We start from the raw sequence: 72,089 nt of genomic DNA, 5'->3' as shown, positions 1-72,089 counted from the left end.
TTCTGGCTAGTCTGCCCAGTATCAGAATGTCCTTTATTGGAGCCTCCTAGTCTATGTAACTGTCCCCGTTCCTCTCACTCACCACCGTTCAGTGCAGGGCTGCCTGCCAGTCCTGCTCTCAACTCCATTCGCAGATTCCTGCTCTCAGAGCTTTTGCATGTCTCTCTCCCTGCTGTGCCGATTCAGATGCAGCAACAAGAGTAGGTAATTCAAATCACGGTTTCCAAGGTGCTGGTTCCAGCTTTGGTGCTGAGATTTTATCTGTTCTAGTTATAGCACTGGGATTGCATTTCCAGTTGGTTTCTCTCAGCTTAGTTCATTCCTGGGTCAGCAGGGTATTATCTCCTCTTGCTTAGGAAGTCACACACCACACCATTCCTGGATTCTATGCTGGCTGTCTCTGAGAGCCTCCGTAGCTGCTGTTATCTATCTGCCGTGTTCTCCTGGAAGTCTCGAATTCATCATTTTCACAACAATGAATGGAACTATAAATCCTCATGTGAAGTGAAATTGTTCAGACAAGAAAATTAAGTAGCATGTGATTTCTCCTACATGGGGAATCTAAAAATTATGGAGATTAATACTTAAATATTTAAAAGAAGGACAGGAAACCAAGAAGTAGACTTCTGGAGACAGAGAAGAAGACGTGTAAGAAGGAAGAAGAACAAGAGAAATGGGCAACAGGATTTACATTGATTAATATATGTTAAATGTATGTGCCAAGTTCCAAAAGTAAGTCACATCATACAATAAGAATTTGTACTAATAAAATATATAAATGTGAGGGATCATGGCTTGGAGAAAAAATGAAATGCAATAATATTTGCAGTAACTGATTGTAAACCATTATATTTGAAAAAAAAACAAATGAGACTACAGTGACATGCATTTTATATTGTAATTTAGTTTTGATTAATGATATAAATTGTACATTTAATGAGGTTTGTTGTGATATTTCAATGTATACAGTGTGCAATATTCAAATTTGCCCCTCTTTTATTTATACTTCCCATCTTTCCCAAGCTCTAGCAATTGACATTCTACATGCAAGATGAAATCTTTTAGTTTCACATACAAAAAGAGATATGCCATATTTTTCTTTCTGTGAGTTAAGCCTGAACTAGATAGTGAGACCCTGTCTCAAAAAAAAACTCAAACATTTACTTCTCTCTTGATAGAATATTTTTAATTTGACCTTACAAAGGCTTATTATGATGCACAAAAATTTCAAATACCTGTTCTTTTTATAAACTGGTGATTTTTGTCTCTGATGTCATGCTAGAATTACATAGAAAGCTTTAAAGCAATATCAGTGCCTTATGCTCACCCTGGATCAGTGAAGTTAGTATCTCTCTAGATGATGAGTCTCAGCATCAGTATTTTTATAATCTCCCTAAATGACTTTAATGTGAAGCCAACTTTGAGGACAGATGCTTTAAAGTCTTCTAAAAATGCCAACAAGTTCAGAAACTGCACAATATACCTGCAAGCAACACAAGGCTGCTACTTGGATGTTGCTAAACAACTCTGACAGGTGAAACAGTTTCCTAATTAATTGGTCTTCCTAAGTACATTATGGACCTTCACCTGGCAGTATTTTCAAAACATAGGTTTCAGAAATGCTGAATTTCAGTTATTATAAAGTAGTTCATAGATGCTGGCCAAGCAAACTTACAAATTGACTTATATTGTGATATAAAATCAATTTGATATAACTGGGATGCAGATCTCCTGATGAGAGCTGACAAAGACTAGCTGAAGCTTTAGTTAAATGGTGTGTGAGAGCTCTGAGGAGCAGACAATTGGAAACTAATGAGATGATAAAAGCTTTCAGGTATGTGAGTTGATCAGCTACCTGCTGAGACCTTCTTGCTATAGAAAAGAGAACTCCCTGGAAACAGGCCTTCCTTTTCAGTTTAGAAGCAATCAGGGTTAGCCCAGGCTGTGTATGGCATTCTAGTAAGTGTTAGCCCTACTCATTTTTGAGATGAAGTCAGGGATCAGTGGGGGGCCTGTAGGTGTAGATTCCATACCCCACTCAGATACCTTCAAATTTAAGGAACATCCTTATTAGCTCCTGCATAACGTAATACTGAGGACATTGATGATGGCACTGAAGAAGAGTCTTAGGCTACCAGAAATCCAAACTCAGTGGTCATTTGGAACTGTGCTTGCTACCTCATAAATCCACTGAACTTGATTCTAATTTCCACTGTAAAATGTCACCAAACTGACCATTTAACTACATATTATACAGAGCAGAGTGGCTGCAGGGAAGAAAACCAAGTAAAAGGCCATACTCTAAAATCAGAGTAATATCAGTTTGAGAACACTTTTAGAAGTCAATTAGATCTGACAGATGCAAATTCGTGGTATTTTAAGATTTTTTCATTAGAAGATATCCATCCGGAATGGAAAATCTTGGCAAAATATGAGAAAAAAGTTACAAATTCAATAATCAAGAAGTATTATTTACAAGTGTGAACAAAATAAAAAAATTGTGTTAAGACTGGACTAGGATAGTGATCTCCAACTCAAACTTAAGAAATGGTCCAGAATATAAGCATTACATCACCAAACAAGTATACAAAGTGCTTCAAACCATACATTTTTCTTAGGACACCACTGCATAAGTATACAGAGTAAAGACACAGAAATGCAGTACTATAATAAAGAAAGTTTGAGCTTGCTTATCCCAGGGTTTCCAAAATAGAATGCTTTTTGTCACAGAAGTCATATTACAACTTTGGGAATACTAAAATCCTATTGGTTGTATAATTATTCAAAAACAGAAAGGTTGCTCGACTAAGTGAATATAAATAAAACACAAAGTCAGAGACAATGAGTAAAGTTGGATAATTATTCTTTTTTATTTGTGATGTTTATTCATGTATTTTTATTTGTGTATCTTTATTTGTGACTACAAAATAATATTTTAGTTTTCACTATCACAGGACTATGACTACTGAACTCCACACACACATTTAATGCTGGATACAGTTGTAAAGCAATAGAACAAAAACAATCAACAGTGACATTTAGGTCACTTGCTGCTGAGTGTAATGCAGTTTTTCAATGTCTGCTTAATACTAATGTTTCAATAATAGCCTTTGAATATGAACGCATATTAATTTTTGTTGTAAAATAAGAATGAAGTTATTGTATACTAGAATATCTACACATAACCTGTGTACGAATAACATTTCTGGCAATCAACCATTATTCAAAAGTTGTTTGCTGGAAGCAATATTCTTAAAAGGTCAGGCAGTGAGATTTTGATGTTGGATTGTGGCATCTGTAAAAAGGCAGAGCAGAATAAATCTTTTCAAATGGATGATATGCAAGCAAAGTAAAGATATGGTATGTACAACTAATTTCAATTAGACATATAGAGTTACAGGTATAAACGTATGCACACACATATAGCATTGATAAAAATTCCTTTAAGGTTAATATTTTGTGAATGGAATTAAATAAAGATATATAATAAATGTAATTACATTTGTTCCAAGACTGATACTGTTACAGGTGCTTTTTGTGTACTAGTTTAATTCTCACACTGCATTTATGACATATGTTTATATAGCACATATAATATTCATTGTTATTGAACTTGCAGATGATAAATATGAATCTGAATCAATTACCTAGGAATTATACAGCTATTCTATACCACTGGACTACTTGGGGTTAGTGCTGTGATGCCATGTGGCCCCTGAACACCTACTATCTGCCTCTACAGGTTATATAAATTGTATGACAACATCTAGGCCAATGAAAGACTGCAAGTATAATGATAGACCCATAAGACTGCATCACTTCATGATGTCATGCCCATGTTAGTTTCCCTAAGTACTCTGTGATTTTCACATGACAATACATACCTGTCACTAAAACATGCATGACTCTATCCATCTATTATAATATTCTAGCACTTTGATAGCCTAATATAAAAATTATGAACCTGCCATCAAATGCTTTCAGAAGTATACTGAGGCTGGTACTTTCTAGATTACATGCCACAAATTCTGTGTGTAAAGTATGTTAAGGTGCCAAAGGACCTTCCTCTGTCCTTAGCTTTTATTTAAAGATATATTTACATTGTTGCTTACTTGTGGTGATGCTGCTCAACAATTATATGTGGGTATAAATACTAAAATATATTGTAATCTTAAGATATATGAAAGTTACATTATTTGAATGGAAGTTATGTTACTTTTTATGACAAAACCTGTAAATGTCACATCGAAAATTGCTTAGTTTTTGGAAAAAGGGAATTTTAATGAAGATTTAGACACTTAAGCTGTGGTTGTAAAGTTTCTATTATTTAGAGACAAAATATGCTTTAATTCACAGAGACAAGATAATGAAAGATCATTCACTTTAGTGACTTATAAATGTGGTAGTAAACTGGGAGAAATTTTGGCATAAATGATGAAATCCCTTGGTGTCAATATATGTGCGTCACTGGTATTTGAATTAAAGACATTGTGCTAAAAAATGACTGTGTTTGGGTGATAGGTTCTCTTTGACCTTTACAACTTGTTAATTAGAAGGCAGGCATTTTTGTAATAAAATTAATGGACACTCATTTCTTGAAAATGTATTTGAATCAGAATTAAAGAGATGCACTGAAACATTTGTCTAGCTCATTGAAAAAGTGCTTGCTTTGCAAGCATGAGTTTGGGTACCTTCCCTAGAACTGCAAAAAAGATTGGAATAACTTGTTAGTTTGAAAAAGTTAAGAATGCATAAATTACAAAGCATAGTATGTTGTCTATTCTTTTAAATTTATATGACTCTAGGAATGGGAACATTTTAAAACTCTGTGTACTAATAAGGTTTCTAAACATATAAAACAGGCTTTCTTTCTGAAACTTATAGTCACTCAAAATAAATTTCATGAACATAAATGTATCCTAGTGTAAAATGAGAAGTATTAACTCATAAATCACTTATGCTTTTAGATTTTGAAAATCTAATCTCAATTATAATTATTCTTTTTCTGCAATGACTTGATGAGTTTAACTATTATATTAGTGAAATATATACATAATTTATGGAAACCAACTCTTTTAATGAAGATATTTCTCTATCTTTCCCAGTTTCCAAATTTCCTGTAAATTAAATGCTGGGAGACTGTCTGCCACACTGTGCCACCTCACTGTTAATTTTTAAACTTTCAATAACTATGCTTCACTCTATACATACAAACCCTTAAAGTGTTATGGTTTATATGCATAGCTCACTGAAAAAGTGCTTGCTTTGCACAATATTTTAAGGGTTTGTATGTATAGATTTATTTTATTCATGTTTTTCACATTAGTGTTTTTAATTACAAAACAAAACATTCCATAATTCATTACCTCAGAAAACTAATAAAGGTGAAAAGAATTTTAAAGTAAAAATGAATATCTCACAACTGTGAGTTCTCTGGGAATTTGAGGCAGAAATATTAAAATGTTAAAAGTTGGAGCCCAGTCTTGACAATTTAATTACTTAACTGTTCCATTGTTTCAAACTTAAAAAAAAAATCAAGAGTTGGCAATGTAGCTCAGTGCAAAGGCTTTGGTTACAATCTCCAGTAACTCATACACACATAGACACATGCATACACTAACCATCATTTCCAAAAAGATGTAAGATAGAAATGTGGAATTATTTTGTGCAGTGAATTATCCTTTGTAATTTAAATGAAGAATATGATAACATGAGGTATGAGTTGATGAAAATCATATTTTGTGTAGTCTCGGGAGATCATCACTGAGCAAATTAAAAATTTGTATTTACAAAATAATCAGACAGTGCAACTATCCTTAAGACTTCCTTGTGCATAAAGAAAACAGTTTTTTTTTTCCTGAAAGTGTCATGGTCCCCAAACCATTCTGAGGTTCATGGCCTGCCAGAGAAGTATTTTTCTTACCATCTGTAAGATATTCTAGAGATCTTGGTTAAACAATATTTTCAATTATGTCTAATTAAAGGGGGCATTTGCTTATTGTTTTAATAAAAAAAATAAAACTGAAAAGAACACTCTATTAAAAGTGCATATTTCTGAATTCCAAAAGGCCCAGTAAGACTCAGATGTTGTTCAAATGTAACATTTTGTCTACAGCAGCATGGTTTTCAATCAGTAGTATAGAAAGCTGTTTAACCTATGTCAGCCGAGAAGTCTGTAGTCTAGTCTGTTCTTAAAAGTGTATGTAGTTCAGAGTGCCTATTACACTACTTTCCAAAGCCTCTGAGATTGTTTCTTTAATGAAGATACAGATTTTAGCTTCTACCTCATACTAAAGACTTTATTCAAATCCCAGAGCATAGAAAACTATTTGGAAATAACATTAAGAGGCTGAGGTTAATTTGACATAGTGCTAATAATATCAGAATTCTCTACCGGGATTTAGTCAACAATTGACAGATAAGGATTTGGCAAACATTTTCACTAAAGATAAAAAGATGTTATGTCAGTGTAGACAATGACAGTTTCTTAAGGATTCCCCATAATCTGTATAAAATCTAAAATATTATTATTAACAGAGTTTTATCTCTACAAATAACTTTAGGAACACTAAGAATCTCTTCCAATTTGAGAGTTTGTTTCATCTGATTTTTAATAATAGTGTTGAACTAATTATGAATATATGAGTTTATTAAACAAGTCTATAGTCTAGTATCATTTTTGTAAAGTAAATAATAACTATGTATGATTTTACAAACTTCCATTAAAGACTAAAAGACATCTTTAAATAAACAGGCAATGTGAGTTTTATTTTTTTCCCATTAAATCCTATTCTGAGAAAGTAAAATCAAAAGTTCTCAGATATTGTTCAATCGATTTACATAGTTATGGGTGCCTACAAATCAATCAATGGTGACTTACTTAATGAAAGTGAAAATAAAATATTTTAAAATGTTGCTTTCTTTTGCAAATTATCTTTAGAAAATAAATAACCTTCTTTGCTTCCTGTTAAAAACTCTAAGAAAAGTTAATCAATTTATCATAGGAAAAACCTATAGTCTTGTCCTACATTTATGTAGTATTTGTCAGTGAATGTTGTAACATTCTTTTTCAAATGAATAAACTCGTCAAAATAAACCAACTTTGAAAAAATCTGATTCACTTAATTGCTTTTTTACATGTCCAAATATATTAAGCCAAGGTGAAGAAAAACTACTTTTTTCAAAAGTTTTACATTTTTCTATACATTTTATTCTTTTTATTTTGATTTGTTTGATGTCCTGGAAAAAACTAGACCATTTAAGACAAAATTATCCTTTTTCTCTAGATAAAATCTTCATCACATTTTTATATATACAATAATGTTTTATACACTTGCTCTTAGTGTATACTCAGCTAGTCCTATTAATTATGAAAGTTAACAAATAAGATGAATATTTACACCACAGGAATAAAATTGAAAATCCATTACCTGAAAATAGCTGTTTCAGGATCTTCAGAAGACTAACACAACTCATTACCTGCAGCTGCACAAATCAATTTTCTATGCTCTTAAAATGGCATAAATGGACATGCTCATTAATATTATCTAAAATACAGCCACAGCTAACACAAGAAAAATTATAACAATATGAACTACATAAGCATGCAAACTTAAAATTATGTTTAGGAATCAATTTTTGAATATTCAATTTTACTTAGAAATAACCTAGGCCCTGATGGAATGCAAGATATGCTACTCAAAAATATGATACCTTGAAAACTAAGAAAACATCAGCCTCTTCCTTTTGTCTTTCTGTGTTAAGAGTTACCTTTACAACAATTCTCAGAGCAATATTCATGAAAATCATTCATCACACAGTTACATGACAGGTGTCCCTGTGTAATGGAAAGTTACCCAGAGATACCCAGGAATCTCTGAATGAACAGTTCTTGCTAACTTACACCAAATTTGTTACCATTAGGTCACACTTTTTGTCCAATCATACTTCTAAGTGACCTTTGGAATGACCTTCGCTATATCTAAGTATAAAAATATACAGTTTTCTCTGAGTCTTTTTATCTTCATTTTTATAAGCTCTAATGTCACATAACGCTTTACTTTAATAAACTGGTTATACTTTTCTTTTATTAATCTGTATTTTGTTATGGTGATGCTAGATATGAACCTCATACTCAGGAAACAAAAGATATCAGACTGACTTGATATGCTTGATGCTATAGTATATGAAGTTATACTCAAATAATTCAAGGAAGTAGGCACTATGGTGACTAGTATTATGTTAGATTATCTGGAGGTGAAACACAATGATGCTTAAATTGTTTGGTTCTGACCTGTGTTGTTCAATACAATGTTCTCTTTTACCTCAATCCCACCCTTTTTTAAAATTAATCTATTTTTCTTGCATTTTTTTCAATTAAGGGAAAACTAAATTAAAAAATAGTGGGATATATTATAGTAACTTTTTTTTCCTATTAACCTCATATGATCCCCAGTATTGCTCTCCCCATCTTGTTCTGTCAAATTTTACTATATTCTATTTTGTTTGATAGTATCAACTTTGAGCGTATAGCCAACCACTTTGAAGGCAATGAGATTCACTAAGATGCCCATTATGGTTTGACTATTATCTTCTTTTGAAATTCCGTAAGGTCTCCAGTGTAGGTTTTACTGGTCTTGTTCTGTGCTGTTTTGATCAATTCTATTATACCTGACGATATAGGCAACTTTTTTTAGAAAAATAACAAGAGGCACAATGGTAACCATTTTAGATCACCTGATATTCTATTTTTACATCATGTATTATGCCCATCCTTTTGTTCTAACCGACTCTGTTTTGTTTAGCCATGTTAGGTTTTATTCTCTCCAAAAAAAAAAAAATAATAATAATAAGAAGAAGAAGAATTGTGGGAGTAAAAAAAAAAATCCCAAAAAGTGTAATTGTTATTAAAAAGAGAGGAAAGGAAGGTGGTTAAGGAATATAACTGCATGTATGTTTGAGTGTGTAGGATGGAAATCCATATTACTGAACTTTTGTTGGATCATTGATCGGCACTGTCTGCAATCTCATTGTATGAATGTTCACTTTACATGCTTTAATTTCATAATTTGGACAACTATTTCAAAGATGACAGTATGTAACCTATTAACTAGTGATATCTTACTGTATTGTTTCCTTGAAATTCTGTATTATTTGTACCCTTTTACTGCTTTTTTAAAATTTTATTTCCCTTCTTTTTTTTTCTTTAAATAAAAAAAATTCTGTACTACTTGTACCCTTTTACTGTTTTTTTCTTTAAATAAATTTTTTAAAAAGATAAAAAAGATAGTTTTTCTCCCTGATAGAATTTAATTATTATGCATTGATTAACTTGATTTGATATTAATCTGTAAATCTTCTATGTATCTTAAGAATTTTATTTTTACTGAAAAATTACTAAACATAATAACTATTGAAATAAAAATAAGTCAAAATAAAAATTCAATTGAGCTTAAGAAAAATTAAAGTTATTTTTACAGTCTTATATGTTTTTCTAGAGTAATATTCATTTACTTTATTAGTAAACTAGTGTAAGAACTCTAAGCAGGGGCTGGGGATTCAGCTCAGCAGCATAAGCTCCTGCCTTGCAAGCACGCATTTGTGAGTTCGATCCCTGGTACTGATAAAGAAAAAGAAAAAGAACTCTAAGCAAATCACTCTTGTTTTGAGACACCACTGCACTGGATTTGATAAATTCATGTATGAATGAATTGTTATTTCAAATTTTCATGGACATACTATTGCTATTATTAACTATTTAAATATTTTTCAAAGCAAGAAGACAGTGAAGCACAAAAGATATTTAAAAGGAACATACAGAAAAACACAAGAAAATATGATACAGCTTAAAATTAAAAACTGTATAAAATATTAATAAAAAAGTCATGTATTACTAAACCTTAAAAATACCACATAGTATATACCAAAACATATCATATCATGATCACATGCATTTGAACAAAGGTACATACAACAGTTCATAACTCACTCCAGAACAAAAAAGATAAAAAAATCTAAAAAGCATTTGCTTAAAGCCATTACTTATTTGTCATTTTAACGTGGTTACTTAAATAGGACATTTTATCTCCAAGATACAAACATCGTGTATATTTTTTACTCAAGCCCAGAATCATGCTTAACCTTAATGGCAACACAATCAAAGGGATGAGTGAGGTTTCTATCCATATTATTTAAATTATTATTGAAATGTTGCTTTATACTACTTTTTTTTTTCTTTTTTATAGGTACCGAGGATCTAACTCACGACTGCCTGCTTGCAAGACAGGCACTTATGCCGCTGAGCTGAATCCCCAGCCCACCTTTATACTACTTTTTAAAAGAAATAAAAGGTATAGGATTGTATCAAATAAAATGTAATTAGCAAGAAAAAATAATTTTGACAAGGTGGTTGTTTACAGAATATATATTAAAGGATAAGAATAGCTCGCTTATGTGCAAATAATAACCAGTAATAAATAAAATGGAAGCATACCATTTATATTAACAAATAAGAGGAGAAAATACCTAGAAAAAATCTAACAGGGAATATGCTGAACTTATACCTAGCAGAGGGATAAAACTCTGCTAAGAATATATAATTGTACAACAAAAAATATACCACGATTATTGCTTGGAAAACTTTTTCTTCAAAATAAAACAAATCTGTCTAAAACAATTTATGAAATTACTGTACTCTGCATGAAAATATATTAGGTCTTAAGAAATTATAAAACAATAATAAAGTTTATTTGGATATATAAAATAGCAAAGAAAATTTTAAACAGGAATATTGAAGTGTAGGATGGGGAGATTGTATAAAATGCAGTTATAAATATATTCAGTGGGGATCAATAGGTGTTTGGCACATGATCCAGATGACATAACAATTCACAGCAGAAGAAATTAAGTATTTAATAAAGTTACTGGACCAATGGTCTAATCATTTGAAAAATTGCTCCTAACAAATTCAAATAGGATATTTTATATTGGGGTCAAATATTTAAACAAAAGAAAACACTAATACACCCAACAAAGATATAAGAAATGTGAATATATTACAAGTATAAGGTATGGATGAATACATAATTTAGCCTGAAAATGAGAAATATATAAAGAATGAAATAATTACAATATGAACAAAACTTTACTCATGCTGATATGAATATGGTGGACTGTTATTTGCATACATTATGAGTAGTAAGATACACTAGTGTTATTATTTTAATGGTGACTTTTAAAAATATCTACAATTTAAATATTCTTTCTGTATCCCATTTTATTTTAAAGTTGCACTTTTAGCAGTTAGTCTACAATTTATTCTGATAAAATAGCTCAAGATGCAACCACATGGAAAACTATTAAATTTCTATTGATAACAGAGAATATTAGAACTAATCTAAATGTATTAACAACAAACTATTCAAATAAATTATGCACATAAGTATTTTTACTGTGTTCATAGTTAAAATGACATCACTTCTAGAGAAAACACCATTCAGTCATATTTTTAAGTAAAATTGTCATATACAGAATAAACTGTATGGCAATAATCTGTGTGACATTATTTGTTCTGAAAAAAGCACAATTTTGTGTTACTTTTGTGACATAACATCAGCATTGTTTTAATTTATATATATTTGTGTTTTATACTTTTAAAAACAAATATTACAGTCATAAAAATCATATTTTACTTTTAAAATATAATTACTAGGTTTTTAAAGTCTTTAACACTAATGTCTTTCTGTTCAATCATTAATATTAAAGTATTATATTCAATAATAAAAATGAAGTTCCCTGAATTATCCCTGCTTACTTTTTTACATACATGTGAAAAAGTTATAGAGACAGTAATAAATTTTATTGAAAAATACATTTATGAAGTCATTTCTAGAACTAATGTAATCATTTCCTAATGAGCATATCATTTTTAATGTGAATATTTTTATTTAAAGAAAAACACAGTAACAGGGTACAAGTGATACAGAATTAAAAAAAAACAGTAAGAATCACTAGTTAATAGATTACATATTGTCATCTTAGAAATAGTTGTTCAAGTTACAAAATTAAATCATACAATGTGGACTTTAAAACAGTGAAACTGCAAACAGTTATATTCAGTGATCAAAAAAACCTTAGTAATATGGTCACCTATCTTATGCACCCAAACACACTTGCAGTTGTATCCTTTAGAACACTTTTACTCTCTTTTTTTACAATAACAATTATACATTTTGGGTTTTATTACTCCCACAGTTCTTATTACTTTTTATTTGGAAGAGAATAAAACCAAATGTGACAAATCAAAGCAGAGTCAGTCAAAACAAAGGGTGGACATAGTACATGATGTAAAAATAGAACACAAGGTAATCAACAGTGGTTACCATAATGCTTCTTGCTACCTTAAAAAGAATTGCTTATATCTTGACATATTTATAAATATTAAGATTAATAAAGTAAGCAATCATATCATGCAAAAAACAGGTAACTTGCTGCGGATTTTGTAAGTTAGGGAAAAGCTGAATATTAGAAATTAAAAAGGCATTCTTTGCTTCTTCTACTGGGTAAAAATATAAATACATAGTGGCTGTGACTTTGGGAAAAAGGAATTGGAGATTTCAACACGCTTGAATTGATAAAAAAAATTATATATTTACTCATTTCAACTTTATCTCAGAGCCACTTTGACTACTAAAGCCAATTATTTCTCTGCTGTCTTGACATATTTCAATTTTCTCTTTTTTATATTTTAAATGTGTGCCTCTCAAGCCAGACTGTAATTATTTAATTATGTTAACATATTTATATTTGCAACACATTTATTTTACCTGGGCAATGTCACATATATTTTTCTACATATAACTGGTCCTTTTTCTTCCAAAAACTAAAAAAATAAGGAAATGGATTATTCTCTAAAGCCTTCACAAGGAATCAGAGCTGACCAACACTGTAATTTTAGTGCAGTGATTTAGACCATCTTGTATTTCTAACCAAACTGTAAAATAACAGATTAATGTAGATTTAAATGACTTAAGCTTGTGGTAATTTGTTGCAACAGCCATAATAATTAAGGTAACTACATTTTAAAGCCATATTTACTTACTGTTTCCAGAAAAGTTTCATTTAAAGCAAGTATAATATCAAACTTGGATATTGATACATGAAAAGTTAACAAAATATAAACAATTGATACCTAGAACAATGTATTTGTTTCTGTGAGAGACTAGAGTAATATTGTGAAACTGTCAGAATTTGGTTTAATGAGCAAAGTTAAACAGACAGTGATATTTCAGCAGAGAGAACCCAAAACCAAGGATGGACTCAGTTGCACAACAACAGTTTTTAACCTTGAGGACTGGAGAGTTTTAAAGGGATAGGGATAAGTAAATACAAAATAAAACTGGAGGACTCTGGCTGAAAGGTTGATCAGTTTAGTACACTGTCCACACAGACTCAGCTTGCTGAGTTTGGCAAACTTTTTCAGTGTTTGGCTTTAGGATTAGGCCTTCTGGTATGCTGATCTTGGTCATAGAAGTGAGTCTCCCACCCACTGGGAGAGATTGGAAGACAGTCTTTTCTTGATGGTTACATTTTAAAGGAATTGCTTCCTAGATCCTGAAGAAAGCTATTTCTGGTGCTTAAAACTGACAAAAGGCTTTTAAATATATTTACATCTCAAAGATGCAGAGGAAGAATTGGTCATGACAGATTGTCTAAAATCAATATACTATTTTTAATAAAAAACAAGAGCTTACAGACAGTAAGAAGCTGATTTTTTTTTTTTATTTAAGAGGAAAAAGAGAAAAACACAAAACAAACCAAAGCGGCGTAAGGGTACACGCAATACAGAACTACAAAACAAAACAAAACAAAACAAAACAAAAAACCATAACAGTAAGAAATTACCTGCTAGTAGATTACACACTATTTTCTTGAAAATAGTTCCTCAAATCACAGTATCAAAGAACACAAGGTGGACATTCAAACAGGGAGACTGCAAACAGCTGTGTTCAATGTTCCAAAAACATTGATAAAGTCAGCTATTTAACACCCCCAAACACACTTGCTGTTATATCCGTTAGAGCTCCTTTTCTTTTTTTTTTTCCCTCTCTTTTTTACAACAAAATTTACACATCTTGGATTTTATTACTCCTTAGTGCTTATTACTTTCTTTGGGGGGGGGGGGGAAGAATACAGTCAAATATGGCAAAACAAAGCTGTCAGTCAATACCAAGGATAGACGTAGCACATGGTGTAGAACAGAGTACAAGTTTATCAACAATGGTTATCAACGTTGTCCCTTGTTTCCTTAAAAAGAATTGTCTATCTTATTAGATATTATAAAGTTGGACAAAACAGTAGAGCACAAGACCAATAAAACTTAGGCATTGTAAACATTACAGGACTTCCAAAGAAGACAATAGTCAAACCAGAATGGGTATCTTAGTGAATCTTATTGTCTTCAAAGTAGTTGCCTATGTCTTCAAACTTGATACTATCATATAGAATGGAACAGAGTCTAATCAGTCAAAACAAGATCGTGGGAGTACTACAGGACTTCAAAACAAGTTAATAGGAAATCGAAAAGAGTTACTATTTATATATCCTAATTTTTTTGAATTTTTTCTTTAATTAAGACAAACATAAGAAATGACTAAATAATTTTTTTGAAACAATAAGGGGGAGATTGAGATAAAACAGGACATAACAATATAACAATAGAGGTCACAGCATGACTGTTTCAGTAACCTAGTACTTCACCACCTTATAAACTGACTTAATAGTAGTTACCATAGTGTCTTTTTCCTTGAAATATTTGGGTAAAACTTCATATACTCTAGCTTCAAATATTTTCATATCAAGAAGCCCAGAATAAAGCCTTTCTAATTAATGAGTGAAAACTTTATAAGGCTTCAAGGCCACCTAATGGGGAATCATGATTACCACATATTTTTATATATTTGAATCATTACTTACATTAGGGAAACTATTCGGTATTCACACATGCGAGATTGATTTATTTCACTTATGAGTATGGTCTCAAGCTGTGCCCATTTATTGATAAATATCTCAATGTGATCCTTCTTTATAGCTGAATAATACTCCATTGTATAGAAATACCACAACTTTTTTATCCATTCCTCAGTTGATGGGCACTTGGGTTGTTTCCAAGATCTGGCGATTACAAATTGTGCTGCTATAAACATAGGTGCACATATATCACTGTGGTATGATGCTTTCAGTTCTTCTGGGAATATGCCTAGAAGTGGAATAGCTGGAATAAATGGGATTTCCAGTCCCAACTTTTTGAGAAATCTCCAGACAGATCTCCACAAAGGCTGTACCAGTCTACACTCCCACCAGCAGTGCAGGAGAGTTCCTTTTTCCCCACAGCCTCTCCAGCATTTGTTGTCGGTTTTCTTGATCCTGGCCATTCTTTCAGGAGTGAGATGGTATCTCAGTGTGGTTTTAATTTGCATTTCTCTAATGACCAATGATGATGAGCATTTTTTCATGTATTTATTTGCCATTTGCATTTCTTCATCTGAGAATTGCATATTCATCTCAGATGCCCATTTTTGGATTGGATCTTTGAATTTCGGAGGTCTGAGTTTCTTTAATTCTTTGTATGTTTTAGACAAGAGGCCCTTGTCTGAGAGAGAGTTCACTAAAATCTTTTCCCAGTTTGTGGGTTTTCTTTTCACTATGCTGGAGATTTCTTTTGACATGCAGAAACTTTTTAATAAGAAGTGGTCCCAGTTATTGATTCTGGGAAGTATTTCCCGTGCGGTTTGAGTCCTGTTCATGAATTCTTTACCTACTCCTATGTCTCCAAGGTTTCTACCTATTTTGTCTTCCAATAGATTTAGTGTTTCTGTTTTAATATTCAGATCTTTGACCCATTTAGATTTTAATTTAGTACATGGTGATAGACATGGGTCTAGCTTTAGTTTTCGGCAAATGGAGAGCCAGTTTTTCCAGCACCATTTATTAAAGAGACTGTCGTTCTTCCAGTGAACCTGCTTGGCTCCTTTATCAAAAATAAGGTGGTTGAGTGTGTTCGTAGTTGTGGTTGTATCTTCTAATCTATTCCACTGATCTTCAGCTCTGTTTTGATTCCAATACCATGTTGATTTTACTACTGTTGCTTTGTAGTATAACTTCAAGTCAGGGATTGTGATGCATCCTGCTTTGTCTTTGCTGCTTAGAATTGCCTTTGCGATTCTAGGTCTCTTCTGGTTCCAGATGAAATTTAGGAGTGATTTCTCTAGATCTATAAGGTACGTTGATGGTATTTCTATTGGGATTGCATTGAATCTGTATAACAGTTTTGGGAGAATGGCCATTTTCACAATGTTTGTTCTTCCTATCCATGAGCAAGGGATGTCTTTCCATTTTCTGAGATCATCTTCAATTTCCTTTTTCAGTGTATTATAATTTTCACTGTATAAGTCTTTCACTTCTTTCGTAAGAGTAATTCCTAAATATTTCATTTTTTGCTTGCTAATGTGAATAGTCCAGTTTCTCTTATTTCCCTCTCTGTAATTTTGTTGTTCGTGTATAGGAATGCTATTGATTTCTGAGTATTGATTTTGTATCCAGCCACATTACTGAATTTATTTATTGTATCTAAGAGTATTTCAATGGAGTTTAGGGGGTCTTCTATGTAGAGTATCATGTCATCTGCAAACAATGATAATTTAACTTCTTCTTTTCCTATCTTTACCCCTTTTATTTCTCTTTCTTGCCTAATTGCTCTGGCTAGTACTTCCAGTACTATATTAAATAGGAGTGGTGATAAAGGACATCCTTGTCTTGTACCCGATTTTAAAGTAAAGGCTTTCAATTTTTGGCCATTTAGTATGATGCTGGCTGTTGGTTTGTCATAAATGGCCTTTATTATATTGAGGTAAAGACCATTTATTCCAATTTTCTGTAAAGTTCTTATCATGAATAAGTGTTGGACCTTATCGAAGGCTTTTTCTGCATCTATAGAGATGATCATGTGATTCTTATTTTTGGCTTTATTGATATGGTGGATTAAATTTATTGATTTGCGTATGTTGAACCATCCTTGCATTCCTGGGATGAATCCCACCTGATCATGGTGTATAATCTTCTTGATGATTTGCTGGATCCTATTTGCCAATATTTTATTGAGGATTTTTGCATCTGTGTTCATTAGGGAGATGGGTCTATAGTTCTCTTTTATAGTTGGGTCTTTCTCAGGTTTTGGTACTAGAGTAATATTTGCTTCCAGGAATGACTTAGGAAGGATTGCTTCCCTTTCAATTTCATTGAATAGTTTGAGGAGTGTCGGCATTAGGTCTTCTTTACATTTCTTGTAGAATTCTGCAGTGAATCCATCTGGGCCTGGGCTCTTCTTGGTGGGCAAGGACCCAATTACATTCTCAATTTCATTAGCAGATATTGGGTTATTCAAAAGTTTTATATCCTCTTGATCTAGCTTTGGTACTTCATATGCTTCTAAGAATCTGTCTATTTCTTCTGTGTTATCAAACTTTTGAGAGTAGAGGTTTTCGAAATAGGTGTTGATGATCCTCTGTATTTCTATTGGGTCTGTAGTGATTTCTCCTTTTTCATTTCTTATTGCATGAATTTGAGCTTTTTCTTCCCTTTTTTTAATAAGGTTGGCTAGGAGCTTATCGATTTTATTTATTCTTTCAAAGAACCAACTCTTTGATTCGTTGATTCTTTGGATTGTTTTCTTAGTCTCTATTGCATTGATTTCTGCTCTGATTCTTATAATTTCCTCTCTTCTTTTGGCTTTGGGCTTGACTTGCTCTTCTTTTTCTAGCTGTTTGAGGTGTAGCATCAAGTTATTTACTTGTATTCGTTCTGTTTTCCTGATGTGGGAACTCAGTGCAATAAATTTTCCTCTCAGAACGGCTTTCATTGCATCCCACAGATTCCGGTAAGTTGTATCTGCATTTTCATTTTCTTTTAGGTATTGTTTAATTTCTTCTTTAATTTCTTCTGTGACCCACTGATTACTCAAGAGTGTGCTATTTAGTTTCCATGTGTTTGCGGAATTTTTGCAGTATCCTTTGTCATTAATTTCTAATTTCAGAGCGCTATGATCCGATAATATGCAAGGGATGATTTCAACTCTTTTGCATTTGCTTAAATATGTTCTGTGAGCTAATATATGGTCTATTTTAGAAAATGATCCATGTACTGCTGAGAAGAATGTGTATTCTGATGTTGTTGGGTGGAACATTCTGTATATGTCTATCAAACCCATTTGTTCACAGGTGTGATTCAGTTCTGTTATTTCTTTGCTCATTTTCTGTCTGGTTGATCTGTCCCTTGGTGTCAGTGGTGTATTAAGGTCTCCTGTTACAATTGTGTTACTGATAATTTGAGTTTTCATTTCTGTTAATAATTGTTTTATATAACTGGGTGCTCTGGAGTTTGGTGCGTATATATTTAAGATAGTTATCTCTTCCTCTTGGAGTTTTCCCCTTACGAGTATGTAGTGACCTTCTTTGTCCTTTATGGTCATTGTTGGTTTAAAGTTCACGTTGTCTGCAAACAGAATGGCTACTCCTGCCTTTTTTTGGATTCCTGCTGCATGAAGAATTGTTTTCCATCCTTTGACTTTCAGTCTGTGAGTATCATTCTGGGTTAGATGGGTTTCCTGTAAACAGCATATGGTTGGATTTTGTTTCTTGATCCATTCTGCTAGTCTGTTTCTTTTGATTGTTGCATTGAGACCATTTACATTAATGGTTATTACTGTTAAATGCTGGTTAATTGTAGGAATGTTATCTCTCTGCTGTTGCATCTTTATCTTTCGGTTCTGTTTAATTATTTGCTTTGCTTAGTGGTTTTTTCCTTTGTGTATCTAAACTGTCTTTCAATATTTTTTGCAGGGTTGGTTTGGTGTTCATGAAGTTCTTCAGCTGTTCTTTGTCATGGAAGTATCGTATTGCACCATCTATTTTGAATGATAGTTTTGCAGGATATATCAGTCTTGGTTGGAAATCATTTTGCTTTAGGATCTGGAATACTTCACTCCATGCTCTTCTTGACTTTATCGTTTGTGCTGAGATGTCTGCTGTGATTCTGATAGGTTTTCCTTTATAAGTGATTTGTCTTTTCTCTCTGACAGCTTTTAATAATCTATTCTTGTGTTGGATTTCTGGGATGGTGACTATTATATGTCTGGGTGTAGTTTTATTTTGGTTATGACTGTTTGGAGTTCTATATGCTTCACTGATCCTGATGTCAGTTTCTGATCTCATGCTTGGGAAATTTTCAGCTATTACTTCTCTAAATATCCTCCTGACATCCTTCATGTTGTCTCCCTCTCTTTCATTAATCCCTATCATTCTTATGTTATTCTTCTTTGCATCGTCTTGCAGTTGTTGAATTGTTGTTTCCTGGTTCCTTGTTATTTTCAAAAGATCTTTCCTTTCCTGTTCACTAGCTGCAATCCTGTCTTCAAGGTCTGAAATTCTATCTTCACTTTCATTAAGGCAGTTTTTACAACTTTCAGTGGAGTTTTTTATTTCCTGTATATCTCTGTGCATCTGCATTATGTATTCTGTTTGTTTCTTATATTGCTCGTCTAGGGATTCTATCTTTTTGTTTAGTTCCTCCAATTTTTTATCTGTGTTTTCTTTAGATATATTTAGAATCTCTTTCATTTCTTTTATCATTTCTTCTTTTATCTGGGAGATTATTTCGAGTTTGAATTTCTTTAAAGCTTCCTGGAGTTGCTTGTCAATTTCAGTGGCTATTGTGTCCGATATATGAGGTGGATGGGATATATTTTCTTCTATATACATCGCTCCTAGGGTTTCTTGAGATGGGCTGGAGGTTTGAGGTTGTAATTTGGTCTTTCGTTTTGTCATTTTCCTATATTTCTGTGTTTCAATTGTTGCTTGAAAGCTTCCTCAGGATCTGTTGAAAATCCCCTTCTATGTTTGGAGCTACTGGGACTCTGGCGCCGCGCTACTCCAAGCCATTAGGCCTACAGAACCAGTGGCCCTCCTCTGCCTGCTCAGAACTCCGCAGTTCCAGACAAGCTGGGCTTCAGGGACACTGTGCGCCCACCTGCCCCTTGGAAGCTCCACAGTTCTTCAATCGCAGCCAGGTTAGGGTACTCACCACAGGCCGCAGTGCTTCAGGAACCTGTGGACCCTCCCTGGTTGCAGAGATATCCACAGTCCTCCAGACACGCAGAGAGGCCAGTGAGGGCATCCCAGATCTGCCCAGCTCCTCCTCTGCAGACCTGTGGCCAGGCGCGGCAGCTAAACAGGCTGGGCTAGGCTGGTAGTGTGGGCCAGCCCACCTATTGGGAGCTCAGCAGGTCTCCAAATGAAGCCGGGAATGGGGAGGCTGATGTGGAAGCCTTAAACCCACCTCTCTCCTTCACTGCACCTGGAAGCCTGAGGGAACTCCAGCAGTCTGGGCGCAGAAATCCAGAGTCCTCCAGACACGCAGAGAGGCCAGTGAGGGCACCCCAGATCTGTCCAGCTCCTCCTCTGCAGACCTGTGGCCAGGCGCGGCAGCTAAACAGGCTGGGCTAGGCTGGTAGTGTGGGCCAGCCCACCTATCGGGAGCTCAGCAGGTCTCCAAATGAAGCCGGGAATGGGGAGGCTGATGTGGAAGCCTTAAACCCACCTCTCTCCTTCACTGCACCTGGAAGCCTGAGGGAACTCCAGCAGTCTGGGCGCAGAAATCCAGAGTCCTCCAGACACGCAGAGAGGCCAGTGAGGGCACCCCAGATCTGCCCAGCTCCTCCTCTGCAGACCTATGGCCAGGCGCGGCTGCTAAACAGGCTGGGCTAGGCTGGTTGTGTGGGCCAGCCCACCTATCGGGCGCTCAGCAGGTCTCCAAATGAAGCCTGGAATGGGGAGGCTAATGTGGAAGCCTCAAACCCACCTCTCGCCTTCACTGCACCTGGAAGCCTGAGGGAACTCCAGCAGTCTGGGCGCAGAAATCCAGAGTCCTCCAGACACGCAGAGAGGCCAGTGAGGGCACCCCAGATCTGCCCAGCTCCTCCTCTGCAGACCTGTGGCCAGGCGCGGCAGCTAAACAGGCTGGGCTAGGCTGGTAGTGTGGGCCAGCCCACCTATTGGGAGCTCAGCAGGTCTCCAAATGAAGCCGGGAATGGGGAGGCTGATGTGGAAGCCTTAAACCCACCTCTCTCCTTCACTGCACCTGGAAGCCTGAGGGAACTCCAGCAGTCTGGGCGCAGAAATCCAGAGTCCTCCAGACACGCAGAGAGGCCAGTGAGGGCACCCCAGATCTGTCCAGCTCCTCCTCTGCAGACCTGTGGCCAGGCGCGGCAGCTAAACAGGCTGGGCTAGGCTGGTAGTGTGGGCCAGCCCACCTATCGGGAGCTCAGCAGGTCTCCAAATGAAGCCGGGCAAGAAGCTGATTTTTTTTTAAAGGATTAGGTCAGGTGAGGTAAACTTTGAAGGTCCACATAATTAAAGCATTAGGATTACATATAAAGGAAAACTCATCAGAATCATAACAGACTTCTTAACACAAACCATCAAGTCAAGAAGCACTTAGAGTGAAGTACTGCAAGTCCTGATAGAAAACAACTTATAACACAGATTGATGAACCCTGCAAAAACATCTTTCAGAATGGAGAAACAAGAAACTAAAGGGAAAGTTTTAAACGCAAAGGGGGTGTTACACATAAGGAGAGGGAAAAGGCAAAGTCTTCCTAGATCTAAAGGTGGTGTTATACACTAACAAAAAGAGCTTCATTATATTTGTGTTATGTTTGCCAGTGCCCAAGTTATATGACCAAATTACCTATTGATTCCCTTTGCAAATGCAACTGTTTCCTACAACCAGACACCCTGGGGCACCGACCACATTGTTAACAGCTGTAGTGCCGTCATACTGTTCTGTATGCACCATCTTCCTGTGTGACTTGATTAGTAAGTTAACTATTGCTCCCTTATGCAAGGTACTGTAAATTCCTGGGACTCTGACCTGGTTGATATGTTAACTATTGCTCCCCTCTGCAAAGGGAAACAAAGGTCTTCCTCATTCCTTAGGGGATCAAGGATTTCTTTATTTCCTGATCCACACTCATAAACCCCTTACATTGTAAACTGTACTTGCTAAAAATTCTGTAAAAGTTTTAAGCCAGACACACAGCTGCACAAACTCCAACTGCACTGTGTCCCTGGTATCAGGTTAAATAAAAGCGCTCCTTTTTCTTAAAAAAAACATGTCTTGCCCCATTTTTGGACACCATTTTGGGGGGCTTATTTTTGGAATACAAAATTTAGAGGCTTGTCCGGGATTACTGGGGGAACCCCTCACCAAATTATTTTTCACCAATTGATCCGCGAAACATCTGTAAGCATTGGGTCTTTTTGCCTGTTTGTAATTTGGGTGCACACATTTGTAACTGCAGACGAAATAGGATACCTTCCGGGGGTTTTTCACCTCTTTGTCATTTAGGGTTTTTGCTCATTTATAACTTGGGCCTTTTTGCCCATTTGTGATTTGGGCTTCCTGCCCATTTGTGCTTTGGGCTTCTCGCCTGTTTGTGATTTGGGGCTTTTCACCCATTTGTGCTTTGGGGCTTTTGCCCATTTGTGATTTGGGTGTGCATATGTGTGACTACAGATGAGCCTAGTGCTCCTTCTGAATCAAAATGGGATGCCTTCCGGGGCCTCTCGCCCATTTGTAATTTGGGGCTTTGGCCCATGTGTGGAGCTTTGGCCCATGTGTGGGGCTTTGGCCCATGTGTGAGGGGTTTCAGCCCATGTGGGGCTTTGGCCTTGTGTGTGGGGAGCTTCAGCCCGTGTAAGGCTTCAGCCTGTGTGTGGGGATTTGGCCCATGTGTGGGGCTTCGGCCCATGTGTTGGGCTTTGGCCTGTGTGTGGGGCTTTGGCCCATCTAGAGGCTTCAGCTGGTCTGGGGCTTCGGCCCATTTGTAACTTTGGGGCTTTTTGTCCGTGTGTATTTATGTTCAGTGCTTTTGTACTTTGGAGTTGTCTGTCCATTTGAATCTGTTACTAATTTTTTTCCCCATTTGAACTTCTAAATTTGTTACTAACTTAGGGGCTTGTTGCCCATTTCTGTTGCAGGATCCATGTGGCTCATTGGACTCAACATTCATAATGAAAATTATTTCCTTTAGCTTGCCAAACTGTGGACCAAAAAAAAAAACCTTTGTTTGTGTCTTTAATGTTGGTCTTGTCTTTTGTGGCATGTTGTTTAATGCTTTAGTTCTCAATTGATTACTTGCAACCTCAGCATGCCTTTACAAAGCATTTTTCATCCTGATTAAAATGTAAATATATGTGCACATATATGTACATTCATGGTTTTTCAAAATCATATTAACTTTACCAAATAAAAACAGGTCATACTGTTTTTAAAGTGTAGAATTTTAATGTAGTGAAAAGACATAAAATGATTAATATGTTTCAGACTACTAAAAGAAAGTTACGTCAAGGATATTGTTAAAGGTTTTAATGTTATCTAAAAAGGAAGAGGAAAGGTAATTGACTGAAAATAAGTAAAAAAAGAAATATAAAAAGAGGGACAAGAAAGTCTTTTTGTTTTAAACTAAAAATTTTTGGCTGTGCCAGAATATGAAAGAGAAAATGCTTTCTGTGGCATGGCTATTGTTGGGGGCTCTTAGCCAGCTTTACATTGCAAATTAAGAGCAAAGAGCCCAGCAGGATAACCTGCAATACTATGAGTTTGGCCAAAAGAAAAATTTCAGGAATGCTGTAGATTGTAAAGACAGAGTTGAGATTTTGATTGCTGGGGAGAAACAGTAAGATAAAAAAGATGGTCATGGGGCACCCCAGGAATTTGGGGTTCCCCACCTAAAGGAACAGTTGGTCTTATGCTAGAAAAAGCAAATCTAAATTTAAAAGGAGTAACTATTGTGCCTAATGTGATTGGTGATTATAGAGATAAAATACAAGTTCTTGCATGTGCTGTGGACATCTGGGAGATTATGTGGTGCAATTAATTTTGTTGCCTATGGAAAAGCCCTTTTTAAGTTAAGTATGTAATTTAGTTAAGTACATGTGCCATCCAGATGAAACCTGTCCTCTGATCCAGAATGTCAGACCATGTTTTCCTCTTGTCCCACCCCAAATGGACAACCAGATGTAAGGAAGTTCTTGATCGGTATCTCCAGTTGTTCTTGGTAGCCATTAAGGGCACCCAGAAAACCCACCAATTTGCCCAAGGTAGCAGAGGTGAGACAATTGGCTAATGAGTCTCCCTTGGGTTTTTCTGAAAAGATTGAAAAGGCCTATCACATTTATATACTGGTAGCACCTAAAAATGCAAGGGTCATTAATATTGCCTTTGTAATCAAGTCGGCGTCTGATATTAAGCGAAAATTGCAAAAGTTTGAGGGATTTAAGAGAATGCCCTTCAGTCAGTTATTACAAATTGCTTAAAAGATATTTGACAAGTGGGAGGACCCTAAAGACCAAAAGCCAACAAAGTCACCCAGCCCAATGCAAAGTCTCATCTGCCCCTAGATAAAGATCAATGTACTTACTGCTAAGAGAAGGGTGCACTGATGAAAGGACTGTCTGAAGATCTTCTGTGGGCTTTAGATGAGCTGGGTTATAGGGTCTCTGCGAAAAGGCCCAACTATGCCAAAAGTATGTGACCTACTTAGGTTACCAAATCCATAAAGGAAAATGGACTCTTTCCTCCCAGTGGATGCAAGCCATCCAACACATTCCAGTGCCTGTGACTAAAAAGCAAGTGCAAGAATTTCTAGGAGCCATAGGACTGACCCAGAGATTGGGACACTGGCAGAGGCCTGTTGCCTATCCTTCCAAGAGACTTGATTAAGTGGCAGCAGGATGGCCCTTGTCTGAGGGTGACTTCCCCAGTGACCCTCCTCGTAGAGGAGGCTCAAAAATTGACTTTTGGACAGAAACTCTTAATTGTCCCCTCCATTCACTGGAGACTCTCATCAAGGCTCTGCTGGACCAATGACTGCCAACTCCAAAGTCATGCATTATCAGGCATTACTTCTGGATCTGACTACCATAAGTTTCAAAGGGACAGCGCCTTTAAACTCTGCTACTCTGCTGCCTAATGATGACCCCTCCTTGGCCCTCCACGACTGTACTGGGGACCAGACTTGATGGAGGAGCCACTATTCAGAGTTCCTTTGTATTTCTCTGATGGAAGCAGTTACATCTATCAACGTAAGCGGGTCATAGGAGCTGCCTTTACCACAGACTCTCAGGTTCTATGGGAACAAACCCTGGTGCTGGGAACATCAGCCCAAAGGGCTAAACTCATTGCCCTCACTGAGGCCCTCAAGTTGTCAGAATATGCATTTGCTACTGTCCATGTTCATGAGGCCATTTATCAAGAATGGTGTTTATTGACTTCTGGGGACCAAAAGATTAAAAATGCTCCCCAAATTTAGGACTCGTTGGCTGCCGTGTGGATGCCAAGAAAAGTGGCTATTATCTACTGTAGAGCCCATTGGGCAGGAGATAACCTTGTTGTACAAGGAAATAATTTAGCACATGCCACCGCCCAAAAGGCAGCCATAAAATTAGTAGGGATTGAGATAGCCCCAACATTACTGCTGATCCCACCTACTTTGTCAGAGCCCATTTGCACTTGAAAAGACTTGCATCTGGCAGCTCAACTTTGAGCAAAGTCTAGTATCTCTGAGGGCTATTATCAAAGCTTACCCAGTCTGTGAGCCTCATATGCCCTCAGTGTCAATTAGTGATCCCAAAGTGACTGCAACAAATAGAAACCACTCGCTATCATGGGACCATGCCTAGACAACATTTGGAAATAGATTTCACAAAAATGGGAAAGCCTGGAATTCAAGGGAATAAGCACTTATTAGTAATAATAGGTATTTTCACTAGATGGGCCAAAGCTTTGCCTACTAAGTCTGAGTCAGCCCTGATAGCAGTTTCCCCAATTTGGCCTCCCCTTATCCATGGGGTCCAACAATGGCCTAGCTTTTATAGCCAGGATAACTCAAAAACTAACCTAAACATTGCAGATTGATTGGAAACTCCATTGTGCTTACCAGCCTCAAAGTTTAGGACAAGTAGAAAGGATAAACCAGACTTTTAAAACAGTAATACGATGGCCTTGGAAACAGGCGAGAACTAGGTGACTCTCCTCCCTTTTGCTCTTTTGTGTGTGCGATGTACCCCCTATGTTGCAGATGTTTCCCCTTTAGAGGCTTTGTATGGGAGACTCCCTCCACTTATCCCTAAGATCCTGAGGCAAAAATTAACTGATTTAGCTAAGCAAGATCTTATTTAGTTCCTCCAGGCCCTTCAGCCAGTTCTGACTTTCATCCACCAGTTATTCTGACAACAACATCCTCTTCCTGCAGCCCACTGCAAGGACAAATGCCCTGCAGTAGAGCCTGAGGCACTAGTCCTCATCCATAGGCATCACCATGAATCCCTTGAGCCGCGATGGAAAGATCCCTACACTGTGGTCCTCAGAACTCCAACTGCTGTCAAAGTTGCTGAAAAGTCCACCTGGATTCATCATTCCCACTTCAAGCTGGTCCCGGCCCCCTATGGTGACCAACCTACAGATAAGGGGACTGCTGTTCCCTCCAAGGACCCTTTAAAGTTTAAGATTGCCAAATATATCTGATAATCTTGTTCTTATGTGTTCTCCCTTATGGAGACCCCAAGGAGCCCTCTGTCTGGCTTTAGGAAAAAATTGTTGCTGGTATGCCAGTCATTCTGGAGTCATCAGGTAGAACATGACTAACCTCAGAAAGCGATTGCAAGAACAAGCCAGACAGGCAAAACAGAGCTAATTTAAACGTTGGTTTTCTTTCTCCCTTTGATAGGCAGCTTTAATAATGGTGGCTGCAAGACCTTTGTTAATCCTCCTATTGGGCCTTGTATTATAAACAAATTGGTAAACTATGTCAAAGATCCGGTTCAAACTATAAAGCTCATAATTTTAAAGACACAAGGTTATAAACTGATACCTATGTCTGAAAACCCCATGAGCCAATGATTTGAATCATTGACAAAAATCAGTGGGGAATGTTATACATTTACAAAAAGAGCTTCTTTATGTTTCTGTTATGTTTGCCAATGCCTACAGTTATATGACCAAATTACATATTAATTCTCTTTGCAAATGCAACTATTTCCTACAACCAGACACCCTGGGGCACCGACCACATTGTTAACAGCTGTAGTGCCGTCCTCCTGTTCTGTATGCCCCCATCTTCCTGGGTGACCTGATTGATACGTTAACTATTGCTCCCCTCTGCAAGGGACTGTAAATTCCTGGGAATCTGACCTGGTTGGTATGTTAACTATTGCTCCCCTCTGCAAAGGGAAACAAAGGTCTTCCTCATTCTTTAGCGGATCAAGGATTTCTTCATTTTCTGATCCACCCCATAAACCCCTTACTTTGTAAATTGTACTTGCTAAAAATTATGTAAATGTTTTAAGCTAGACACACAGCTGCGTGTATTACAACTGCACTCTGTCTCTGGTACCAGATTAAATAAAAGTGCTCCTTTTTCTTAAAAAACATGTCTTGCCCCATTTTTCTACACCATTTTGGGGGGGGCTTGTTTTTGAAATACAAGAGTAAGGAGTGTCTGGGCCACTGTCTGTGATAGGCTTGAAATGGCACTAAAGAGAGGTGTACCCTATACCATGTTTCAGTATCATATATATGAAAATCATGGAGGGGACAGGAAGTACCTGAGAGCTCTGTGTAAGAAATCCTGATTGCTATTCACTCTTGTAGGAGCCAGTGCTTTTGGAGAGTGGAATCTGCAAGAAGCCAGGGTAAAGCAAAGGATTTAAAGGGGAAGGGAGGAGTTTGCTTCCTTGAGGAATTCAGAGGATGATTTAGTGTGGTTGTGCTTCCCTGAATGGGCAAGGCAGATGTGAGTGTGGCCATGTTCATCCAGATGGATGATGCAGATTATCCACTGATGAGTTCAATAGTTCATATGCTGTTAGGAAGTTGGGTGTTGTTGGAGACTGTTCACTGGCATCATGACTTGGAAAGGATATTTTCTTGTCCCCAGCTCCTCCTTTCTTTCACTCTCCTTCCTGACTATCATAGAGTGAAGTTTTCTTCTGCTATGTCCCTTGGAATCAATCAACCATGAATTGAATCCTCTGAAAACTGTAAGCCAAAATAAACTTTCCCACCTTTTAGTGGCAGACATCAGGTATTCTATGTAACAACAAGAATGCTAATACAGCTTGAGCTCCAGCCTATAAAGTGGAGCCTAGTGGAAGAAAATTGTTAATGGAGATATATCTTTGAAGAGATAGTGGGACTCCAGCCCCTTGTCTCTGCTTCCCAGCTACCATGAGGTGAGCAGCTTTCACCACCCCATGCTGCTGTTGTCCTGTACTGTGCTGAAAGCATTAGGGCCCACTGACAACACGCTGAAAATGCAAAATCTTTTATGAAATAAGGGACATCTTCACCCAGTATAACTGCGAAATTTCTACTGAAATTCAGTGACTTTCTGTATTGTGTAATTGTTATTTAAAGTCAGATAAGACACAATTTTTTTTAAATCTTTTATTTTGAAACAGAAACTAGGTTAATCTATTCTTCAACAAATTATATGCTTCAGGATGTTATTTTGTATATAAGCATAACTTCAAAAGTAAACATAAAGCAAGTGACTATTGTTTGTCCATTACTGTAGTATTGCTGAGAGTTTACAACTTAAGAATTTTCTCTGTTCTCATAATCTATTTATGTCACTGCAACAAATAGGACAGGTAGAATTTACTGATAAACAAGGATCAATGCGGTGCATTTGATATTCATGAGAACACTGTAGTATGTGAAATTTTGTATCATGTAATGCACACATTACAGTGCTTCACAGCATCAGTTTTGTTAAATGTTCTTACTGGAAAGTTGTCAACCTGTTGCTTTGTAAGTCTTCTAAGTTGGTGAAAAATGTATTCATCTATAGGGATTAGTTCACCTAAAAGGTGCTGGCATTCATTTTTGTGAGGTATTTCTGGGTGTGTGTTGACTTTTTGGTCTGCGCTGTGAAAGTGAGCCTAATAATGTACCTCTTTCATTAATGTCTTCAGGCATCATTGAAGCAATTTCTGGATTTTCAGCATGAGAGCTGGCACTGAACACAGGGCTACTACCAGAACCAGTAGAAAAGCTCAAGCTTGTGTGGTAAATTGCTGTTGAACCAGACTGATAACTAGGATTTAAATTGGAACCACTGCTTCTATTCTGTGACTCTGCCCTTTGCACATTTAAAGTTGAGGGTAAGCCTTGATACTGTAGATCACTATCAATGTCCATAAGGTTACTGGATCTAACCAATCCTGTCATTCTCTGACCTAATGTTCCTCTCTCAGCTACAACAGGAGTTGTATCACTTACATCAGTATTTGAACTTCTATTAGTAGGGATCCTGAGGGAACCAACATTACTTCTTGCACCAGCCTCTTCAGCACGTGAAAATGCATTTCTGATCTCTTCTAGAACAGTTTCTACTGAATCACTAGTGCTTAATGACTCGGGTATGAATGAAGGTGTACTACCTGTGTCACATCTAGAGTCTTCTCCAGGAAAAATTGTGATTTGAAGATTGGGCACTAACAGTGTAGCACATCTTCTCCATTGTGGAGCTTCCCTATTTCTGGTTGTGTGCCTAGAATATTCTCTTGAAGAATGATCAGGTAGTCCAGAAGCTGAAAACTGACCTCCACTTTGTGACGTAAAACTACTCATCTGATGTCTTACTTTCTCATGGGGTTCATCTCTAGAAAACATCTCAGTGTCACTTACAGACCCATGCTCTACAGTATCAGATGATATACTGGCATGAAATTTCATACCCTGGTCAAGTGCTACATTTGAATGTGAATGGGATTCATCACCTTGTCTAACTCTTCTATGTCTTCGTCTCTTCTTTCTTGATCTTTGCGCTTTGGTGAAAGAGTCTTCCATTAGTCCTTCAGTTATATTTTGTTGTGATACAGATGAAGTTGCAAATGCTAATCCAAGTTGTGGATTTTCCATATGTTCTCTGTGTGATCTTGACCATGATAAATGTCCATGCTCTGAAATTTGTCTGCTGAAAGTAATATTACTTGAATTACTCTGACTTTCTAATGTCCAAGATGGAGTATTCCTTTGATCAGTTCCTGTCATATATGCAGCTTGCACAAATCTGGGGAGTTCCACTGTTTCATAAGAGTCAGGTGGAGATACGTGTGCACCTTTCACTATAAAAGAGGAGAAGGATGAACAGGAACTAAGAAAATTAAAAGCATCATAAAATATTACACAATAAACTTCTTTCAAAAATAAGAAAACAAAAAGCTCTTAAAGACTCAAAGATTTCATCATATTTTATACTGATACAGTAAATACTTTCATAAAAAACAGAGTCTAATATTATAAAGGCAGGATAGAATCTATTTCATTTTAAAAGACTGAGATAATCCTCAATAAATTTGTAAATTTTAACACAGAATCTTACAGTCTATGTCAGTATGTATTCATGCACGGTTTATCACATACCACTGTGCAGAGCATATAAAACAATATTTCTTTCAGTGTACTATGCAAATATTAATTCAGTTGCCCTGATTTTCTAATGTCCAATATGGATTACCTGTTAGCTCACTTTCTCTCACATGTTCAGTTTGTTCAAAAGAGGAAATTTCCACTATTTCAGAATAGTCGGGTGGAGATGTCTGTGCACCTATCACTGTAAAAGAGGAGAAAGAAAAGAACTAAGAAAATTGAAAACATCATAAAATATTACTCGGTAATCTTCTTTGAAAACTAACAAAATAATGAGCTCTTAAAGATTTAAAGATTTCAGCACATTTTACAATTAAAAAGTAAATGTTTTCATAAAAATAGAGTCTAAAATTATAAAGTCGGGATAGATTCTATTTCATTTCTATTCAATTCTATTCTATTCTATTCTATTCTGAAAGACTAACATATCCTCAATAAATTCACAGATCTAAAAAGAGACTCTTAAAAAGTCTACTTCAACATTTTGTCACACAGATTATCACATACCACTATGTAGAGCATGTGAAAATGTATTTCTTTCAGTACACTGTCCAAATATTAAAACAATTACTCTGATTTTCTAATGTCCAAGATGGGTTACCTATTTGCTCATTTTCTCTCATATATTCAGTTTTCTCATAAGAGGAAATTTCCACTGTTTTGCAATAGTCAGGTGCAGTTACGTGTGCACCTTTAGTCACAAAAGAGAACAAGGGCAAAAAGAACTAATAAAATTAAAAAATCATAAAATATTACACAATAAGCTTCTTTCAAAAAAAAGGAATGAAATGAGCTTATAAGCACACAAAGATTTCAGCAAATTTTCCACTGACAGTAAACATTTTCATAAACAGACTCTAAAACTTTAAGGCAGGATAGATTGTATTTCACTTGAAAATACTGAGTAAATTCATAGATTTAAAAAAAAGAATCCTAACAAAATGTCTATCTCAACATTTTTCCATAAAGAATATCACATACCACTGTGTAGCGCATGTCAAAACATATTTCTTTCAAAGCAAAGTGCTAATATCAATAAAATTACCCTGATTTTCTAATGTCCAAGATGAATTACCTATTTGCTCACCTTCTCTCATATATCCAGCTTGCTCAGCAGAGGAAGTTTCCTCTTCTTTAAAATATGCAGGTGGAGATGTCTGTGTACTTTTCACTACAAAAGAGGAGCAAGACAGTAAAGAACTAAGAAAACTGAAACCATCATAAATATTACTCAGTAAAATTCTTTCAAAAATAAGAAAATAATGAGTTCTTAAATATTTAAAGGTTTTAGCATATTTTGCACTTAAAAAGTAAACATTTTCATAAACAACAGAGTCTAAAATTATAAAGGCAGGATATAAGCTATTTCATTTGAAAACACTGAGCTAATTCTTAATACATTCATAGATTTAAAACAGAATTTTAAAAAATGTCTATTTCAACATTTTGCCATAAAAAGTTATGTGTAGAGTATGTGAAAACATTTCTTTCAGTGCACTGTGCAAATACCAATACAATGACCCTGATTTTCGAATGTCTGAGATGGATTACCTATTTGCTCACATTGTCTCACATCTTCAGTTTGCACAGCAGAGGAAGTTTCCTCTGTTATACGATAGACAGGTGGAGATGTCTGTGTACTTTTCACTACAAAAGAGGAGCAAGACAGTAAAGAACTAAAAATTGAAAACATCATAAAATATTACTCAGTAAAACTCTTTTAAAAATAAGCAAATAATGAGCTCTTAAAGTTTTAAAGAGTTTAGCATATTTTACACTTAAAAAGTAAACATTTTCATAAACAACAGTCTAAAATTATAAGCAGGATGTAAGCTATTTCATTTGCAAAGACTGAGCTAATTCTCAATACATTCATAGATTTAAAACAAAATCTTAAAAAACGTCTATTTCAACATTTTGCCATAAAAAGTTATGTGTAGAGTATGTGAAAACGTTTATTTCAGTGCACTGTGCAAATACCAATACAATGACCCTGATTTTCGAATGTCTGAGATGGATTACCTATTTTCTCACTTTGTCTCATATGTTCACTTTGCTCAGCAGAGGAAGTTTCCTCTTCTTTAAAATAGACAGGTGGAGATGTCTGTGTACTTTTCACTACAAAAGAGGAGCAAGACGGTAAGGAACTAAGAAAACTGAAACCATCATAAAATATGACTCAGTAAAATTCTTTCAAAAATAAGAAAATAATGAGCTCTTAAAGATTTAAAGATTTTAGCATATTTTATACTTAAAAGGTAAACATTTTCATAAACAACAGTCTAAAATTATAAGCAGGATGTAAGCTATTTCATTTGAAAAGACTGAGCTAATCCTCAATACATTCATAGATTTAAAACAGAATCTTAAAAAATGTCTATTTCAACATTTTGCCATAAAAAGATTTTGTGTAGAGTATGTCAAAACATATTTCTTTCAGTGCACTGTGCAAATACCAATACAAATACCCTGATTTTCTAATGTCTGAGATGGATTACCTATTTGCTCACTCTTTCTCATATGTTCACTTTGCTCAATAGAGGAAACTTCTATTGTTTGACAATAGTCAAGTGGAGATACATGTGCACCTATCACCACAAAGAGGAGGACGTACGATAAGAACTAATAAATTTAAAAATATTACAAAATACTAATCTATAAACCAGCTTCAAAAAATAGCAAAAGTATGAGTACTTAATGACTATAAGTTTTAATACACTTTACAGTTACACAGTTAGCACTTTTATAAATAACACAGTCCAAATGTATGAGATAGTTTTAATTCCATTTGAAAAATCTGAGGTTATCCTCAATGAATTCACTGACTTAAAAGAGAAATTTTTCAAAAAGTGTATTTTAAATATTCTGTCATGTACGGTCTCAAATATCATTGCATAAGGCATGTCCAAAAATATTTCTTTCATTGCACTATCTAAATACCTGTACAGTTACCCTAATTTCCTAATGTCCAATGCCTATGATCACTTTCTATTGTGTATTCAGGTTGCTCAGAACAGGTATGTTCCACTGTTTCACAATAGTCATCTAGAGACACTTGTGTACCTGTCCCTACGAAAAAGGAGGATGTGTGAAACAAATTAAGAAAATTTAAAACATAAAATAGGACTTTGTAACATTGTTTCAAAAAGTAAAATAATCTGTGCTTAAAGAACCAGTTTTGAACGTATTGTACACTTACACAGATAACACTCTCATAAAAACATAATAAAAATTTATAAGTAAAGGCAGACTAGTTTCAATTCCATTTGAAGGACTGAGCTAATCTTTGGATAAATTAATAGATTTAAAAAATATAATCTGAGAAAAGTCTATCTTCAATATTTTTTCATTGACAGAGTCTCTTCTACCTCATGTACATTAAGTAGAGCACATCAAAAGATATTTCTTTCAGTCCATGGTCCAAATACTAATGCAATTACTCTAATTTCCCAATTTCCAAGATGGGTTATTTCTTCGCTCATTTTCTGTCCTATAGTCAGTTTGCTCAGTGGAAGAAAGTTCCACTCTTTGACAATTGCCATCTGGAGCAATTTGTGCAACTGTTATCACAAAAGAGGTGTAGGTCAGAAAAAAAAATAAGAAAATTCAAACCACCATAAAATTCTATACTTCAGCCTTGCTTTAAAAAAAGAGTAAGACCATAAAGACTCCAAGTTTTGGAATAATTTAAACTTACACAGGTAACTTTTTCATTAAAAATAGTACAAATTGATGAATAAATGTAGTATAATTTCAGGTTCATTTGAAAAAACTGAGATAATCCTTGACAAATTCTTACATTAAAATGGTCAATCTGAAAAAAGTCTATTTTAAATATTTTGTCATGAGCAAACAATCACATACCACTGTGTAGGACGTGTCAAAAATATTTATTTCATTGGACTGCCCCCATAATAACACAATTACCCTGATTTCCTAATTTCCAATTTAGTTTTTTTGCTCACTGCATACTATATATTCAGTTTGCTCAAAATGAGTTAGAACCACTACTTTGCAGTAGTCATTTAGAGACACTTAAGCACTTTGCCACAAAGAGAGGGAGGTGAGAAAGGAATTAAGAAAAATGAAAACATAAAATGCTACATTATAACCTTGCTTCAAAAAATTAGAAAAGAACAAGATACTAAAGACCAAACTGTTCAACATATTTACACTTACACAGCTAACACTGTCATAAAAACATACCAAAAATTTATTACAAAGCAGCATAATTTCAATTCCACTTGAAAAATGAGTTAATCTTTAATAAACTCATAGATTTGAAACATGAAATCTGAAAAAATACTAATTTCAATATTTTTTCAGGGACAAAGACTCATATGCTACTGTGTAGAGCACATGAAAAGGTATTTTTTTTCATTTTACTGTCTAAATGCTAATACAATTGCCCTGATGTCATAATGTCCGAGATGGACCCCTTCGCTCACTTTCTGTCCTATATTTAGATTGTTCAAAAGAGAAAAATTTCAATGTTTACAAGAGTCATCTGGAGACATTCTTGTACCTGTCACCATGAAAAAGAAGGTAAGAAAAAAACTAACAAAAATAAAAACATCAGAAAATACTACTCTATAACCTTCTTTCAAAAAATAAGAAAACAATGAATGCTTAAAACTCAAAACTTTTCAGCATATTTTACACTTAGAAATTTGTCACTTTCATAAATAACATAGTCCAAATTTATAATTAAAGGCAAGATTCCTTTCATTCTTGAAAAACCTGAGGTAATCCTCAATAAATTCATAGGTTTAAAAAAGAGAAACTAAAAAACACGTACATTAAATATTTTATCATAGACACAGTGTTACATACCATTGTGTAGGGAATGTCGAAAGATATCTCCCTCAGTCCACTGTCCAAATACTAACACAATTACTCTGATTTCCTACAAAATATTACCTGCTTGCTCACTCTCTGGCACATGTTCACTTTCTTCAGAAGAGGAAATTTCCACTGTTTCACAACACACATCATGGGGCACTTGTGCACCTGCCACTGAAAGAGAGGAGAAGGAAACAATATAACAACAACAACAACAACAACAACAACAAAAAAAACCTTCAAAAATAATACTCTGAAACCCCGTGTCAAAACCATAAGAAACTAGTGAGTACTTAAAACTTCAAGTTTACATCATATTTTGCACTTATATATGTACCACTTTTATAAATAACATACTCCAAATTTATAAGTAAAGAATGGATAGTTCCAGTTGAATCTGAGAAGGCTGTTGCAATCCTTATAAATTCATAGATTTTAAACAATCAGAAAAAGTCTATTTTCAATACTTTGCTATTTCAAGTTTCACATATCACTCTGTAGGGCGTGCAAAAGGATATTTCTGTCAGTCCACTGCCCAATTACTAATACATTTACCATAATTTCCTAATGTTCAAGATGGATTACCTCTTTGATCACTGTCTGACATACATTCACTTTCCTCAGAAGAGATTTCCACAGGTTGACAACACACATCTTGGGGCTCTCGTGCACCTGTCACCAGAAAAGAGGAGGAGGATAAAATATAACAAAGAAAATTAAAAAGTTTAAGTCACTACTCTGCAGCCCTGTTTCAAAAAATAAGAAAATAATAAGTGCTTAAATCTTCAAGTTTACACCATATCTTACACATATATATTTATCACTTTCATAAACAATATCTCCAGGTTTATAAGAATGAAGAGTTCCAGTCGATTTTAAGAAGGCTTCAGTAATCTGTATAAATTCATAGAATTTAAATAATCAGAAAAAGTCTATTTTCAATATTTTGCCATTTTGAATTTCACATATCACTTTGTAGGGTGTGCCAAAGATATTTCTGTCAGTCCACTGCCCAATTACTAATACATTTACCATGATTTCCTAATGTTCAAGATGGATTACCTCTTTGATCACTGTCTGACATACATTCACTTTCCTCAGAAGAGATTTCCACAGGTTGACAACACACATCTTGGGGCTCTTGTGCACCTGTCACCAGAAAAGAGGAGGAGGATAAAATATAACAAAGAAAATTAAAAAGCTTAAATCACTACTCTGTAGCCCTGTTTCAAAAAAATAATAGTGAGTGCTTAAATCTTCAAGTTTACACCATATCTTACACTTATATATTTATCACTTTCATAAACAACATCTCCAAGTTTATAAGAATGAATAGTTCCAATTGAATTTAAGAAGGCTGAGGCAATCCTTATAAATTCATAGATTTTAAGCAGACAATAAAAAAAGCCTATTTTCAATATTTTGTCATTTATAGAGTTTCACATATCACTCTGTAGGGCATATCAAAGGATATTTCTTTCAGTCCACTGTCCAATTACTAATGCAATTATCATGATTTCCTAATGTTCACGATGGATTACCTCTTTGATCACTGTCTGACATACATTCACTTTCCTCAGAAGAAGAAATTACCACGGGTTCAGGAAGAACATCTCGAGGTGGTTGTGCACCTATTACCACAAAAAGGTGGAGATCAGAAAAGATTTCAGAAAATCAAAAACATCATACAATAAAACTCTGGAACCTTGTTTCAAAAATAAGATACGAATGCTTGCTTAAGGTTTCAACATTGTCACCATATTTTACACTTACACAGCTATCAGTTTCGTGAATAACACACTTCAAATTTGTAAGAATAGGCAAAATTACTTCAGTTTTATTTGAAAAGACTGAAGCGTTATTCAATAAATTCATAGACAAAAAAGAGAAACTGATAAAGGTCTACTTTAAATGTTTTGCCATTTACTGTGTCTCACGAACCATTGTATAGGGAATGTGAAAAGATATCACTTTCAGTCCACTATTCAAATATTAATGCCTTTGCAATGACTTACTAATGTCCAAATGTATCATCTCTTTGCTGGCTTTCTGTCCTTCATAGAGTTTCAACAGAGAATCAAAAAAATAATATTTTCAATACTTTGACTTGATAGAGTCTCACATACCACTGTTACAGCATGCCAAAAAGGTATTTCTTTCAGTCCACTGTGCAATTACTAATACATTTACCATGATTTCCTAATGTTCAAGATGGATTACCTCTTTGATCACTGTCTGACACACATTCACTTTCCTCAGAAGAGGAAATTTCCACTGTGCCACAATATGTAACTGGAGACATTCGTACATCTGTCACCAAAAACAAGATCAGAAAAGTACTGAAAACATTAGAAACACCTTAAAATACTACTCTGTAGCCTTGTTTCAAAAAAACAAGATAAGAATGAAGGTATAAGGACTCAAACTTTTCACATATTTTTCTCTCACACAGTTACCATATTCATAAACAGCATATTCAACAAGTAAATGCATCATAGTTTCAACTTCATTTGAAAAGATTCAGCTAATCCTCAATAAATCATACATTTCAAAAAGAGCATCTGTAAAAGTATATTTTAAATGTTTTGTCATGTGCGGAATCACACATATCACTGTGTAGAGCATGTCAAAAATATTTCTTTTAGTCCAGTGTTCAAATACAAACATAATTACTCTGATTACTTAATATTGAACTTGGAGAATCTCTTTCTTCTCTTGCTGTTATATCTTCAGTTTCCTCAAAAGATGAAAGTTCCATTGTTTCCCCAGAGTCATTGGAAGACACTTGTTTTTTTGTCACCACAAAAAAGAGAAGAAAGTCAGAAATGAATTAAGAAAACTAAAAACATCATAAAATGGTACTCAATCACCTTCTTTATAAAGAAGAAAAAATGAGGGCTTACACACTCAAAGCTTGCAGCATATTTTACACTTACACGGTTAACACTTTCATAAACAACAGAGCCCAAATTCGTAAGTAAAGGCAGCATAGAATCCATTCCATTTGAAAAGAATGAATTAAACCTTGATAAATTCATAGATATAAAAATAGTCTATTTTAAATACATTATCATGAACAGAGTCTCATATAACACTGGGTAGGACATCACAAAACTATGTAACTTTCAGTCCACTGTCCAAATGCTATTACAATAACCATGATTAATGAACATCCAATATGGATTACCTCTTTGCTCACTTTCTGTTCTATATTGAGCTTGCGCTAAAGAAGAACATTCCACTGTTTCACAATAGTCATCCGGAAACACTTGCACATCTGTCATCAAAAAACAAGAGGAGGTCAGAAATGAACTAAAAAGTAAATTAATTAATTAATAAAAGCCCCTTAAGTACTACTGTGCAAACTTGTTTCAAAAAGTAAGAAAACAATGAGTGGTAAAAGACTCAAAGTTTTCAGTGTATTTTACACTTAAAAGTTAACACTTTCAAAAACACTAAACAAATACTTGAAAACTTCATTAATTTACAAAAACACCAATCATAGAAATGTATATTTTCAATACTTTATCTTGCACAAAGTCTCACAGATCTCTGTTCAAATCGTAAATATTGTCTTTCACTCAATTCTCAAAATATTAATACAATTACCCTGATTTCCTAATGTACACGGTGGATTTTCTCTTCCATAACTTTCTGTCATACCTTCAGTTTCCTCAAAAGAGGGAAGTTTTACTATTTCACGAGAGTCACGTTCAGACACTCGTGCACCTGCCACCACAGAAGAGAAAAATGTCAGAAAAGAACTAAGAAAATTGGAAACACCATAAAATACTACTTTGTAACCTCATATCAAAAATGAGACAAGAACAGTGCATAAGGTCTCAGGTTTTGCAGTAGAATTGAATCTCATACAGTTAACTCTTTCATAACAATACAGTCCACATTTACAATTAAGGGTGGCATAGTTTCAACACTATTTGAAAAGACTCAGTTAATCCTTAATAACTTCGTAGATTTCAAACAGAGAATATGAAAAAAAGTATATTTTAAATATTTTGTCATTTACAGGGTCTCACATACCACTGTGCAGAGTATATCAAAAGATCTTTCAGTCCAGTGTTCAAATATTAATACAGTTACCTGGATCCCCTAATGTTCAAGATGGATTACTTTTTGATTCACTTTCTGTCATATATTCAGTTTCCTCAAAAGTTGAATGTTCCACTATTTCACTATAGTCATCAAGGGACACTTTTTATATGTCACCACAAAAAGGGAGGTGAGAAACAAACTAAAAACATTTTAAAAATCATAACATACTACTCTGTAAGCTCGTTTCAAAAAATAAGAAAAAGAATGAGGGTTTAATACTAAGAGTTTTCAGCATATATTACATTAAAACAGCTAATACTTTCATAAACAATAGCATCCAAAATTATAAGTAAAGGCAGATGAAGTCTATTCCATTTGAAAATACTGAGTTAATTTTCAATAAATTCATAGACTTAAAAAGGGATTCTGAAAGTCTCTTTTGAATATCTTGTCATGAACAGTCTCATATAACAATGTGTAAGGCATGATGAAATATATATCTTTCATCTGACTATCAAAGTGCTAATACAATTATCCTGATTTCCTAATGTCCAATATGGATTATCTGTTGCTCACTTTCTGTCCTACATTGTGTTTGCTCAAAAGAGGAGGGTTCCACTGTTTTACAATACTCATCTGGTGACAATTGTACCAAAAAGAGGAGGATAAGGAGGAGGTCAGAAAAAAACTAAAAAAGAAAAAACCTTCATAAATACTTTGGGTAAAACTGTGTCAAAAAAAAAAAAAAAAAAAAACAAGAAAACAATGAGTGCTTAAAAGATTCAAAGTTTTCAGCATATTTTATACCTACAGAATTAACATTTCATAAATCAATATTGTCCAAATGCATAAGTAAAGGCAGCATAGTTTTAATTCCATTGGAAAACATTGAAAAAAATCCTTAACATCTTCATAAATTTAAAAAAGTCAGCCCTGGAAATGCCTATTTTTAATACTTTATCTTGAACACAGTCTTACATAAACTGTGTAGGGCATGAGCAAAGGTATTTCTTTCATTACACTCTCCAAATACCAATACAGTTACCCTGACTTGCTGGTGTCCAGGCTGGACTATCCCTTGGCTCCTTTTCTTTCATGCATTCAGTTGGTTCCAAAGAGGAAATTTCCACTGTTTCATAATAGGCATCAGGAGACAGTTGTACAACTTTCACCACAAAAGAGAAGGTCCGAAAAGAACCAAGAAAATTGAAAACATCATTTAATACTATTCTGGAAACTTGTTTCAAAGAATTAAGAAATAAGTGAGCACTCGCAAACAAAAAAAAATTTCATCATACTTTACTTTTATGTAATCAACACTATCAGAAACAGTCCAAATTTATACATTAAGGAGTCATACTCTCACATCTATTTGAAATAACTTACCTAATCCTTGATAAATTCATAGACTTAAAATAAGGCAATCGGAAAAGAGTCCATTTTCAGTATTTTGTCACGTACAGAGTTTCACATACCATTCTCTGGGGCATATTAAAACATATTTCTTCAGTCCACTATCCAAACACTAATACAAATACCCTGATTTCCTGGTGTCCAGGATGGGTTACCTATTTGTTCACTTTCTGTCGTGTATTCAGTTGGCTCAAAAGAGGAAATTTCCACTGTTTCACAACAGTCATCTGGAGATATTTGTGTACCTTATACCACATAGAGGAGGAGGTAAGAAAAGAACTAATAAAATTAAAAATAATACAAAACACTAATCTCGAACCTCATTTTAAAACAAGAAAATAATGAGTCCTTAGAGGCTAAAAATTTTCAGCGTATTTTTACCTTTATGTACCTAACACTTTCAGTAAAAACTTAGTGCAAATCTGTAAGTAAAGAGAGTATAGCTTCAATTCTATTTCAGGATACTGAGCTCATCCCCAATAAATTCATAGATTTGAAAAAAAGAATCTAAAAAATTCAATTTTGAATATTTTGTCACAGACAAAGTGTTTTTCATTCCACTATCTAGAGCATATATAAGGGTATTTCTTTCAGTCCACTGTCCAAGTACTAATACTATTACCCTGATTTCCTAATGTACAAAATGGATTATCTCTTTGCTCACTTTCTGTCGTATTTTCAGTTTGCTCAGCACAGGGAATTGCCACTGTTTCAGTACAGTCAACTGGAGACACTTGTGAACCTGTCATCACAAAAGTGAATGACGTCAAAAAACAAGCAACGAAATTAAAAACATCATAAAATACTACTCAGTAATCTTGCTTCAAAAAGTAATAAAATAATGACTGACTAAAGAATCAAGTTTTCAGCATATTTTACACTTACACAGTTAACATTTTCATAAACAACAGGGTCCAAATTTATAAGGAAAGGTAGCATAGATTCATTTCATTTGAAAACACTGAATATATCCTTGATAACTCCATGAACTTAAAAAAAATCAATCAGAAAAATGTTCACGTTCAATATTTATCTTCTACACAGTCTCACATACCACTGTGCAGAGCTCGTAAAAAGATATTTCTTCCATTCCACTCTCCAAATACTAATACAGTTACCCTGTTTTCCTAATGCCCAAGATGTATTATCAGTTTGTACAAACTTTACATGTGTTCAGTTTGCTCAAAACAGGAAATGTCCACTGTTTCACAATAGTCATCTGGAAACACTTGTGCACCTGTCACCACTAAAGAGGAGAAGTTCAGAAAAGAACTAAGAAAATTTAAAACATTACAAAATATCACTCTGTATACTTGCTTGAAATTTTTTTTAAAAATAGTACTTAAAGACTCCACATTTATGGCACATTTTACACTTACATGGTTATCAGTTTTATAAACAAAACAGTCCAAATTTATAAGCAAACATTGGATAGCTTCAACTGAATTTGGGATGACTGAGCTAATCCATGATGAATTCATAGGTTTTAAATAGACAATTAGAAAAAAAGTCTATTTTCCATATTTTATCATTCATAGAATCACACATATCACTCTATAATACGTGATTAAAGATATTGTTATTGATTCACTGTACAAATACTAATTCAATTCCGATGATTTTCTAATGTCCAACCTGAATTATCTCCCTTCTCACTGTCTATCGTATATTTAGTTTCCTCAAAACAGGAAAGTTCTGCTTTTTCACAATAATCATCTAGAGGTACTTGTGCCCCTTGTATGATAATAGAGAAGCAGGTTAAAAAAGAACTGAGAAAATTTTAAAAAACATAAAATACTGCTCTGTAACCCTGTTTCAAAAAATGTGAGTAGTGCATAAGGACTCAAATTTCTCATCAGAGTTTACTCACACACAGTTTTCGCTTTCATAAACAACATACTCAGTATTCAGAAGTTAACACACCGTAGTTTCAGCTTCATTTGAAAAGATTCAGCTAATCATCAATAAATTCATGCATTTCAAAAAGAGAGTATGTAAAAGTGTATTTTAAATATTTTGTCAGGTGTAGAATCTTACATATCACTTTGTAGGAAATGTCAAAATATCCCTCTTTCATTCCACTGTTCAAGTACTAACATAATTACCCTGATTTCCTAATGTCCAAGATGGATTACCTTTTTGCTCAATTTCTGTCATACATTCAGTTTGCTTAACAGAGGAAATTTCTACTGCTTCACCATATGCACCAAGAGACACTTGCACCCCTGTCACCACCAAAGAGGAGAAGGTTAGAAATGAATTAAGAAAATTTAAAACATCATAAAATACTACTCTGTAACCTTGTGCCAAAAAATAAGAAAGAGTGCTTAAAACACAAAGATTTCAGTATATTTTACAATTACGTAGTTAACACTTTCATAAACACCACAGTATGAATTTATACATAATGGCAGTATACTTTCATTTCCATTTTAAAACACTGAGCTAAATCTTGATATATTCACAGATTTTAAAAAATGAATCAGAAAAATGTCCTTTTCTATATTTTGTTTGCACAGAATCTCACATACTCTGTGTAAGGTATTTCAAAATATATTTTTTTCATTCCACTGTCTAGTAATACAAATATCCTGATTTCCCAGTATCCAGGATGGATTGCCTCTTTGTTCAATTTCTGTCATATATTCAGTTTGCTCAACAGAGGAAATGCCTACTACTTCACCATATTCTTCAGGAAAGACTTGTACGTCTGTCACCACCAAAGAGCAGGAGGTCAGAAATGAATTAAGAAAATGTAAAACATCATAAAATACTACTCTGTAACATTGTGTCAAAAAATAAGGATGAGTGCTTCACAACTCAAATATTTCAGCATATTTTATGGTTACTTAGTTAACACTCATTAACAGCATAATAAAAATTTATAAATAATGGCAGTATAGTTTCATTTCCATTTTAAAACACTGAGCTAATTCTAGATATATTAACAGATTTTAAAAAGTGAATCAGAAAAATGCTCTTTTCTATATTTTGTGTTGTATAGAATCTCACACGCACTGTGTAACGCATTTCAAAATGTATTTCTTTCATTCCATTGTTTAGTAATACAAATACCCTGATTTCCTAATGTCCACGATAGATTACCTTTATGCTTAACTGATGTTTTATATTTAGTTTGCTCAGCAGAGGAAATTTCTACTGCTTCACCATGTTCTTCATGAGACACTTGTGCACCTGTCACCACCAAAGAGGAAGAGGTCAGAAGAGAAGTAAGAAAATCTAAAACATCATGAAATACTACTCTGTAACCTTGTATCAAAAACTAAGAATAAGGGCTGTAAGACTCAAAGATTTCAGCATACTTTACAGTTACATATTTAACACTTACTTAAACAACATAATACAAACTTGTAAGTAATGACAGTATAGTTTCCTTTCCATTTTAAAACACTGAGCTAATTCCTGATATATTCACAGATTTTAAAAAGTAAATCAGAAAAATGCCCCTTTTTATGTTTTGTTATGTATAGAATCTCACACACTCGGTGTAAGATATTTCAAAATATATTTCTTTCATTCTACTATATAAATAGTAATACAAATACCCTGACTTCCGAATAGCCAGGATGGATTACCTCTTTGCTCACCTTCTGTGGTATATTCAGTTTGCTCAAAAGAAATGCCTACAGCTTCACCATATTCAGGAGAAACTTGTGCACCTGGTACCACCAAAGAGGAGGAGGCTAGAAATGATTTAAGAAAATTTAAAGCATCATAAAACACTACTCTGTAACACTGTATCAAAAAACAGGAATGTGTGTGGTAAGACTCAAAGATTTCGCCATATTTTATGGTTACATAGTCACCACTTTCTTAAACAACATAGTACAAACTTATAAGTAATTACAGTATAGTTTCATTTCCATTTTAAAACACTGAGATAATTTTTGATATATTTACATCTTTAAAAACTTGAATCAGAACAATTTCCATTTTCTATATTTTGTTATGTGTAGAATCTCACATACTGTGTAGGGAATTTGAAAATGTATTTCTTTCAGTCCACTGTCTAAATAATAGTACAAATATCCTGATTTCTTAATGTCCAAGATGGATTACCTCTTTGCTCACTTTCTGAAAATTCAGTGTGATGGAAAGTGTAAATTTCTACTGTTTCACTAGAAGGATCTTCAGACTCTTGTGTATCTGTCACCACAAAGAGGAGGAGGTCAGGAAAGAATGAAGAAAGTTAAAAACATAATCAAATACTCTTTAACATTGTTCCAAAAAAATTTTAAAAATGAGTGCTTAGAGACTCAATATTTTCAGCATATTTTACACTTATATGGTTAACACTTTGATAAACAACACAGTCCAAATTTACAAGGTAAAGAAGTACAGTTTCAATTCTATTTAAATAGACTGATCCAATATTTGATAAATTCATAGATTTTTTAAAAAAGAATTTGAAACATCTTGTCATGTACATGGTCTCACATAACACTGTCTAGAGGACTTCAAAAGATATTACTTTTAGCCCACTGTCCAAATAATAATACAATTACTTTGATTTTCTAATGTTCAGGATGGATTATGTCTTTACTCACTTTGCGGCTTATATTGAGTTTTCACAAAGTAGATTAGACCCCGTGTTTCAAAACATTCTTCTGGAGATACTTGTGGACCTGTTACCATAAAAGCAGAGAAGGTAAGAACAGAACTAAGAAAATTAGAAATGTCATCAAATACTACTCTGTGACCTCATTTCAAAAAATAAGGAAACATTGGGGCTGGGGATTTAGCTCAGCGGCATAAGCGCCTGCCTTGCAAGCAGGCAGTCGTGAGTTCAATCCCTGGTACCGGTAAAAAGGAAAAAGACAAAAAAAAAAAAAAAATAAGGAAACAATGTGTGCTTAAAGACAGTATCTTCAGCATATTTTACCTACACATGTGAACAATCATTAATATATTCCAAACTTATACGTGAATACAGCATAGTTTCGATTACATTTGAAAAGACTGTCCTAATTCTCAAAAATTCATAGATTCAATAAAGAAATTCTGAAATAAGCCTTTTTTCAATATTTTGTCATGTACAGAGTCCCACATACCACTGTGTAGGTCATATCAAAAGACGTCTTTCTCCACTCTCCAAATACTAATGCAATTACCCTGATTGCCTAATGTCCAAAATGGATTACCTGTTTGCTGATTTTGTGTCGTATATCCAGTGTGCTCAAAACATGTAATCTCTAATACTTCACGATAGTCATCTGGAGGCACTTGTACACCTGTCACCACTAAAAGAGCAGGAGGTCACAAAATAACCAAAAAAAGTTAAAAACATCATAAAATACTACTCTGTAAGCTTTTTTGAAAGAATAATCCCTCAAAGCCTCAAAATTTTCAGCATATTTTACACTTACATTCATAACACTTTTATAGACCACATGGTACAAATTTATAAGTAAAGGGAGCATAGTTTCAATTCTACTTCAAAAGACTGAACTAATTCTTGATAAATTCATAGATTTCAATAAAAGAATCTGAAAAAAGTCTGTTCTCAATATTGTGTCATGTACAGTGTCACATACTCCAGTGTAGGGCATTATCAGAACTTACTTATTTAAATTCACTGTATAAATACCAATACAATTAAATAAGGTAACTTTACAGTATGGTTGCCACTGTTTCAGTTCAAATTACTGTGTATTATTATCTAATGTTGGTTTGTCTGCAACAGTACTTCTAGATTCTTGACTGATTGCTTTGTTCATATACAATATTGCTTTAGAATGTAAATTTCTTATAAATACTAACAGAATTAAACAAGATTTCTGTGCTTTAAATCATTTAACTAGGATTCCAACAGGGTTATTTGAGGAGGTATATTAGAGATACTCAGGGAAGAATTAGCACACACACACACACACACACACACACACACACACACAATATAGGTATTCTGAAATGAGAGAGACAATCACATCCAAAAATGGAGAAGAAATCTAAAAAATAAATCCTCTAGATCAAGACCAAATACTTGGGTTGTTGAAAGAGAAGCCGATTTGCCACTGGGCAGTCTCCCTGGGAGCCCTTTACTGAAGGAGAACAAAATCTTGGGAGCATCAAACATGAGGTAAAGAGACAGCACCATAGATTCTAGACTTCTAGGACTAACTCCTTACATACACTCTCTCCCAGCTTAAAGAGGAAACCTAGCATTGGCATAAACTTTGATTGAGGGCCCAGGATAGGTACAAACAAACGGTAAATGGAGAAAAGTAGAGATAGCAACATGCAAATGAGCAGCTCTCTCACATCCTCTGAAACACTGAGGAACACTCTATCTTGGTGGCATCCTACCTACCACCTACCACCTCACATCCACATGGGAAGACCTCTGCTCTAGGCAGAGAGCGGCTGAATACCATGAACTGTGGATTGTACCAAGCCTGCTGGCAGATATCTATGGATCACATCCCTGGAGACACAAGGCAGTGGAGAGACTGAGAACAGTCAGTCCAGAATGGGTGCTTTCCTGTTGTTTCCCCAAACACTGGAAAGATCACTGTGCACTGCCCTACACACGCAGGAGGCCCTCTGCCTAGGCCAGGCACTACACTGAGTTCTACAGACTGGAAAGCTGAGCTTTTGAGTCAGGGACAGATGGAAATCTAAGAGCAAAAGCACAGAAGGGATTGGCTGGAGTGGAGAGCTTCTGGTGATACACGAGGCACACAGCACCTACTAGAAAACAGACACAAACATGAAATTTGCCCAGAAGCAAGAGGACCTAAACTGAGAGGGCACTGGCAAAAGTTAAATGCAGGTAGTCAAGCAGATCAAAGCCAGGGGGGAAACTGACATGGCTCCTTACAAGTGGACTATGATTACAGCAGTAAGGGAATTGTGTGAACATTCTGCCTATAAGCTAGCAAGGAAGGATTTCCTGTGTATGTGTCTATACTGACTTCTCTCACATTTTTCCCCCTTTCTTTCTCTCTTTATTTCTATATCAATTTATTTTTGAAGACGTTTTGAAGGTTTTTTAAAATTTCTTATATGCTCTTTTGATCTTTCTTCTCTTTTCTCAATTTGATAAACTTTCCACCCTATTCTATGCTATTTACACTTTTTTTTTATTTTACACATTTCTCCTGTCTTCCCTCACATGTTCTTTACCTTTCATATGAAATGCATACAACATGTCCCTATAAATGTACAAAAGATAATATGAATAGAGTAGTGTTTTATTTATAGTATGGGTTTCTTGTATAAGAAAAACCATATCATATTTAAATTTGTGTGCCTGATTTATTTCATTTAGCATTATGTTCTCAAGGCGCATCCATTTACTTACAAATGCCTCAATTTGTCCTTCTTTATGACAGAGTAGTACTCAATTGAGTGTAAACAACCCATTTTTGTTATCCACTTATCTGGTGATGAACATATATGGGATGTTTTTAAGAATTAGTTATGAAAAATGGTAATGCTATAAACATGGGTATGCATTGTAATATATTATCTTAAACTCTTTCAGAAAGATTCCCATAAGGAGAATAGCTGAAATGGAATGTCTCTCTCTTTAACTTTTTTTGTTTTGTTATTTAAGGAATTGTCATACTTATCTCCATAGTGGTTATACAGGTTTACAGTCTCACCAACAATGGAGAAGAGCTCCTGTTTCCCCCTCAATCAAAGCCTCAATCAAAATAAGAATAAATAATAATCAGGGGAACTTTTTTTTTCAAATAGGAAGTGGAATAAGAAATGAAGGAGAGGAGAAAAGAAAGGGAAAGGGATTTAAAAAGCAATGGAAGGAAAAAATGGAAACAGCTTTTTTACATGGGAAGGGGATGAAGAGTTGGAGTGAACGGGGAAGTACCGTAGGGAAATGGGATAAAATACATTAAGATGTGTTACGTATATGTACAAATTCTATACAACAAATGCAGTCATGTACTGAAACACATACTGGTAAAAATGTACAATTAACAACAAAAGACAAAACAATACAGCAGTGCTTTAACTTAAATAGCACCATTTTTAGTCATGTTGAGATAATGGTTAGCATAATTCAAGAGATTCAAACAAAACTAAATACAAATATACTGACAGTGTTCAATAGCCTCACAAATTTCCTCAACCTCTTCTCACACTTCTGCTCCTTTGTATCCCATACTCAACCTCCAAAAACATTTTTTGAACTCTCTCAATGCTAAATGTTTACTGCAATTAAAACACCTCCAACCAAGGCCTGAACTTCTCTCTGTGTTTTACATATTAGCATTTAGCTTATCTCTCTTTATCCTACTTTATCCTACTTATCCCCTTCTATTTCCCTATCCTCTTTCTCCTGTTCTCCTTCCACATCCCAGACTAATCACCAAAAATTATACAATATAGTCTATATGAGGCATTGATAAAAGACCAAGAGTATAAAAACAAGTTTTAATGTTTCTGATTGATGTATTATTGCATCTGTATTGTTGCTGCAAAGAGCAGCAATTCTCTCCCTGCAGCAGAGTGACTGGGTTTCTTCCAGCTATATTGAGTAGGAGTAAATAGTAAAAATACCTCTTGAGGAATACAAGACTAAAATCACATCACTGGAAAGCAAAACCTAACCCTATTAGCAACTTTATGGTTAGACTTCTTTGCATACTTCGAATCCTGTTGAGTTATCTTAACATTACTATGCATGGTGCTATGTAAGCACAATTTTTCCACTGTATTAGACCTCAACCCCTCAAATCTTATATACACAAAAATATTAAGAACAAGAAAAAACAGGGCAACGGAATCCCCCAAACCAAATTCAAGGGACACAAATGGAGAAATACTTAAACATCAAGTAGTTGAACCACATGAAATAATTCAATCAAAAATAAACAGCAAGCTCACAGAAGACATTAAACTATAATGGAATTAACACGTCAATGTATACACAAAGCAAATGAAAATACGAAAGAGCATATCAAAAATAATCAAAACATGAGTGACAAATTTACTAAAGATATACATTCCATGAAAATGTGTCAAACAGAAATCCTGGGCACATAGAATTCTAGCAAATATATGTATAGCAGAATTGACCAATTGAGGAGATAATATCAGATCTTGAGGATAAAATGGAAATATAGGATGAGAAATGACAAGAGAGCAAGAAAAATTAAACCAGCAGATATTAAATTACACTAAGAAGATGAAGCTAAAGATATTTGGAATGAAAGAAAAATTAGAGGACATTACAAATGGAGTGAAACATGATTCTGTATCCTCCACTATTTTAGGGGAAGGGACAGCAGACTTTCAAGTGGCCAATACTAGAGCTGTACCAGTTTTCCTTGCTGCCTCTCAGCTACTGTCTTTTAACCCATCACCGGCAGATGGACCAGCATTCCAGCATCATAATAAATTGGTGGACCTAAAGTAGCTAACTTAAGTCTTCCCGGTTTTGTTCTTCTTAAAGCCCTAGGATTCTTAAGATGTGGACAAAGTGCCTTGAAGATTCTAAGGCTTCTAGCAATGAACCTAAGCACCAGAGATAGTTTTTAAACATACCAGGATGAGGTTAAATTACAGTACAGTACTTGTATTAAATTATTACAGTAGGATATAGTATTTTTCTGTATACTATTTTACAGTATTTTATCAAATAAAACTACAGAACTGTGGAAGATATAGAATATTAAATTATTAAGCAATAAACGTAGGCATTTCTCTGACCATATCATGGCTTTTCACAGTTTGTACATACTCTAGGAATATAACTCCCACAAACATCTGGGGTTTACTGTATTTATGAATAGCACTTTAAAAACTCCTGTGTATTCAATAGCATCAATAAAAATAAAGTACTTAGGAATCAATCAATGCAGGAAGTGAGAACTTTACATTGAAAACTACAGCACTCTGTAAAAGGAGATCAAAGAGGACATCAAAAAATGGAAATATATTGCCTATTCTTGGATAATAAGAATCAATATAGTGAAAATGGCCGTACTTCCAAAACTGTTCAACAGACTGAATGCAATCACAATGCAAATACTAACAGCATTCCTCATGGAAGTAGAGAAAACACCACAATTCATATGGAACCAGAAGAGACCTAGAACAGCAAAAGCAATGATGGGCAACACAGGCAAAGCATGGGGCACCACAATCCCTAATTTGAAGTTATACTACAAAGATACCATGGTCAAAGCATCATAGTACTGGGGGGAAAGGCCCTAGAACCAAAGGAACAGAATAGAAGATGCAGAAACAACTGCAACCACACTCAGCTCTTATCTTTGAGAAAGAGGTGAAAAATCTACACTGGAAGAAAAATAGCATCTTTAAAACTGGTACAGAGAAAATTGGCTTTCCATATGCTAAAGATTAAACCTATAATCATATTGCTCACCATGCACTAACCTAAAATTTAAACAGATCAACAATATAAATATTGAAATAGAAACACTTAATCTGTTGGAAAATGAGTAGATAAAACTCCTGAAGACATAGGTATAGACAAATACTTTATGAACAAAACCCAAATTGCGGACAAAGGGGCTGGGGATTTAGCCCAGCGGCATAAGCACCTGCCTTGCAAGCAGGCAGTCCTGAGTTCGATCCCTGGTACTGATAAAAACGAAAAAGACCAAAAAATAAATAAATAAATAAATAAAAATAAAAATAAAAATAAAAAAAAATTGCGGACAAAATGTTACAAAGAATCAACTGGGAACAAAGCACATTAAAATCTTTTGCACAACAAAAGAAAGTAACGAAAATGTGAAGAGACAACTCAGTATTGGAAAAACAATGTAATCAGTTATCCTTAGGCAAAGGACTAATATCTAGAATATATAACGATCTTTAAAAAGTCAGACCCCCAAATTTAAAGACACAATCCAAAAATGAGCAACTGACATGAACAGACATTTCCCAGTTGAAGAAATACAAACAACAAACCAATATATGAAAAAAAAATGTTCAGCATCACTAATTATTCAAGAAATGCAAATTAAAACAACACTGACATTCCAATTCATTCCAGAATCAATGAGTATCACCAAAACATCAACAAATAGCCAATGCTGGCAAGACTGTGGATAAAGGAACCCTGCTCCATTGTTGGTGGGAATGTAAATTGGTATAATCATTATGGAAAACAGTATGGAGAGTCTTCAAAAACCTAAAACTAGAAGATTTATTTGACTCAGCCATTCCATTTCTAGGTACCTTCCTGAAGCGTTAAAAGCATCATACAACAGTGATAGATTAAAATCGAAACCAAAATCCTATGCATTAAGTTGACTAAATTAAACAGAAACTTCCTTTAGAAATATGATATTTACTTAAGAATAATTGCTCAGGTTTGCAGAGTACCAATGTTAAATTTGCATTTCCATGTCATATTACTTGCTTTAAACTTATTCTGCAAATTCTTTATTGACTATAGTTATCTTTGCCTTTCCTGCAAAAACTATATAAATAGGAATCTTTGTCAACTTGGCTCACTGATACACTCTAAATTACGATAGTGCCCAGGATAGAGGAAACAAAAATAATATTTTGAAGGAAGAAAGGAAAGAAGGGAATCAGAAAGCAAGAAGAGAGGGAGACAGAGAAGGAGATGAGAAGGAAAAACCAGAGGCGGAGGAAGGGGATACAGATAGGAGAGAACAAAGGGAGAGAGACAGAGAGAGCCAGCAAAAAAAGCAAGCAGGGAGAGCAAGCAGAGAGAGAGAGAGAGAGAGAGAGAGAGAGAGAGAGAGAGAGAGAGAGAAGAGAAAGAGAGGAGACAAAAGGGAGGGGAGGAGAGGAGAGGACAGGACAGGACAGGACAGGAGAGGAAAGGAGAGGGAGGGAGAGAGAGAGAGAGAGAGAGAGAGAGAGAGAGGAGAAAGAGAGGAGACAAGAGGGAGGGGAGGAGAGGAGAGGAGAGGAGAGGACAGGACAGGACAGGACAGGAGAGGAAAGGAGAGAGAGAGAGAGAGAGAGAGAGAGAGAGAGAGAGAAGAGAAAGAGAGGAGACAAAAGGGAGGGGAGGAGAGGAGAGGAGAGGAGAGGACAGGACAGGACAGGAGAGGAAAGGAGAGGAAAGGAGAGGGAGAGAGAGAGAGAGAAAGACAGACAGAGGCAGACACTGAGAAATTCCCATTCTAGTGTCTCTCCCAAAAATTTAAAGACACAATACCACCACAATGATACAGCATACTATGTTCCTTACAGCACTATTCATGATATCTAAGATTTTTTTTCCAGCCTATATATCCATCAACAGATGAATCGATAGAGAAAATTTGTTTATACGTAATGTAATACTATTCTGCCATAACATTATCTACTGCAAAATGCTAAACATTATGTATTGTTAAAATGTACTGAAAAAAAAACATTTTTAAAAGTAAAATGTCCTGCACTTAAAACAAAATGTGAAGCTAGGTGTAGTGGCTCATGTCTATGCAGCAAATAGGAGGCTGAGGCAGGAGGATTTCTGCAAGTTTGAGACCAGCTTGTGCTACAAAGTGAGCTCAAGCCCTGCCTGAACTGCATACTGAGATCCCATCTCAAAACACAGAAAAGGAAAAAAAAAAGGTGAGCAAAGCCTAATTACAGGGAAGATAAAGAAGTCTACAAAAAAAAAAAAAAAACTCAACAAAATTAAATTTCTAAGGACAAAGGAAAAATTTATCACATGCGAAGAGGAAAATACTATTTTTCTAAGAAGTTTTCTAAACCATGCTATAGTCGAAACAAAAATTTAACACCAATAGGTACACTAAACAGTATTTATATTTAAAACAATAAAGAAAGCTAAACACATTTAAGATTTCTATCCTTCCCTCAAATTGATAAAGCACCAATCACAGTAGGGTGTATTAAGTTACATGTGTAATGTAATACCCAGAGAAGCTAGTAAAAAGTAAAAATCAAGAATACATTCAAAAAGAACTACAAATCCTTCAAAACACTAAAAGTAGAAATTCCAATTTAGTCTGCTATTCCCTTTCTTTGTATCTCCCCCAAAATGTCAAAGATACATCACAGTGATATATGCATACATATATTTATAGCAGTAAAACCTATAATTGTTAAATTTTTCAAGAGGCCTATATGCCCATCAACAGATGCAAAACTAAAGCAAAAGTGGTATATACACATTAGAGAGTACTACTCAGCTATAAAGAAGGATAAATTTGAGTCAATTGTAACAAATATGATGGACCTTTAACTATAATATTAAGTCAGTTAAACAAGCTTAAATATTGCACAACTTCTGTTATGTGAGAAATAGGAAGGATAAATACTTTTAAAAAGTAATAGAAAAGCAGATTAATCTTTTGCAAACTGAGAAGTAATCTAGAGAGGGAGGGAGGACAGAGGGAATGAAAAAGGAAATAAGAAGACATAAGACATGCTAATTACATGTACCTATCTCCTAAAAAGAATCCAAACATTAGGTCTTGCAAAGATGTGCTAATATAAAATTGAAAAAAAAAAAAATCAATCCCAAAAGTAAAAAACAAGGAACGGGCCAGGGATGGTGATGCATGCCTATAATCCCAGCACTTAGGAGGCTGAGGCAGGAGGATTGCCCCGAGTTCAAGGCCAGCCTGGCTACACAGTGAATTCAAGGCTAGCCTATACTACATAGCAAGAACCTGTCTCAAAAAAAAAAAAAAAAAAAAAAAAAAAAATGAAAGAAACAAAAAATATACAGGCAAAGAAAATATAAAGGTTTCCATATAGAGAAAAATAGAGACACCAAAATAAAAATGAGCAAATAGAAACCACATAAAACAAAGAAAATCTTATAATGTCAACATTTACTCTAATTTTATAATAAAAGGTAGAGGTGTGTACAGAGGATAAAAAACACATTCCTAGTATTTTACATTTACATGAAACCCACTTTAAATTCAATAACATACACACATTAAAAATAAAATTATAAAAATGAGACAGTGGAAAATGTAACAATAAAATCAAGAGCAACTGTATTAATATCAACTAAAGTAAACATCAGCACAAAAATATATTACTTGAAGCAAATATAAATATGTACAATGATAAAAGGATCATATTGTATACCAAATAACAGAGCCCCCAAAGATCTGTCGCAAAGTTGCTAGAATGAATGAGGAAATATAAATTTACATTTGGGAAAATGAACATTCTCTTTCAAACTGACACAATTACTAGATAGGAAATCATGAAAGACAAATCAAAGAACATAATATAAATCATATATATATATATATATATATATATATATATATATATAAAACACTTAAGAAACAGCAGAATAATTTTTCACATATCTGTGAGACAATCATCAAGATAAAATCTCTGACAAATGAAACAATCCTCAGTAAATGTAAAATAATTAAATTCATACTGAAAATAAGATCTGATCCTAATGGTCTCAACCTGGAAATCAACCGAAGACAATAGGTTTTCTGAACAGGAAATGCAACCACCTTATAACTCAGTGCTATCTCAGACAAAGAAAAAAGCCTAAAAATAAGGAAAATAATTAAAAATATCACCAAAATAAATCCGATGTAAGCAGATGAAAGTAAATAATGAAGTCAAGAATTCTGTGATAACTGAAACAAAAGCAGCAGAGATACCAAACAAAAACCTGCGGCTACAAAAACATTTAATAAAGTTGGCAAACTCTAACCAAAGCGACAAAAGCAAAAGCAACACACAGCAATTTCAGGATTGAGACAGTATCACTAAACACCCCGCAGCAATTTCACTCATTACAAGGAGATAACATGGACGTTTTTACACTTCTACATTCAGTACCTTAAAATACATGGACCAGTTTCTCAAACAGTGCAACAAAGGCAGTCCTCTGTTTGTTACACTGTTGTACAATTTTGCAAGATTTTGGTTTTTTTGGTTTTTTTTTTTTTTTTTTTTTTTTTTTTTTTTTTTTTTTTTTTTTTTTTGTAGTTCTGTATTACGTGTACCCTTACACCGCTTTGGTTTGTTTTGTGTTTTTGTCTTTTTCCTCTTAAATTAAAAAAAAAAAAAAAAAAAAAAAAAAAAAAAAAAGGAAATAATATTCTAAAAAAAAAAAAGATTTGACCATTTGGGAAAACTGTGAGAGAGAAGGCTTCTTTGTATCTCTCTGCATTGTTTCTTGTGGCCGCAGTGGGTTGAGGGGGCCGGGGATTGAACTCATGATCTTGCATTTGCTGGCCAACGCCTGGCCCACTGAGGTAAACCCCCAGGCCTTGAAAGTTTATTTTAATACATATTCATCTCCCTCAAAAAACTTTTAATTAGAAAGAAAAGAAGCAAATCTCTTCTCAGGAAAAAAAAAAAAAACCCAAAGGATTCCCAGTCTCTGTTCCCGCCTTTAAAAGCCGTGATTATATACTGAAGCCACCCAAACCGTAAGCCATAGTAAGTCTCCTTTAAGTGTGGCGAATTGTTTCCAACTATAGGAAAACTGACAAAGTCAGTTTCTCACATTTCCCATTAAAACAATGCAAAAGAAGAAAAGAAGGAGGAAAACTTTTCTTGATATTCTCACCACAGATAAACCCATAGTTCTCCTGTCATAAGGGTGACGTTAGTGTCACTATTATAACCCTTCGGCCATATTACCATGAAGTTCCTCATCCATTCCGTCCAATTCCCGCTATGAGAGAAATGCAAGCTTATCCTCACCTGGTTGTTGTGGCACGTCCCCCGCAGCTTGCTGTGTACCTGGCACCTCTTGGCCAGCGTCGCCTCCAACTCCTGGGATATGGCTATCCCCAGAGCCGGCAGCCGCCTCTTCCACAGCCAGTCCGCTGACCTGACTGGGCTGCGAGGTGCCAGATTCAAGTTCTTCAAGGTTAGGTTCTGACCTTTCCATCTCGATGAGTGGACAAGAACTAGCCTTGCCACAGAGAAAGTGTTAAAATAAACACTAGATTTCAGTTTTCTTGATCTCCCATTTCTGCCCAGCGGCCATTTCTAACTCTCCTCCCAACTGAACAGCCGTTAGTCCGTTGGCTAGGCTCCGCCCCCTCACGCAGAGCATGCTGGGACCCGTTGCCTAGGTGTCTTTATGGTTCATAATGGCCTATCGTAAGCTGTATTCAAATTACTTTTCTCTCAAAACCAGGGGATGAGCAGGATGTGGTGGACACCTGTAATCCAAGGATTCTGGGATTAGGAGCCAGAACAATCACCAATAAGAGCTTAGTTTGGCAATTTACCCAGTTAAAGAGAACCTATTGCTCAATAATGTTTTAAGTGAGGGATTCAACTTCATATCAAGGTCTTGAGTTTCATCTCTTGCACTGAGAAAAAAAAAAAATTCCCAGCCAATATTACCAAGCACTTAAGATATAAAAAATTCCTCAACCCTCCCCTGCCTTATGGGGATTTAATCCATACATCCTCATCCCATGTTTTTTGGGCAGAAGAGGTCAGGATGAGGTATCACTATGTAGTTCAGACTGGCCTCAAATTCACTGTGTAGCTAATGTTGGCCTTGAACTCACAACTATCCTCCTGCCTCAGATGTTTAAGGGTTGGGATTGCAGGTATTAGACACAACATTCAGTTCACCCTTTTTTTTTTTTTTTTTTGAGACAGGATTCTTAGGAGCTCCCTAACTTGTCTAGTCTGGGCTCCAGCTTGGTCCTAGGCTCCTCTTGAAGCAGGCCTTTGCACTGAGCTACACCTCCCAGACACAGTTTAAAGAACTGTACAATATAAGATGAAGTGATTAGGAAATAAAACTAAGAGTACCCAACTAAATAAAGTCAGCTTAGGCCCCAATGATTTATCAAATATTGTGATAGTATCTATGATATAAGGAATTCATGAAGAGAAAGGATAGAAGTTGCTGGGTGTCTGAAAATACTAGTAATTTTCTTCAGGTAGATAGTGATATTTGGGTATGTGTTGATAGAAAGAACTATCTAAGACAGAAGGAACACATCTGAAAGGCCTTGAATTTAATTATGATAAATAAAACTTTTCTTTGTCACCAAAGAGCCCCGTCTTTCTTAGTCATGAGACTAGTGAAGTGAATCTGCCTAAAGGAGGTGAATTGAGATCCCCATCTCATCTTTGGGGGTCTTCTCAGACCCTATTGAGTGGCAAGATGTTTATTAAAATAAAGTTAAATTCTAGTAGCCATCCAGTGTCAATGAAAATAATTAAAAACTTTAAGCACCCAACTTAATTTAATAAAGGAAATACAAAAGCATCTCGTGTGTGTGTGTGTGTGTGTGTGTGTGTGTGTGTGTGTGCGTGTGTGTATGTTTTCTGGGAATCAAACCCATGACCTCATGCTTGCTTGCCAGACAGGAACTTGTGCCACTGAGCTAAACTCCCATCTTTTAATTTTTTTTTCATTTCATTTCTTTTCTTTTTTTAAAGACATCTCTTGGTAGGCAATCTAAACAGCAATGAATCTATGATGTCAGGCTCATTTTTTCTTCCCAAATAGTAGGATCCATCTCCTGTAAATGATATGCCTAGATGTCCTAATCATCTCTTTATCTAACTGTAAATATCTATGGGGCAGCGGAGAGTGGTTGAGTCAGAATTGCAACCATAAACATAGAATTGTTAATTCAGTGTAAGTGATGCAAGGTGTCCAATGATCCAGGAGAAAAAAAGGCATTCTTTAGATAATCATATTTGCTGACTAGACCCTTTTTCCATATCCTCAAACCAACATAAACACTCCAATCTCCTTTTCTTCTCCTCTCTTCCTCTCTGTCTCTGTCTCTGTCTCTGTCTCTGTCTCTGTCTGTCTGCCTGTCTCTCTCTCTCTCTGTAGCTCTCTATTCTTCTCATGGAACCCTGTCTGCTATCTCTCCTGGCAGCACATTCTGATCTAAATAAACTTTTGTCTTTATACCCTGCTTGTTGATGGTAAATTACTTTCCTATCTGTCACGCCTGACCTGAGAGAGATCCTCTCAGCAAACATACTGCTCTCCACAAACAACAGGAAACCACTAAAGGGCCGTGTTGCCCTCAGTACATAGAACAGATGGCCGTAATCAAAATTTAGGACGGATAAACAATCTCCCATTCCCCAAAAGTCTAGTATTGTCTGCACACCTGCACTGAATTTAGGGAGTCTTTGACCCCAAATATTCCATCCTTTGTAAAAAGAGGGGCTTCTTTATAACTATTTGTAAAGAGGGGCTTCTTTATAAATATTAGTTTTCCATCTGGAGAGTTTCTGGCAATTTTTTTTTCCAATTCTGTAGTTTGTCTCTTTGCTAATTGATTATTTTGCTATACATAAGTATCTTAGTTTGATATAATACCATTTATTGAAACTTGCTGCTATTTATTATGCAATTAAGGTTCTGTGTAGAAAATTTTTTCCTACATCTGTGTCTAGGTGTTTTACCTATATTATATCCAAGTAAGTTTAATATTTCTGTTTTAATGTTTAAATATTTGATGTAGTTTTATTTTTATTTAGCACATGGTAAGAGATATGGACCCAGTTTTCTACAAACAGCAAGTTTTTCCAGCATCACTTTTTGAATAGGCTATTGAGAATTTAAGAATCATTCTGACATTATAGAATACTAAAAATTATATCTTACCATGCAGTAATTATTTCTTTTTCAAATTTGGTGTCTTAGATTTTGTTTCTCTTCTGAATTGCTTGAATACACAGAATACACAATCCTCATGGATAGATGTACATGTTAGATACAAGGGCAAATGCTTTTAATTTAATAGAAGTTTTCAGACTGGACAGAAATACTAATCTTACTCTTTCCTTTAGTGTTCTTTTAAAAATGTTTTTAATTTTAACTTTTGCTACTACAGTAAAATCTTCATTTGTGAGCATAATTTGTTCTGGGAACATACTTGTAATTCAAAGTTCTTGTATATCAAAGCAAATTTCCCCATAAGAAATTATGGAAGCAAAGATGTTTTATTCTACAACCCAAATTTAATCGTATAAAAATAATTATAATACTATATATAATTAAAATAATAGGGAAAATATAAAATATAAAGAGAAACAAATCAACCTGCACTTACATTTGGAAACCTCTGTGGCTGATGTGAGAGAGACTTTTGTGGAGGTTTATTTTGTAGGATAACTTTCAGTAATGTAGGGAAAGGGACACCATAGGTAGAGAAAAGATAGAATGAAGCTCTCTTTGGGTTTTACTAAATCAATAGAAAACTTACTAAAAGCAGCTTTTGCCTCTGAAAGTAGACTCTGTACTTAGGGTTACTAGAAAGACAAAGGAGGGAGAGAGAAGCTAGACTGAAAGCAAACCAGGTAACACAAATACCATAAGAACTTAACAGAACCAGGAGGAAACCAAGGATATGAAAGATCAGGAAAACCAGCTCCTTTCACCTACCTGATAGAATGCAAGGGAGGTAAGAGACAGTCACTTAAGGGCTCTTATTTAATATATAAAGTATGCAAGCATACACAGGCACACATGTATCTACACATATACACATTTATGTGTGTTCTTAACATTGGCATAGCATTGTGCAAGGCACACACATACACACATGCCCCCTATACATAATCGTAAAGTCTAATCTAACTCTCTTTCACTTATTCATTGTAAAGGGACAGGAAGAAATCAAAGGACCAGAAGAAATGCAGGATGACATGACTAGATTAAGGTCTAAGGCAGACAGACAGACGAAAGGACAGATAGGATAAGGAAAAGTACCCATGTGGGTGATGGAAAGACATCAAACCTAAATAAAAGGAACCAGAAATAAGAAGTTCTGAGCTTTCAGCTCTGATGAGTCTGATCACGCCATGGTAGCTATCTATCCCCTTTCTTTTCCATCTTTTTTTTCCAAAATAAATCATTTTTTGTTTTATTAAACTTTACTCCTTATTTAGTTCTTTACTGGTGCTAGGTTTAGGATGGTGGGAGCTGAATTTTCAGCAGAGCTGCGACATTGGAATGACATGATGGGGCAAGACGACCATCCCTGAACTTCACATTATCACTGAAAAAATTACTGCTGTCTATTGGTTCAATGAAATTTTTTTCTCTCTGAAATTTGAACAATAAACTAAATCAGTGACACTTGCTTTTGCCTCCTTTTGAGGATTTCACAGAAATGTTACACTGCATTGTTGTTAAGCAGATTCATTACTCACATTGCTACAGTTTTAGTCAAGTGGTGTTTTCTGCAAAATTTTACTGCCTTTTGCAAGTTTTACAACTCCCTAATATCAGTTAAAGTAAGGATTCCCCCACTTTTTCTCCTCTCTTTCTGCAGAGGAGATCTCCCTCATAACCACCTGCTTTTAGGAGATGATCATACACAGTCCTGCAGTGAGAAGGAAGAACCATTGACTCAGTTGTGATAAGATACTCTTTTCTAGGGTACACTTGCCTACTTGACAGTTCTAAAATGGTCTCCCCAACTCTACACTCCAGATTTCAGCCAGATCTGGAAAAAAGTAATGTTTTATTTTAATTTCCTATGGAACGAGCACTTCATGCACTCTGACTATACATGTAAGGGCAAAACAGGGATCACAGTTTAGATTTTTAAAACACAATCCCCCTGAAATCAACATCTATCATGAGCTTTTGCCTATTATTATTTGAATAGAACTCTCATACCCCCCCCTCTTTGTTTTGTACTTCTTTCTTCATTATTTGTGGAACCATGAACTCAGTGTATAGAAGTAATGGTTTCATAAATTTGAGGTCCTAGGAAGGTGAGAGATAATAACGTAAGAGGTAAGTACCTAATGGGAGTTTTGTTACTTTTTTATTTTGCAATAAGTTATTGCAAAACTGTGATTCCATATAGGAGACAGAGATTTGTGTTCCATTTTTACTGCATGACCTTATAGTCTTATGTGTCTTCTCTTATTTCCCTGACAGTAGGGTAGATTGGGGAAACAATATGCCTCATATAAAAGTATGGGGCTCCTTCAGCCACTTAAAGGTAATTAGTATGGTTGCTGCTCTAAAGTATGGGAGGAGAGATTTCACTGGCACTATCTGATATGATATCCCTCCTATTCACATGAAGGGGAATGTCAATATTGCTTTGCCTCAAGTTCTTCTGTGATTTTGATACAGGAAATGCTATCAGGAACTTCAAATAAGATATAAGGAAAATGTTACAACTCCCAACCTGCTAGATACCTGATATGCTGAGTTCATGTTCCTCAAAGTCAATGAATGAATTCTGAGGAACTGTGGAGGTTAAGAATAGGAAATATTCACTAAGAGGAAAAGATACAGTTCTCAAGATGTAGGAGAAGCCCAAAGTGAGTTGTTGATACTCTACTTCTGAGGGAATGTTTTATAAAACACAACCACATGAGTACAATGTAGGTTACAGTTATGACCAACCAATAGAATTTTAAGTATAATCGCCTAGGTGGTATTGATCCAATGGAGAACCAAATCATATAGCAAGTGTACATGGGAAGAACCAATAAGTTTTCAGGAAGAGATGAGTCCTAGGGTGTTGGTTATCCACCAAGGTGACTAATGTCTATCTAGATTTCATTAGACCAGGTGCTACCACTTATCTTAGGGTTAGACATTCCATTTTTATCTTGAGGCCTGGCCTCCAACAGATATGTTTGCAGCCACATTTGTAATGAGTTTTCATTTTTGCCCTGATTCTTTCGAGGGCTTAGCCCTATCTAACTGCCTACAATATTTCTACCTAACTCAGCTGTCTGTGATAGTTTGATACTCTGCTTGTAAGGAAGTAATTTTAGCTCTTGGTGCTCTTAACAAGTCTTAGGAGACTGATCAGACTGGCGGCTCTTGTGCAAATTTTTTCATTAACTCACTGCAAGCATGATGAGGACTAATGCTTTTCACTGCTAAGGACTTTTGATTCCAATTTTATTCTATTTTTTTTCTTTTCTTTCTCATATTTTGGAAGCATATTTTACTAAAGACAAGAGAGACCCACCCTGACAAATTTTGAGTCCCAAATATCTGTGTGCTTGTGCTTAAGTTAGTGAGGACTGGGAAATAGGAAATAGAACTCTGTACTCCTTTCTCTCTTTGCCCTCAGAAATGTCACTTTGTCGGGAGAACTGACTGGTTTTTAAGGTGGGATTATCTGAGTAAACATAATGACTTTAGTAGGGGAAAAAGGAGCTTTTAGAACTCTTTACCAGTTGAAGACAAAATTAGGTAAGGCAGATATTAAGGTGAACCAGGAACTTTCTCTTTACACAATTTCTCTTTGGAGCATTTTCCTAGGCTGATAAATGCTAACTTAAGTATAGGTGTTTCCATCAGTAATAATAGCAGCAAAGGGAATTTGAGGATGGAGGGTTTTCAGATGATGTTTAAAGTGGAAATTCTAGCCCTAGCTGCGTCCTTGAACAACATCAGAGGCAATCAGTGGCCCCGGAAGGATCTAAACTGAAGGAAGTTCCAATGCTACTGGCTGAAATAAGCAGATGAATGAAAAACATCTCTGTTTTTCAAAATGGAAAACACAAGGTTGGCTTCCCACACTCCTTCAAAATGCATACTAAAACAGTGGGATTCCTTTGACCCTCATTTCTAAAAATAACATTGCCCAATCATTTTTTACATTCACACCTTGCCTGAACAGCTCCTAGGAATTGTGCAAAGAAACTGGCAAAGAAAAATACAAATTATAAAACTGCACCTTTAACAGATCTGTCACCCCAGGAAGATTTACATTTTAAAAAGCTGTGGTTGCAAGAAGAGCACTTATCCCATAATAATTTTCATACAGAAGCCTTAGTGAGGCTTCTCAAGTGAAAAACCTAAAAAAGAGGGCCTGTACTCTGGTAGAAACTATAACCAAGATTAAGGTAAGCCATCAACTGAGGGTGTTTCTTAAAAGAGTCCTTGATTTTATAGTTGCAAAAGATTTTTTTCTCTTCCTTTCCGACTCTCATTGCTGTTAGCTTTTTAAAAGTTATCTCTGGCCATGAGTTGGCTGAAGCCATGCTGGGCCTGGGAGGAATAACAAGAAGCAAATTCACCCTGCTGTGAGCCAACCAGCATGCAGGCTGCAAGATGATATTGCAAGAAAACTTCTCCATAAGTAACTGGCTGATCTGGAGGACAGGTTCAGTTGATAGCAACTGAGGTATGGAAACAACCAAATGCTTGTAATGTTTGATTTGACTTTGCAGGCCTAGTAGTCTGAGCAATTATTAAGAGAATAACAATATACTGTATAGTAACTATGGAGGATTTCCTTCTGTTTTGTTTTTGAAATCCAATATTGTTCTCACTGTTTTGTTTTGCTCCATTTTATTGTTTTGTTTTATTCAATATTTTGTTTTGATTGGTTTTACTCCATTCTGTTTCTTTGATTTTATTATGCCTGATAGCATAGGCAGTAATTTTGAAAAATAACAAGAGGCATTATGGCAGCTATTACTGATTTCTTATTATCCCGTTTTGAAGTCTTGCATCAATTTTACTGGGGTTTTTGGCTTTATTCTTTTTTTATCTTGTTTGGTTTTATTTTCTTTGAAACAAATTTTCATCTTTTTAATCTTGATTGATTTTATTCTGTTTTTGTTTTGTTTGATTATATTATGTCTGATGGTGTAGACAGTTATTTTGAGAAGAGACCTAATGGTAAGCCATTGTTGATTTTCTATTATCTTGTTTTGAAGTCTTGCATCACTTTAATTGTTCTTCTCTGATTAGCTTTATTCTGTTTGGTTTGGTTTGGTTTTATTCTCTTTAAAAAATAAAAAAATAAAAAATCCTTAGGTATTATTTACTTAAAATGTGCTATACCCATACAGAAGATACAGCGTAAGGTATTTATGTTTAAAAACCTAAAGTTATAAAAGGTCATTATAATTCTACGTGGCCAATATAACTAAAGAACATCCTGGTAAAACATAGTTTTATCTTTTCTACATGATCTTTTTCATCTGCTGGTTAATTTGTTTTAATACACAGTTGAAATATCCAAAGATGCATCATTATAGTTTTCTGAACTCTTATGAATGTCGTATTTCATTTTTATTTTGCCCTTGTAAACTTCTGCCTTTTTTCTCCTTTCCATAAAAAAATCAGATGGATAGATTTTAGACAGTAGCTAAAATCACTTAAAGCACTACTGGACAAAGTCTCATAGGCTGACAGCTTACATGTGACTTTCAAATAATTGATTTAAAGCTTAGTAATAAAGTGTATGTATGATTTGGGTAAATATACATGTTTTTTGTATTAACTTTCAAATGTACATTATTCTTCAAAAGTTCTACACAAATTGGCTTGCAAATATATATTTATAATATTAGCTGAAATGCTTATTGTTCATGTGACTTAACAGTAGTCTAATTTAAATTGGCTGATAATAATAAAAATATTTTTTAAATTTGTGACATATTTTCTTATAGGTTGTTAGCCAAGAAAGATAATCTCAAAACTTATTTTATAAATACAATGTCTATTGTTTTCTTTGCACAATAATTTAAAAGTTTTTCCTTGGAGATATATACATGTTTCTTAAAAGAGTTAACCACTGTGAATACTTCTCACGAATCATTTAAAAACCACTGTTAAGATAAAAATATGGGTACTTTTTGGACTTGAGAACTGCAAAACAAGCCCCTTATGTGTCTAAAAATACAGTTGTAACCAATTTGTTTCCAATTTTTTTACTGATAGGTGACTTATTTAGTTTATCCAAGAGTCTTGCTAAATTAAAGTTATTTATTATTAAGAGAATGAAAGATTTCTGGTACTATATTGACAAGTTTTTCTTAAGCTACTAAAATACTCTTGGTTAAATAGGCAAAACTAGACATGTAAAATAAACCAAGTTTCTATTTTACTAATAAAATACTCTGTTTTTTACTGATAGGCTTTTAGTTACCAAAGCATGAGTTTTAAAAGTTAAAGATTATCTAAATTTTGGCTTATATTTTCCATAATCAGTATATAACTGTTAAATAACTACTATTTCAGTTTATGGTAATAGAAATAACACTTTGATCTATCAATGTTTCTGTTCACAAACAATTTGGTTTGCAAACAGAAGCATTCGGTAAAATTTGCTTTCACTTTGAAATTCCTCATCAGCTGATAAACATGAACCAAATTATCTTACCTGCTGTGACACAGGGTAGTGGGTTCTTCTAGTTGATATTGTGGCCCCAGAGAGACATATGCACACGTGCTGTGAAGCTTTTGTGTGTGCTTTTTAGCACATGAAGTACTGTGCAATATTATTCAACTCAACATGGCTCCAACAAAAAGTGTAGAGAAAGTATGGTAACCATAGCAAATGTGATAAGAACATGCAGAGTGGTAATGAGGGCAACCAGACTGTGTAGAGCAAGAATGGAAAGAATGTTTTCAAAAATATAATCATTGAACTGAAGAAAGCACAGAAAGTATAAACATGGTATTCATGTGACCAGTCTGACCTTGTTTTACAAGATGGTGAAGTTGACAATCTTGACCCTTCTGAAGAATCAATATGCCATCAAAGGAGCTGATGTAGCAAAAGAAGTATCAATGTTAACCAAGCAAAGCACACAAATGTTGCAAGAGAAAGAAAATCTTTTGCTAACATGGTTGAAAGAGAAACAGCCATCAGATGACAGTATTAGTAAAGCTATGATGCTTGAAAAAGTCAAGAAATTGCACAATTATTTACTGCAAGAAAACCCCTCTACATATGCAAAAATTCTGAATTTAAGGCAAATAGAGGGTGGTTTGATAAAGTCTGCAATAGAATGGCATCCAAAATGTGATAAGAAATGGTGAGGCTTCCAGTTCTGGCAAGACTGCTGTAGAAACTTACAAGAAAGAATTTCCAGAATTATTCAAGACAGAAGAATGCATTGCACAATAAGGATTCAGCTGCAAAGAAACAATTCTCTTCCAGAAGAACACACTGAATAGAACCTATATTATGTGGAAGGTAAAATCATTCTGGGGCACAAGTCCTTAAATCCAGATTGACCCTTTTGCTATGTGAATATGAAAGCACTTAACTGAAGATTAAACCACTACTGGCACACCATTTCCAAACCCCTCAAGCATTCAAGGAACAGAATATGAGCAAGACCAAACTTCCTGTTACATGCAGGTTCAATGTGAAAGCTTGGGTCACAAGGAAATTGTTCATGTAATGACTGGATAAGGTGTCTATATCTAGCATTTCTGAATACTAACTGACTGAAAGGTGCCTTCTTCTGATGGGAAATGCCTTCGCACACGCACTAGCCTTGGTGGATGATATGGACACTGAGTATGACCTCATAAAGGTCAAGTTATTACCTCCCAACATAACACCTCTTCCACAGCCCATGGGCCAGCAAATGATCTGTAACTTTAAGAAGCTGTACAACAAGGTGCTTACCAGATATTTTAATGTCATTGAAGAGACAGCTTTGACTTTGTAAAAGCTTTGGAATAAACATTTCAGTGTCTTCCATTGCATCAACTTCATTGACAAAGCCTAGGAAGCTGCTGCATACCAGACCTTAAACTCATTCTGGACGAAACTGTGACCAGAATATGTCACTGAACAAGACTTGAAGGATCTGATGAACAAGTAGTGAAGAAAATCATGTCTATAGACAAGACTATGGGCATGGATGTCAATGGTGCTGACACAGAGCATCTTTGTAGGATCACAGGGAAGCAATGATGAAGGAGGAACTTACTGAACTCCAGAGTGAGAAGGAGAAGACACTTGCCTACAAACATTCCACTGAGGAAGAGGAAGACAGAGAGGAGGTTAGCAGTAATGTGATAAATTCTGTTATGGAAAAATGCAGTGAGTTTCAGGATTTCTTTGAGAAGCACCACACCAACATAACTGTAATAAACAGAGTGTTGAATCTGATGAAGGATAACTTGGTTTCTCATTTCCTGAGGGTTATACACTGCAGGAAGAAACAAGTTAATCTAGGCAGATCTTTCTACAAATATGATTCTGCAGATGAAAAGAGAAGAAATCCCTGAAGAAGAGGGAAAAAGAAGAAACCCCTGGAGGAGATCTCCCTGATGGCTTTATGAAGGGCAATTCTCCTTTCAAACAGTGAACTCCTCCTCACCCACTTCTGGTTCTCCAAACCAGAAGTTGTCTCAAGCAAAGTTCGTGTTCTCTCTCTTCATACTGTTTTGTGCTTTGTTTCATATTTTTTTGTGATTTAAAAATACATATGGTTCAGAGTAGATTAACTTTATTTACATTGAACTTTACAGAAAATTTTTATTCAATTTGCAACTAGAATCAGCTCATGACTCCATTCAAAAGGTCAGAATGGATTAACCTTATTTATGGTGAACCTCATGAGAAAATTTATTTAGTTTGGAACTCTTTCAGTTTATTACAAGAATTGTGGAAATAATTAAATTTGTGAATATATATATATATATATATATATAGCTTATATATTTTAACTTCATACATTAATCGATACAAAGTAATGAATAGTGTCTTGTATAGAATATACATTACATCTAGATTTTAAATTTATGAAATAATAAAAAATTTTGACATCTCTTTACATATGATCTTGTCATTAATGACTTTATGAGTGCCCTGACACTAGCCAACACTAGGACTAGAAGGCAGGCCAAAAAGACTCTGAAAAAACCATAAACTCTTGCTCCCAGTCAATATTACCTCTGCTCAAAGAGTCCTCACAGATGTGACATCCAACAAATCCACATGACTGAAGAGGAGATGAACACCCAGAAGAACACTACTCAGGAGTGAATAATTACCCTGCCAAAGAAACCAGGTGAGAAATGACCTTTGGAGATAAACTTGGACAGGCTGAAAGTTAAATAGGGAACTCCTCAGATGCACTGGGAGGACTGGAATCAGACCACGAAGTTCAAGGGACCTCTCTTTTGTTTCAAAAGGCCAGGTCTTTTGGCTTGGAATCATCAGAGTAGGTGGACCTGAAGAAGTAGGTAGTAAGTCAAGCAATAACCTTTAGCTCTGGTACTGCTGCCTGTATCCAACAAGATAGTGTTTTAAAGTACTGTAGGCCAATATATATGAGTGGTCTAAACATCTTCACTAAAATAATGGTCCTTTTAGTTTTGGTTATGCAAAGTTCAAGAGCGGTTCCTAGGGTTTGTCAATGCTCAGTTAACATTTGATGCCATTGAATTTAGTACTATAGACAAAGCACTGTAGTCGTGAAGGACAATTGATTTTCTCACAGTGCCAATATCTTGATTTCCTAGAGGCTACAAATAATAAGAAAATGGTTATACATATGCATAGGAATGGGGAGAAACAAAGCAAAAGAAGACACCCAAATTCTCCCAATTCTTCTAAGGCAGATCAAGTGACCTCAAGAGGAAAGCAAATAATCAGTAGCCAAACTCTGTAAAAAGCTGATAGAAAAGATGAAGAAATTAGACGAGTCCCAAGAGGAAATGAGCAAAATTTCACAGAAATGTCATTCAAATTACTCAAAGTAGATATGAAAAAAAAAATAAATAAAAAGTTGGGAAACGTGAGCAATTTAGTTCAAAACATGAAGGTCAATTAATCAAAGATTCAGAATCCTTAAACAGATACCAGGCAGAAATTCCTGAAATAAAACAACTGAATACAATTCATAAGTTGCAGAAATAACCAATAAAAAGTGCCTGAAATTGAGAACAAACTGGTGAAATATGGGAAAATATTCAGAGAAGTCTGAAAAAAATTTAAGAGAACAAGAAAAGACCATGCAGCAGCTGCTATATGACACTAAAAAGACCATCTAAGGCTAATTGGATTTAGAGAAATGCTACAGATAACACAGATGGGATAATTTACATTTTTACAAAAATTACAGCATAAAAATTCCCAAATATGAGAAAAAGCGTTCAACATTAGAGTAAGCAACAGTACAGTAAGCAGTCTACCAGAACAAAATAACTATGAGGAAAAATAAGAAGCTTACCAAAGCATATCCTTGTTAAATTGCCAGCTTCTAACAACAAAAATAAGAATTCTAAAAGCAGTCAGAAAAAAATGTAAAATGTAAAATCACATATAATGGTAAACCCACTAGAATTACAGCAAATTTCTCAACATGAACCTTAAAGTCCAGAAGGAATGTAAATATTTCAAGCCCTAATATTTCCAACCCAGATAACAGAATCAACAATGCTTTACTTCAAAATAGATTGGAGAGAAAAGGACATTTCAATGTAATGATCAGCTCAAGAGATATATGAATATTAAATCTCCGGAAAACACGCAATAATGTCCTAGACAGAAATGATGAAACCAGACCCAGATGAAATGAAAGCGAGAATCAAACTCAATAGGTAAACAATAACAAAAATTGACAGGAAAAGAAAAAAAAAAGAGTCACCAACAGAAGAGTGGAAATACGATTAATAGTCAACATATCTCAGTAATATCTCCCAATCTCAATGGCCTCAGCTTCTCAATTAAAAAAACACAGGTTGGAAGACTGGAATAAAAAACAGGATCCAACAGCCTGTTGGAATCAAGAAATACATGTAATCCACAAAAAGTATTTATAGAATAAAAACCCAAAGGTGAAAAACATTGTTTCATGCATCAGGGAACACATAACAATCAGGGCTAGTTATTTTAATCTCAGACATGGTAAACTACAAGCTAAAACTGTTTAGAAGAAAATCCAACAAGAAGACATAACAATAACTATGCATCCACTACTGGCACATCTATCTATATAAAAGAAGTACTGTTGAACATAACAAATCAAGTAAATATTAATAGAATCTTAATGGGGGAATATTTACTCCCACTTTTGAAAAGAGACACAGCAACTAAATAAAAATCAGTAATCAAGTATCAGAGCTGAGCCACACCGTTGAACATATGGACTTAACACATATCTATAGAGTAACTCAACTTACTGCAACAGAGTTTACATTCTTTTCTGCAACACATGGTACTTTCTCCAAAATAGAGTGCATCCTGGTTCACAAAACCTGATCAAACAATAGCAGAATAGTTGGTATCACTTTATGTGTATTATCAAACCACTGAAATGAATCAGAAATAAATAACAGAAGAAACCACCAAAAAAGAAGAAGCACATGGAAAATAAATAACAAACTCATAAACAACCAATGAGTCAAAGAAAAAATCAAGGAAAACATTTTTCTAAAAGTTTCTGGAAGTTAATGACAATGCATGTACATCTCACCATAATCTCTGGAACACTATGAAAACAGTACTAAGTGAGAAATTTAATGCAGCCCATGTTTTTAAGAAAACAGCGTGAGTTCAAGTAAATAACCTCATGAGGCACCTTGAAATACACCAGCAATAACAATGATACAGGCCTAAACTGAAATTAAGAAGGGAAACAATAAACATTACTGTGAAAATAAATGGAACTAAGACTAAAAAGATGGTAAAAGAATCAACAAATTGAATAGCTGGTTCTTTGAAAGAATAAAGAGGAAAGAGAAATCTTTAGCCAAATGTGCCAAGAAAAAGGAAAAAGACACACATCAGCGCAATTACAAGTGAAATCACAACGGACACTGTGGAAATCCAGAAAATAGTAACAGCAATGAAAAACTTCATTCCAACAAATTGGAAATGTTTGAAGAAACAGACGAAGCCCTCAACTCATACAAATTACCCATACTAACTCAAGAAGACACAAAAATTTTGAACACTCTCCAACAACCCATGAAATCATGAAAATAATAAATAGTGTAGTAAAAACACACAAAAAACCCAAACAAAAACAAAGCTCAGTACCTCCTGGATTCACTGTTAAGTTTTACAAAACTTTAGAGGATGTTACGTCACCTATACTCCCTGAACCCATCAAAGAAATTCAAAGGGATGTAGTGCCTCTAAATGAATGTACAGAAGCCAGAATCACTTTGGTTCCATAGCTGGACAAAGATTGCTTGAAAAACTACACGTTAATTTCCTTTATGAACCTTCAACAAGCTATTAGCCAATAGAATTCATCTTATCAAAAATACCATACATCATGGTCAAATAGGGTTAATCCCAGAGATGCAAGGATGGAACAACATACAAATATCAATAAATGTAATACATTTCATAAACAGAAACAAGGTTAAAAAAAAACACATGATTATATCAATAGATACAGAAAAGCCTTTTTACAAAGTCCAACACACTTTCATGTTAAGGTAAGAACTCTGAGAATAATAGGTGTACCTGAATTTTGTAAAGGCGGTTTATGACAAATCAACAGTCAATGGCATATTGAATGGGAAAATATAAAAATAGTGCCTCTAAAATAAGGAACAAAACAAGGATACCCACTATCACTATTTCTATTCA

The 72,089-nt window shown here is 34.9% G+C and overlaps 2 protein-coding genes across 2 annotated transcripts; both read right to left on the bottom strand.

Moving 5' to 3' along the window:
* Nucleotides 1–28,621: 28,621 nt before the first annotated feature.
* LOC134474573 (uncharacterized) lies at nt 28,622–37,692 on the bottom strand. The gene is made up of 9 exons (XM_063242920.1): nt 37,609–37,692; nt 36,930–37,019; nt 36,451–36,537; nt 35,974–36,060; nt 35,467–35,562; nt 32,098–32,193; nt 31,634–31,717; nt 30,635–30,730; nt 28,622–30,242 (listed from the first exon to the last, which is right to left on the bottom strand). The coding sequence occupies exons 1-9, from the start codon at nt 37,688–37,690 to the stop codon at nt 28,993–28,995; spliced, it is 1,968 nt and encodes a 655-aa protein (XP_063098990.1). The 5' UTR covers nt 37,691–37,692; the 3' UTR covers nt 28,622–28,992.
* Nucleotides 37,693–38,035: 343 nt separating this feature from the next.
* On the bottom strand, nt 38,036–45,094 carry LOC134474572 (uncharacterized). Its single transcript, XM_063242919.1, has 8 exons — nt 45,085–45,094; nt 44,463–44,558; nt 42,990–43,079; nt 41,519–41,596; nt 40,487–40,606; nt 38,998–39,117; nt 38,576–38,665; nt 38,036–38,172 (listed from the first exon to the last, which is right to left on the bottom strand). Exons 1-8 carry the CDS (start codon nt 45,092–45,094, stop codon nt 38,042–38,044), a joined length of 735 nt encoding a protein of 244 aa, XP_063098989.1. The 3' UTR covers nt 38,036–38,041.
* Between the last annotated feature and the right edge of the window lie 26,995 nt (nt 45,095–72,089).

This window comes from Cavia porcellus, unplaced genomic scaffold (assembly GCF_034190915.1).
Source record: "Cavia porcellus strain 051 isolate PalLab524CR breed Dunkin Hartley unplaced genomic scaffold, mCavPor4.1 scaffold_33, whole genome shotgun sequence".
In the NCBI taxonomy this organism is placed as follows: domain Eukaryota; kingdom Metazoa; phylum Chordata; class Mammalia; order Rodentia; family Caviidae; genus Cavia; species Cavia porcellus.
This window is presented reverse-complemented; position numbering and strand designations above follow the sequence as displayed.

Excerpts from the sequence above, each read along its gene's own strand:
- LOC134474573 (XM_063242920.1), bottom strand. The coding sequence starts at position 37,690 with ATGTCTCCAGTTACATATTGTGGCACAGTGGAAATTTCCTCTTCTGAG. Across the intron at positions 36,061-36,450 it reads GTCAGACAGTGATCAAAGAG|GTGCACGAGAGCCCCAAGAT; the intron begins GTAATCCATCTT and ends TTCTGGTGACAG. Across the intron at positions 30,243-30,634 it reads GAGAGAAAGTGAGCTAACAG|TGAAAGGTGCACACGTATCT; the intron begins GTAATCCATATT and ends CCTCTTTTATAG.
- LOC134474572 (XM_063242919.1), bottom strand. Across the intron at positions 40,607-41,518 it reads AACTGAAAATACGACAGAAA|TTGTACAACTGTCTCCTGAT; the intron begins GTGAGCAAAGAG and ends TTGTGGTGAAAG. Across the intron at positions 39,118-40,486 it reads CTGGACACCAGCAAGTCAGG|GTGCACGAGTGTCTGAACGT; the intron begins GTAACTGTATTG and ends CTGTGGTGGCAG.